Source organism: Aegilops tauschii, chromosome 5, assembly GCF_002575655.3.
Source record: "Aegilops tauschii subsp. strangulata cultivar AL8/78 chromosome 5, Aet v6.0, whole genome shotgun sequence".
Classification (NCBI taxonomy): domain Eukaryota; kingdom Viridiplantae; phylum Streptophyta; class Magnoliopsida; order Poales; family Poaceae; genus Aegilops; species Aegilops tauschii.
In genome coordinates, this window is record NC_053039.3 from 328541600 (window position 1) to 328613688 (window position 72089).

Genomic DNA, 72089 nt, shown 5'->3' on the forward strand with positions numbered 1-72089 from the left:
AAAGTATGGTTGAAAAAGGAATAAACTTTAATTTTTGTTTGGGGACCGCCTAGATATATCTAGCATGGAAAGTGTTGGGAACTCTAAGTCATTTTCGGTGGTGGGAAGGACACACCTCCCAAAATGTTTTTATCTCTAAGTTTTTCGCGTTGAGCTCTCGCACCTCTACAAATCCCTACTTCCCTCTGCGAAGGGCCTTTCTTTTACTTTATGCAATTTTTATTTTTAATTTGAGTCTCCATCTTCACTTATAAAAGCACCAACTAGGGGGCACTATGATCATACTTGAGCATCGGGTGTAGTTAATATTCGAGTGTGTTTCATGAATGGATCAATGATTGAGCATAATGGGCTAGGGATAGCTTATTTAGCGTTCCTATTTTGAAAGACATGGTTGCTTGTTGATATGCTTGAGTATTTAAGTTATCATGTCAAAACTAGACTATTGCTTTGAACAATATAAAAGTCCAAATGTCCATTCTATAAAGAAAAGAATATGATATGACATGTTAGGCAGCATTCCACATCAAAAATTCTGTTTTTATCACTTACCTGCTTGTCAAGCTTGGGGATGCTGATACGTCTCCAACATATCTATAATTTTTGATTGTTCCATGCTGTTATATTATCAATCTTGGATGTTTTATAATCATTTTATATCTTTTTTGGGTACTAACCTATTGGCATAGAGCCAAGTGCCAGTTGTTGTTTTCTGCATGTTCTTTTACATCGTAGGACATCAATACCAAACAGAGTCCAAATGCAACAAAACTTCACAAAGATTTTTTATGGACCAGAAGACACCCAATGGGCCAAGGCAGTGCCTGGGGGGTGCTCCGAGGGGAGCACAACCCACCAGAGCGCACCAGGAGGCCTAGGCGCTCCCTGGTGGGTTGTGCCCACCTCGGGTGCCCCCAGACCGCCTCTTTGCTCTATAAATACCCCAATATTCCAGAAACCCTAGGGGAGTCGACGAAAATCAATTCCAGCCGCCCCAGAGTCCAGAACCACCAGGTCCAATCTAGATACCATCACGGAGGGGTTCACCACTTCCATTGGTGCCTCTCCGATGATGTGCGAGTAGTTCTTTGTAGACCTTCGGGTCTGTAGTTAGTAGCTAGATGGATTCCTCTCTCTCATTTGATTCTCAATACAATGGTTTCTTGGAGATCCATATGATGTAACTCTTTTTGCGGTTTGTTTGTTGGGATCGGATGAACTTTGAGTTTATGATCAGATCTATCTTTTTATATACATGAAAGTTATTTGAGTTTCTTTGATCTCTTATATGCATGATTGCTTATAGCCTCGTATTTCTTATCTGATATTTGGCTTTTGTTTGGCCAATTTGATCTATTTATGTTGCAATGGGAAGAGGTGCTTTGTAGTGGGTTCGATCTTACGGTGCTTGATCCCAGTGACAGAAGGGGAACCGACACGTATGTATCGTTGCTACTAAGGATAAAACGATGGGGTCTATCTCTACATAGATAGATCTTGTCTACATCATGTCATCGTTCTTATTGCATTACTCCGTTTCCCCATGAACTTAATACACTAGATGCATGCTGGATAGCGGTCGATGTGTGGAGTAATAGTAGTAGATGCAGGCAGGAGTCGGTCTACTAATCTTGGACGTGATGCCTATATAATGATCCTTGTCTGGATATCGTCATGATTACTTGAAGTTCTATCAATTGCCCAACAGTAATTTGTTTACCCACCGTTTGCTATTTTTCTCGAGAGAAGCCACTAGTGAAACCTACGGCCCCCGGTTCTCTTTCTCATATTATTTTCCTATGCGATCTACTTTTCCTTTGCTTTTATTTTCAGATCTATTAAGCCAAAAATACAAAAATACCTCGCTACAATTTATTCTTATTTAATTTATTTGGCGTTTGATTTATCAATCTACTACAATTTATTCATGTTCGTTTGCCTATCTTGGGGCGCCGCTACCCGGAAGGGATTGACAACCCTTTTACACGTCGGGTTGCGAGTATTTGTTATTTGTGTGCAGGTGTTGTTTACGTTGTGTTGCTTGGTTCTCCTACTGGTTTGATAACCTTGGTCTCATAACTGAGGGAAATACCTACCACCGATGTGCTGCATCATCTCTTCCTCTTTGGGGAAATACCGACGTAGCTTCAAGCCGCATCAGCCACCGTTTGGCCAAAAGAACGCCCCCGCGCGCTACGCAAGCTTGCGTTGTAAGCCGTCTGTGGCAGTGGGGTGACAAGATGTGCGAGAGGAGGACGAAAGGACACGTACACATACGGTTAATACAAAAAAACGTTTGCGGTTTAATTACCTACTATACCCCCGTCCTGGTTTATAAGTAGGATTTAACTAATAAAATACGAATGCATGTCGCCAAACATTATATCGTTGGATTCGTATTTGAACATAGTTTCACGTTATAAATTTTTTGTAACATGCATTAACACTTTTTTGGTTAAATTTAAGGTTATATACCAGCAAGCATTTGCCCGCAACACACACGGCTTATTCCATCACAAACAGCTCGGATGGATCAACTGTATGCCACGTATCACACACGCAACTCTTCTGATTCGTGCTTGATGTCTCCGACATCGCTCGCACAGTTCGTCTTATTTGCCACGTATCACTATGCCGGTCTCTGCTCACGTCCCTCGGCAAGCTCTGCTCGCCGTTAGGCGCCGCGGCGCACTCTGCTCACGTCCGTCGGTGCGCTCAGCTTGTGGACAGCTTTTCCTTGCGTGTTCAACTGTTATATATATATATATATATATATATATATAGCGTCCCTCCGCGCGCGCTCTGCTAGCGGCTGGGTGTGCGCACGATCACGTCGGGGGCCCCATATGCATGCGGTTGCGCCGCACGCGTTGCCACGCTTTGCAGTTACATGCGACACGACGGAGTTACGCACTGAAAATTAGAACTGCCATCAGGGCCCGCCGATATTCCTGGCCGTCCGACTTCCCCTTTAATTCTCGCGGTCATTACAACCTTAGTATCTTCAACCTTTCGATCGCGCCCCACAACACAACAAGCACACCCACGACGACACATAGAGAGGGGATGTCTAGCGGCGCTCCAATGGAATTCGGTGAGCATATAGTGGAGACCCACGCTAGGATGATAGATCTCACGGTGGTGTACACCATCGACCCGGCCGTGGTGGACGACTATCAACAGCGCTGAGCAGTTGCTTGCTCGAGACAAGTACATGGTGGTCGGCATCGACCTCCAGTACACCGCCGGTCGTCCCGGCATATATCAGAAGGTTATCGTCGCCCAGTTGTGCGTGCGCCATCATGTCCTCATCTACCACTACTGCATGGCCACAGAGCCTTGCGACCGTTTCAGCAGGTTTGTCAACAGCACCGACTACAAGTTCGCCACGGTGGAAACCACCGACGATGTAAAAGCGCTCACTGTTACGGGCTTGGCCTGCAAGAACCTTGTCGAAATCCGTGAGCACTATAGGGTCTGGGGCAGCACGAAGGACTCCCTGGTTGAACTCGCCTCGACCAGCATCGACCCCTACTACGAAAAGATGAAGCAGGATGCATAGAGAACAAGTCCCGTATCCTGGCACACGGCCTGGATGCGGCAACTGGATGAACCTCACCTCAGGTTTGCGGCCAGGAGCATGTACACATGCTACGAGATGCATAGGTGGATCGTTGACATGAGGAAGTGCCTCGTTACCCAAATCGACGAGCCCGGATCGAGCCACAATAAGCAGAGCAAGCGTCACAAGAAGTAGATGATGATCAGATGATCGTTTATGCTAGTTAATCATGCATGTAATATATAGTTTACTTTATTGGTGTGTGGAAATGTCATGTGTGTAGTAGCCACCTATGTAATTATGCATGTAATAGTTTACTTCGGTGTGTGAAAATGCCATGGTTGTAGTAGCAACCTATGTAAGTGCATGTTTAATTTGGTTATGCAACCATGTCCTTAGAAGTGTGTGTGTGTATATGTTCTTATTCTGTATGCAATACCATCGCACAACACACACGTCTTATTAGAAGCAATCGTTTGTGTTATTATCGGTCTTCGCACACATTTATGATTACAGACCTGTTTGCCGCGTATCACACACATTTTGTTATATTGAACCGTTTCTGTTCTCTTGTCTCGACACAAACAGTTCATCTGAGTGAGCCGCATGCCGTATATCTGATAACCCACAAGCATAGGGGATCAATTGTATCCTCTTTCGTAAGTAAAAGTGTCAAACCCAACGAGGAGCTAAAGGTAGAACAAATATTCCCTCAAGTTCTATCGACCACCGATACAACTCTACGCACGCTTAACGTTCGCTTTACCTAAAACAAGTATGAAACTAGAAGTACTTTGTAGGTGTTGTTGGATAGGTTTGCAAGATAATAAAGAGTACGTAAATAAAAAGTAGCGGCTGTTTAGATAAACACACAATAAAGTTAGTATAGCGAGTGTGGAAAAGTGGTGGTAGGAGTTGCGAAATTGTCCCTAAGCAATTGACTACTTTACTAGATCGATAGCAAGTTTTATGTGGGAGAGGCCACTGCTAGCATGTCATCCCTGACTTGGAATTCTATGCACTTATGATTGGAACTATTAGCAAGCATCCGCAACTACTAATGTTCATTAAGGTAAAACCCAACCATAGCATTAAGATATATTGGTCCCCCTTCAATCCCTTATGCATCAATTTCTATGCTAGGTTGAAGCTTCTGTCACTCTTGCCATCCAATACGTAGTCCTATCAACATACAACTAACCCTATGGTGTGATCCACGCGCGCGCTCATATGATGGGCACCAAAGGACATCAACATAACCACAAGCAAATTAAATCAATCATAGCAATTCACCAATCACCGATAGGACAACGAAAATCTACTCAGACATCATAGGATGGCAACACATCATTGGATAATAATATGAAGCATAAAGCACCATGTTTAAGTAGAGGGTACAGCGGGTTGCGGGAGAGTGGACCGCTGTAGATAGAGGGGGGGAGGTGATGGAGATGTTGGTGAAGATGGCGGAGGTGTTGGTGAAGATCGCGGTGATGATGATGGTGGCCACGGCAGCGTTCCGGCGCCACCGGAAGAGAGGGAGAGAGGGGGGGCCTTCTTCTTCTTCTTCTTCTTCCTTGACCTCCTCCCTAGATGGGAGAAGGGTTTCCCCTCTGGTCCTTGGCCTCCATGGCATAGGAGGGGCGAAAGCCCCTCCGAGATTGGGTTTGTCTCTCTGTCTCTCTCTATTTATGCGCTATCCTGTTCTGCCCTTTCACTGTTTCGTATATATATATATATATATATATATATATATATATATATATATATATATATATATATATATATATATGGAGATCCGTAACTCCGATTGGACTGAAACCTTTGCCTAGATTTTTTCCCGAAAATTAGCTTTCTTGCAGCGAAAGAAGAGCAGCAACCGCCTTACGGGTGGCCCACGAGGGGGGCAGGCGCGCCCCCCTGCCTCGTGGCCACCTCGGGCACCGTCTCGCGTTGATTCCTCCTCCCATATTCTGCAAATATTCCAAAAATATTCTCCTTCTGTTTTTATCCCGTTTGTATTCCGTTTGATATGGGGTTTCTGCGAAACATAAAACATGCAATAAACAGGAACTGGCACTGGGCACTGGATCAATATGTTGGTCCCAAAAATAGTATAAAAAGTTGCCAAAAAGTATATGAAAGTTGTATAATATTGGCATGGAACAATCAAAAATTATAGATACGACGGAGACGTATCAGCATCCCCAAGCTTAATTCCTGCTCTTCCTCGAGTAGGTAAATGATAAAAAAGATAATTTTTGATGTGGAATGCGACCTAGCATAATCTTGATCATGTAATCTAATCATGGCATGAATATTAAGACACGAGTGATTCAAAGCAATAGTCTATCTTTTGACATAAAAACAATAATACTTCAACCCTACTAATAAAGCAATCATGTCTTTTCAAAATAACATGGCCAAAGAAAGTTATCCCTACAAAATCATATAGTCTGGCTATGCTCCATCTTCACCACACAAAATATTCACATCATGCACAACCCCGATGACAAGCCAAGCAATTGTTTCATACTTTTGACATTCTCAAACCTTTTCAACTTTCACGCAATACATGAGCGTGAGCCATGGACATAGCACTATAGGTGGAATAGGCTATGATGGTGGAGGTTGTGTGGAGAAGACAAAAAGGAGAAAGTCTCACATCGACGCGGCTAATCAACGGGCTATGGAGATGCCCATCAATCGATGTCAATGTGAGGAGTAGGGATTGCCATGCAACAGATGCACTAGAGCTATATGTGTATGAAAGCTCAAACTGGAAACTAAGTGGGTGTGCATCCAACTTGCTTGCTCATGAAGACCTCGGGCAATTGAGGAAGCCCATCATCGGAATATACAAGCCAAGTTCTATAATGAAAATTCCCACTAGTATATGAAAGTGATAACTCAAGAGACTCTCTATATGAAGAACATGGTGCTACTCTGAAGCACAAGTGTGGTAAAAGGATAGTAGCAATGCCCTTCTCTTTTTTTCTCTCATTTTTTTCTTTCTTTTTTTATTTTTTTTATTTTTTTTATTTTTTGGTGGGCTTCTTTGGCCTCTCTTTTTTATTTTGGCTTCTTTGGCCTCTTTTATTTTTTGTAAAGTCCGGAGTCTCATCCCGACTTATGGGGGAATCATAGTCTCCATCATCCTTTCCTCACTGGGGCAATGCTCTAATAATGATGATCATCACACTTTTATTTACTTACAACTCAATATTACAACTCGATACTAGAACAAGGATATGACTCTATATGAATGCCTCTGGCAGTGTACCAGGATGTGCAATGATCTAGCATAGCAAATTTATCAAAAAACGGACAAGCCATGAAAACATCATGCTAGCTGTCTTACAATCATGCAAAGCAATATGACAATAAATGCTCAAGTCATGTATATGATGATGATGGAAGTTGCAAGGCAATATATCTCGGAATGGCTATGGAAATGCCATGATAGGTAGGTATGGTGGCTGTTTTGAGGAAGATATAAGGAGGCTTATGTGTGATAGAGCGTATCGTATCACGGGGTTTGGATGCACCGGCGAAGTTTGCACCAACTCTCGAGGTGAGAAAGGGCAATGCATGGTACCGAAGAGGCTAGCAATAATGGAAGGGTGAGAGTGCGTATAATCCATGGACTCAACATTAGTCATAAAGAACTCACATACTTATTGCAAAAATCTATTAGTCATCGAAACAAAGTACTACGCGCATGCTACTAGGGGGATAGATTGGTAGGAAAAGATCATCGCTCGTCCCCGACCGCCACTCATAAGGAAGACAATCAATAAATAAATCATGCTCCGACTTCATCACATAATGGTTCACCATACGTGCATGCTACGGGAATCACAAACTTCAACACAAGTATTTCTACAATCCACAACTACCCACTAGCATGACTCTAATATCACCATCTTTATATCGCAAAACTATTGCAAGGAATCAAACATATCATATTCAGTGATCTACAAGTTTTATGTAGGATTTTATGACTAACCATGTGAATGACCAGTTCCTGTCATCTCTCTAAATAGATATAAGTGAAGCAAGGGAGTTTAATTCTTTCTACAAAAGATATGCCCACGCTCTAACAAGTATAAGTGAAGCAAAAGAGCATTCTACAAATGGCGGTTTTCTATGTGAAGAGAAACAGGCAATCCAAACTTCAAATGATATAAGTGAAGCACATGAAGCATTCTATAAAGCCATGCTCAAAAGATTTAAGTGAAGTGCAAAGAGCATTCTATAAATCAACCAAGGACTATCTCATACCAGCATGGTGCATAAAAGAAGAATGAAAACTAAATGCAAAAGACGCTCCAAGATTTGCACATATCACATGAATGAAACGAATCCGAAAACATACTGATACTTGTTGAAGAAAGAGGGGATGCCTTCCGGGGCATCCCCAAGCTTAGACGCTTGAGTCTCCTTGAATATTTACTTGGGGTGCCTTGGGCATCCCCAAGCTTGAGCTCTTGCCTCTCTTCCTTCTTCTCACATCGGGACCTCCTCGATCCTCGAACACTTCATCCACACAAAACTTCAACAGAAAACTCGGTAAGATCCGTTAGTATAATAAAGAAAATCACCACTCTAAGTACTGTTGAAAACCAATTCTTATTTTGTTTTTGCATTGTAGCTACTGTAATATAACTTTTCCATGGCTTAATCCACTGATATAAATTGATAGTTTCATCAAAACAAGCAAACTATGCATCAAAAATAGAATCTGTCTAAAACAGAACAGTCTGTAATAATCTAAACATTCACCATACTTCTGATACTTGAACAATTCTGCAAAAATTAGGAAAAATAAACAATTTGTATATAAAGACAGTGCAAAAAGTTTCAGAACCATTTGACGTTCCAGTAAAAAATGTAAAATCGTGCACTACAGCCAAAGTTTCTGTCCTGCACCGTACAAACCAACAAGCATTGTAAACATCCTAAAGGCAAATCTGGGCACATTATTTTTATAATACAATGGAATTGTACAAGGGGATAATTATTTTTGTTGAAAAGTTGCTGTAATCAAGATTCACAAAGTTTCCGTGAGCATGAACAAAGTTCAAGGCTAGCTCCCACTTTAACAATGCTCGTCTTTCTCACTTTCGCTTTTCTTTTTGAAAAAGTTTTAGGTTCCCCTCTTTATTATTTTTTTGTTTTTAAACTATATAAAAGCACACAACAGAAATAAATGACTCTCTAAAACTTCCGGGTTGTCTCCCTGGCAGCGCTTTCTTTAAAGCCATTACGCTAGGCATATAGTGCTCAAGTAGTGAATCCACCCGGATCCCAAGGTATATCAAAGCCAATTTTAATTAGCAATGATTTGGCATTTAGTAGTGAGCACAAAGCAACATATATCAAGCAATGATGAATTCTAACTCTCTTCCTATGCGTCGGCATGTCATAAAATAACAATTCGTGCACACACAGTAAAGGCCAATGCATGGTATAAACAGTTTCTTGCAATTTTACCATGTTGGAAACATAGAGAGGTGGAGATATAGTTCCTCTCTCATAATAATTGCAAGTAGGAGCAGCAAGCACATGCATATCATATTCATCAAAATCATCATGTGCAATGGTAAAAGGCAACCCATCAATATAATCCTTAATAAGGGCAAACTTCTCCGATATAGTATAATCGGGAGAATTCAAAAAGATAATAGGACTATCATGCGTGGGTGCAATAGCAACAATTTCATGTTTAACATAAGGAAATATAGCAAGTTCATCTCCATAAGCATAATTCATATTGGCATCTTGGCCACAAGCATAGCAAGCATTGTCAAAAAGGGATATTTCAAGAGAATCAACAGGATCATAACAGTCATCATAGCAATCATCCTTCGGTAAGCATGAAGGGAATTTAAATAATGTATGAGTTGAAGAGTTACTCTCATTAGAAGGTGGGCACGGGTAGCTAATCCTCTCTTCCTCCTTTTGTTCTTCGCTCTCCTCCTCATCTTTTTCATCCAATGAGCTCACAGTTTCATCAATTTCTTCTTCCATAGACTCCTGCAAAATATTAATCTCTTCTTGGACAGCGGAGGAGTCCTCAATATATGGTTTAACATAGGCATTAGAAGCATAATTATCAAAACAATATTCAAGTATGGCAAAATTTTCAGACTTGTAAAGAGTAGCATCATACTTTTCAATCAAAGAAGCAATTTCATAAGCACCCTTAAAAGCAACAAATTCTTCGATTTGTTGAACATCATAGTAACTATAAACACCCTTAGCATACGAAGATACGATTCCATTATCACTAAACTCACATTGATAGGGAAGGTGTTTCTTAGGGTTTTCAGAACAATAAGTAAAATCATATATTTCACATAAATTCCAAGCATAGCATTGCAAACGATGAATTTGACCCAGTAAAAGTTTCCCTTCTTCAGATATGCGGTGTCGCACATAACAAGCATGCTCATCTAAAGATTTGCCCTCAACTAAGCTAGTTGGGGTTTCAGCACAAGTACAAAGGGATCGAAGATGATCCAAGTAAAAGGCTTCAGGAGTGTGATAGATTTTGAGTGGTTCTTCAACCATGGGGTAGTGGGTACAACTATTTTTTTTGGTATTTTGCTTTTCCTGCCCATAAATAAAGATAGAAAACAAGAGCACAAAATAAAAACTACTTAGTGATAAAGCAAACAAGCACACACGAGAATATTCACCCCACGCTATGACTCCCCGGCAACGGCGCCAGAAAAAGGTCTTGATAACCCACAAGTATAGGGGATCAATTGTAGCCTCTTTCGATAAGTAAGAGTGTGGAACCCAACGAGGAGCTAAAGGTAGAACAAATATTCCCTCAAGTTCTATCGACCACCGATACAACTCTACGCACGCTTAACGTTCGCTTTACCTAAAACAAGTATGAAACTAGAAGTACTTTGTAGGTGTTGTTGGATAGGTTTGCAAGATAATAAATAGTACGTAAATAAAAAGTAGGGGCTGTTTAGATAAAGACACTATAAAGTTAGTATAGCGAGTGTGGAAAAGTGGTGGTAGGAGTTGCGAAATTGTCCCTAAGCAATTGATTCTTTACTAGACCGATAGCAAGTTTTATGTGGGAGAGGCCACTGCTAGCATGTCATCCCTGACTTGGAATTCTATGCACTTATGATTGGAACTATTAACAAGCGTCCGCAACTACTAACGTTCATTAAGGTAAAACCCAACCATAGCATTAAGATATATTGGTCCCCCTTCAATCCCGTATGCATCAATTTCTATGCTAGGTTGAAGCTTCTGTCACTCTTGCCCTCCAATACATAGTCATATCAACATACAACTAACCCTATGGCGTGATCCACGCGCGCGCTCATATGATGGGCACCAAAGGACAGCAACATAACCACAAGCAAATTAAATCAATCATAGCAATTCACCAATCACCGATAGGACAACGAAAATCTACTCAGACATCATAGGATGGCAACACATCATTGGATATTAATATGAAGCATAAAGCACCATGTTTAAGTAGAGGGTACAGCGGGTTGCGGGAGAGTGGACCGCTGTAGATAGAGGGGGGAAGGTGATGGAGATGTTGGTGAAGATGGCGGAGGTGTTGGTGAAGATCGTGGTGATGATGATGGTGGCCACGGCAGCGTTCTGGCGCCACCGGAAGAGAGGGAGAGAGGGGGGCCCTTCTTCTTCTTCCTTGACCTCCTCCCTAGATGGGAGAAGGGTTTCCCCTCTGGTCCTTGGCCTCCATGGCATGGGAGGGGCGAAAGCCCCTCCGAGATTGGATCTGTCTCTCTGTCTCTCTCTGTTTCTGTGCTCTCCTGTTCTGCCCTTTCACCGTTTCGTATATATATGGAGATCCGACTCCGATTGGACTGAGACCTTCGCCGAGATTTTTTTCCTAAAATTAGCTTTCTTGCGGCGAAAGAAGAGCAGCAACCGCCTTACGGGTGGCCCACGAGGGAGGCAGGCGCGCCCCCTGCCTCGTGGCCACCTCGGGCACCGTCTCGCGTTGATTCTTCCTCCCATATTCTCCAAATATTCCAAAAATATTCTCCGTCTGTTTTTATCCCGTTTGGATTCCGTTTGATATGGGGTTTCTGCGAAACATAAAACATGCAACAAACAGGAACTAGCACTGGGCACTGGATCAATATGTTAGTCCCAAAAATAGTATAGAAAGTTGCCAAAAAGTATATGAAAGTTGTATAATATTGGCATGGAACAATCAAAAATTATAGATACGATGGAGACGTATCAATATCGCACACACCTTGATCTGGCTGACCATTTCTTTGGTGTTGCCTAATCACAAACAGTTCATCCGAGTGAACCGTATGCTGTATATCGCACACACCTTCATCTGGCTGCCCGTTTATTTTGTTCCTCCTCATCGCAAATAGTTAATTGAACTGAACCGTATGCCATGCATCGCACACGCAACTAAAATCTGAACCGTCTTTGATGCATCCGTCATCGCAAACGTTTTGCACCTTTTTTGATGGGTTCTTTACACCACCATTTGTGCTTATTGCATCACACAGAGTTTCGTCGAAGGGTCTCTGATCATAGTGTCGCGTTAGCAGCATTCTGCAGTAGTGGATGCTCTACAGGTATCTCTGAAGGTGTTTGTTGGGTTGGCATAGATCGAGATTAGGATTTGTCACTCCAAGTATCGGAGAGGTATCTCTGGGCCCTCTCGGTAATACATATCATAAGCTCGCAAGCAAATGACTAAGGAGTTAGTCACGAGGTGATGTATTACGGAACGAGTAAAGAGACTTGCCAGTAACGAGATTGAACTAGGTATGAAGATACCGACGATCGAATCTAGGGCAAGTAACATACCGATGGACAAAGGGAATTACGTATGTTGTCATAGTGGTTCGACCGATAAAGATCTTCGTAGAATATGTAGGAGACAATATGGGCATCCAGGTTCTGCTATTGGTTATTGACCGGAGAGGTGTCTCGGTCATGTATACATAGTTCTCGAACCCGTAGGGTCCGCGCGCTTAACATTCGATGACGATATAGTATTATATGAGTTATGTGATTTGGTGACCGGAGTCCCGGATGAGATCATGGACATGACGAGGAGTCTCAAAATGGTCGAGAGGTAAAGATTGATATATAGGACGATGGTATTCAGATAACGAAAGTGTTTCGGGGGTACCGGGTACTTATCGGATCACCAGAAGGGGTTCCAGGCACCCCCGACAAAAGATATGGGCCTTATTGTTGGCGAACATAGTAATTTCAAAAAAATTCCTAGGCACACGCAGGATCATGGTGATACATAGCAACGAGAGGGGAGAGCGTGTCCACGTACCCTCGTAGACCGAAGCGGAAGCGTTAGCACAACGCGGTTGATGTAGTCGTACGTCTTCACGATCCGACCGATCCAAGTACCGAACGTACGGCACCTCCGAGTTCAGCACACGTTCAGCTCGATGAAGTCCTGCGAACTCCGATCCAGCAAAGCTTCATGGGAGAGTTCCGTCAGCACGACGGTGTGATGACGGTGATGATGTTGCTACCAATGCAGGGCTTCGCCTAAGCGCCGCTACGATATGACCGAGGTGGAATATGGTGGAGGGGGCACCGCACACGGCTGGGAGAGATCAATAGATCAACTTGTGTGTCTTGGGGTGCCCCTGCTCCCGTATATAAAGGAGCAAGGGGGAGGCCGGCCGGCCCTTGCAGGGCGCGCCAGGAGGAGGAGTCCTCCTCCTAGTGGGAGTAGGACTCCCCTTTCCTAGTCCCACTAGAGGGGGAAGGAATGAGAGGGGGAGGAGAAGGAAAGAGGGGGCGCAGCCCCTCCCCTAGTCCAATTCGGCCTAGGCCCATGGGGGGCGCGCGGCCAGCCCTCGTGGCTTCTCCTCTTTTTCCCCTAAAGCCCATTAAGGCCCATATGTACTCCCGTATTCCCGTAACTCCTCCGTACTCCGAAAAATACCCGAATCACTCGGAACCTTTCTGATGTCCGAATATAGTCGTCCAATATATCGATCTTTACGTCTCGACCATTTCGAGACTCCTCGTCATGTCCCCGATCTCATCCGGGACTCCAAACTAACTTCGGTACATGAAATCACATAAACTCATAATACCGATCGTCACAGAACTTTAAGCGTGCGGACCCTACGGGTTCGAGAACTATGTAGACATGACCGAGACACGTCTCCGGTCAATAACCAATAACGGAACCTGGATGCTCATATTGGTTCCTACATATTCTACGAAGATCTTTATCGGTCAAACCGCATAACAACATACGTTATTCCCTTTGTCATCAGTATGTTACTTGCCCGAGATTCGATCGTCGGTATCTCAATACCTAGTTCAATCTCGTTACCGGCAAGTCTCTTTACTCATTCCGTAATGCATCATCCCGCAACTAACTCATTAGTCACATTGCTTGCAAGGCTTATAGTGATGTGCATTACCGAGAGGGCCCAGAGATACCTCTCCGACAATCGGAGTGACAAATCCTAATCTCGATCTATGCCAACTCAACAAACACCATACGAGACACCTGTGGATCACCTTTATAATCACCCAGTTATGTTGTGACGTTTGGTAGCACACAAAGTGTTCCTCCGGTAAACGGGAGTTGCATAATCTCATAGTTATAGGAACATGTATAAGTCATGAAGAAAGCAATAGCAGTAAACTAAACGATCAAGTGCTAAGCTAACGGAATGGGTCAAGTCAATCACATCATTCTCCTAATGATGTGATCCCGTTTATCAAATGACAACTCATGTCTATGGCTAGGAAACTTAACCATCTTTGATCAACGAGCTAGTCAAGTAGAGGCATACTAGTGACACTATATTTGTCTATGTATTCACACATGTATTATGTTTCCGGTTAATACAATTCTAGCATGAATAATAAACATTTGTCATGATATAAGGAAATAAATAATAACTTTATTATTGCCTCTAGGGCATATTTCCTTCAGTCTCCCACTTGCACTAGAGTCAATAATCTAGTTCACATCGCCATGTGATTTAACACCAATAGTTCACATCACCATGTAATTAACACCCATAGTTCACATCGTCATGTGACCAACACTCAAAGGGTTTACTAGAGTCAATAATCTAGTTCACATCGCAATGTGATTAACACCCAAAGAGTAGTAAGGTGTGATCATGTTTTGCTTGTGATAGAAGCTTAGTCAACGGGTCTGTCACATTCAGATCCGTATGTATTTTGCAAATTTCTATGTCAACAATGCTCTGCACGGAGCTACTCTAGCTAATAGCTCCCACTTTCAATATGTATCCAGATTGAGACTTAGAGTCATCTGGATCAGTGTCAAAACTTGCATCGACGTAACCCTTTACGACGAACCTTTTGTCACCTCCATAATCGAGAAACATATCCTTATTCCACTAAGGATAATTTTGACCGTTGTCAAGTGATCTACTCCTAGATCACTATAGTACTACCTTGCTAAACTCAGTGTAGGGTATACAATAGATCTGGTACACATCATGGCATACTTTATAGAACCTATGGCTAAGGCATAGGGAATGACTTTCATTCTCTTTCTATATTCTGCCGTGGTCGGGTTTTGAGTCTTACTCAATTTCACACCTTGTAACACAGGCAAGAACTTTTTCTTTGACTTTTCCATTTTGAACTACTTCAAAATCTTGTCAAGGTATGTACTCATTGAAACAACTTATCAAGCGTCTTGATCTATCTCTATAGATCTTGATGCTCAATATGTAAGCAGCTTCACCGAGGTCTTTCTTTGAAAAACTCCTTTCAAATACTCCTTTATGCTTTCCAGAAAATTCTACATTATTTCCGATCAACAATATGTCATTCACATATACTTATCAGAAATTTTGTAGTGCTCCCACTCACTTTCTTTGTAAATCCAGGCTTCACCGCAAGTCTGTATAAAACTATATGCTTTGATCAACTCATCAAAGCGTATATTCCAACTCCGAGATGCTTGCACCAGTCCATAGATGGATCGCTGGAGCTTGCACATTTTGTTAGCACCTTTAGGATCGACAAAACCTTCTGGTTGCATCATATACAACTCTTCTTTAAGAGATCCATTAAGGAATGTAGTTTTGACATCCATTTGCCAGATTTCATGGCAATTTGCTAGCATGATTCGGACAGACTTAAGCATCGCTACGAGTGAGAAAATCTCATCGTAGTCAACACCTTGAACTTTGTCAAAACCATTTTCGACAAGTCTAGCTTTGTAGATAGTAATACTACTATCAGCGTCCGTCTTCCTCTTGAAGATCCATTTATTTTCTATGGCTTGCCGATCATTGGGCAAATCCATCAAAGTCCATACTTTGTTCTCATACTGAAGGAAATATGCCCTAGAGGCAATAATAAAGTTATTATTTATTTCCTTATATGGTGATAAAGAGAAGAAACCCAAGTCTGGACCTAAGCCTGAGACTAAGTGCTTCTACTGCTAGCAGACTGGTCACTGGAAGCGGAACTGCCGCAAGTATTTGGCGGATAAGAAGGATGGCAAGGTGAACAAACGTATATGTGATATACATGTTATTAATGTGTACCTTACCAGAGCTCGCAGTAGCACCTGGGTATTTGATACTGGTTCTGTTGCTAATATTTGCAATTCAAAACAGGGACTACGGATTAAGTGAACACTGGCTAAGGATGAGGTGACGATACACGTGGGAAATGGTTCCAAAGTCGATGTGATTGCCGTCGGCACGCTACCTCTACATCTACCTTCGGGATTAGTTTTAGACCTAAATAATTGTTATTTGGTGCCAGCGTTGAGCATGAACATTATATCTGGATCTTGTTTGATGTGAGACGGTTATTCATTTAAATCCGAGAATAATGGTTGTTCTATTTATATGAGTAATATCTTTTATGGTCATGCACCCTTGAAGAGTGGTCTATTTTTGATGAATCTCGATAGTAGTGATACACATATTCATAATGTTGAAGCCAAAAGATGCAGAGTTGATAATGATAGTACAACTTATTTGTGGCACTGCCGTTTGGTCATATTGGTGTAAAGCGCATGAAGAAACTCCATACTGATGGACTTTTGGAATCACTTGGTACTTGCGAACCATGCCTCATGGGCAAGATGACTAAAACGCCGTTCTCCGGAACTATGGAGCGAGCAACTGATTTGTTGGAGATCATACATACTGATGTATGTGGTCCAATGAATGTTGAGGCTCATGGCGGGTATCGTTATTTTCTGACCTTCACAGATGATTTGAGCAGATATGAGTATATCTACTTAATGAAGCACAAGTCTGAAACATTTGAAAAGTTCAAAGAATTTCAGAGTGAAGTGGAAAATCATCGTAACAAGAAAATAAAGTTTCTATGATCTGATCGTGGAGGTGAATATTTGAGTTACGAGTTTGGTCTTCATTTGAAACAATGCGGAATAGTTTCGCAACTCACGCCACCCGGAACACCACAGCGTAATGGTGTGTCCAAACATCGTAACCACACTTTATTAGATATGGTGCAATCTATGATGTCTCTTACCCATCTACCACTATCGTTTTGGGGTTATGCATTAGAGACAACTGCATTCACGTTAAAAAGGGCACCATCTAAGTCCGTTGAGACGACACAATATGAACTGTGGTTTGGCAAGAAACCAAAGTTGTCGTTTCTTAAAGTTTGGGGATGCGATGCTTATGTGAAAAAGCTTCAACCTGATAAGCTCGAACCCAAATCGGAGAAATGTGTCTTCATAGGATACCCAAAGGAGACAGTTGGGTACACCTTCTATCACAGATCCGAAGGCAAGACATTCGTTGCTAAGAATGGATCCTTTCTAGAGAAGGAGTTTCTCTCGAAAGAAGTGAGTGGGAGGAAAGTAGAACTTGATGAGGTAACAGTACCTGCTCCCTTATTGGAAAATAGTTCATCACAGAAACCGGTTCCTGTGACGTCTACACCAATTAGTGAGGAAGTTAATGATGATGATCATGAAACTTCAGATCAAGTTATTACTGAACCTCGTAGGTCAACCAAAGTAAGATCCGCACCAGAGTGGTACGGTAATCCTGTTCTGGAGGTTATGTTACTAGACCATGACGAACCTACGAACTATGAAGAAGCGATGGTGAGCCCAGATTCCGCAAAATGGCTTGAGGCCATGAAATCTGAGATGGGATCCATGTATGAGAACAAAGTATGGACTTTGGTTGACTTGCCCGATGATCGGCAAGCCATCGAGAATAAATGGATCTTCAAGAAGAAGACTGACGCTGACGGTAATGTTACTGTCTATAAAGCTCAACTTGTTGCAAAAGGTTTTCGACAAGTTCAAGGGATTGACTATGATGAGACCTTCTCATCCGTAGCGATGCTTAAGTCTGTCCGAATCATGTTAGCAATTGCCGCATTTTATGATTATGAAATTTGGCAAATGGATGTCAAAACTGCATTCCTGAATGGATTTCTGGAAGAAGAGTTGTATATGATGCAACCGGAAGGTTTGTCGATCCAAAGGGAGCTAACAAAGTGTGCAAGCTCCAGCGATCCATTTATGGACTGGTGCAAGCCTCTCGGAGTTGGAATAAACGTTTTGATAGTGTGATCAAAGCATATGGATTTATACAGACTTTTGGAGAAGCCTGTATTTACAAGAAGGTGAGTGGGAGCTCTATAGCATTTCTGATATTATATGTGGATGACATATTGTTGATTGGAAATGATATAGAATTTCTGGATAGCATAAAAGGATATTTGAATAAGAGTTTTTCAATGAAGTACCTCGGTGAAGCTGCTTATATATTGGGCATCAAGATCTATAGAGATAGATCGAGACGCTTAATTGGACTTTCACAAAGCACATACCTTGACAAAGTTTTGAAGAAGTTCAAAATGGATCAAGCAAGGAAAGGGTTCTTGCCTGTGTTACAAGGTGTGAAGTTGAGTAAGACTCAATGCCCGACCACTGTAGAAGATAGAGAGAAAATGAAAGATGTTCCCTATGCTTCAGCCATAGGCTCTATCATGTATGCAATGCTGTGTACCAGACCTGATGTGTGCCTTGCTATTAGTTTAGCAGGGAGGTACCAAAGTAATCCAGGAGTGGATCACTGGACAGCGGTCAAGAACATCCTGAAATACCTGAAAAGGACTAAGGATATGTTTCTCATTTATGGAGGTGACAAAGAGCTCATCGTAAATGGTTACATCGATGCAAGCTTTGACACTGATCCGGACGATTCTAAATCGCAAACCGGATACGTGTTTTTATTGAACGGTGGAGCTGTCAGTAGGTGCAGTTCTAAACAAAGCGTCATAGCGGGATCTACATGTGAAGCGGAGTACATAGCTGCTTCGGAAGCAGCAAATGAAGGAGTCTGGATGAAGGAGTTCATATCCGATCTAGGTGTCATACCTAGTGCATCGGGTCCAATGAAAATCTTTTGTGACAATACTGGTGCAATTGCTTTGGCAAAGGAATCCAGATTTCACAAGAGAACCAAGCACATCAAGAGACGCTTCAACTCCATCCGGGATCAAGTCCAGGTGGGAGACATAGAGATTTGCAAGATACATACGGATTTGAATGTTGTAGACCCGTTGACTAAGCCTCTTCCACGAGCAAAACATGATCAGCACCAAGGCTCCATGGGTGTTAGAATCATTACTGCGTAATCTAGATTATTGACTCTAGTGCAAGTGGGAGACTGAAGGAAATATGCCCTAGAGGCAATAATAAAGTTATTATTTATTTCCTTATATCATGATAAATGTTTATTATTCATGCTAGAATTGTATTAACCGGAATCATGATACATGTGTGAATACATAAACAAACAGAGTGTCACTAGTATGCCTCTACTTGACTAGCTCGTTGATCAAAGATGGTTATGTTTCCTAGCCATAGACAAAGAGTTGTCATTTGATTAACGGGATCACATCATTAGGAGAATGATGTGATTGACTTGACCCATTCTGTTAGCTTAGCACTTGATCGTTTAGTATGTTGCTAATGCTTTCTTCATGACTTATACATGTTCCTATGACTATGAGATTATGCAACTCCCGTTTACCGGAGGAACACTTTGTGTGCTACCAAACATCACAACGTAACTGTGTGATTATAAAGGTGCTCTACAGGTGTCTCCGAAGGTACTTGTTGGGTTGGCGTATTTCAAGATTAGGATTTGTCACTCCGATTGTCGGAGAGGTGTCTCTGGGCCCACTCAGTAATGCACATCACTTAAGCCTTGCAAGCATTGCAACTAATGAGTTAGTTGCGGGATGATGTATTACGGACGAGTAAAGAGACTTGCCGGTAACGAGATTGAACTAGGTATTGAGATACCGACGATCGAATCTCGGGCAAGTAACATACCGATGACAAAGGGAACAACGTATGTTGTTATGCGGTTTGACCGATAAAGATCTTCGTAGAATATGTGGGAGCCAATATGAGCATCCAGGTTCCGCTATTGGTTATTGACCGGAGATGTGTCTCGGTCATGTCTACATAGTTCTCGAACCCGTAGGGTCCGCACGCTTAAAGTTCGATGACAGTTATATTATGAGTTTATGTGTTTTGATGTACCGAAGGTAGTTCGGAGTCCCAGATGTGATCATGGACATGACGAGGAGTCTCGAAATGGTCGAGACATAAAGATTGATATATTGGACGACTACGTTCGGACACCGGAATGGTTTCGGGGAGTATCGGGCATATACCGGAGTACCGGGGGGTTACCGGAACCCCCCGGGAGACTAATGGGCCTATTGGGCCCTAGTGGAGAAGAGGAGGGGCGGCCAAGGGGCAGCCGCGCGCCCCCTCCCCCCCCCAGTCCGAATTGGACAAGGAGGGGGGCGGCGCCCCACCTTTCCTTTTCCCCCTCTCTCCTTCCTCTCCTCTCCTACTCCCACAAGGAAGGGGGGAGTCCTACTCCCGGTGGGAGTAGGACTGCTCATGGGGCGCGCCTAGGGTGGCCGCCCCTCCCCCTCCTCCACTCCTTTATATACGGGGAGGGAGGCACCCCTTGGAGACATAACAATTGATCCCTTGGATCTCTTAGCCGTGTGCGGTGCCCCCCTCCATCCACCTCGATAATATCATAGCAGTGCTTAGGCGAAGCCCTGCGTCGGTAGAACATCATCATCGTCACGACGCCGTCGTGCTGACGGAACTCTCCCTCAAAGCTCGGCTGGATCGGAGTTCGAGGGATGTCATCAAGTTGAACATGTGCTGAACTCGGAAGTGCCGTACGTTCGGTACTTGATCGGTCGGATCGTGAAGACGTACGACTACATCACCCGCGTTGTGCTAACGCTTCCGCTTTCGGTCTACTAGGGTACGTTGACACACTCTCCCCTCTCGTTGCTATGCATCACCATGATCTTGCATGTGCGTAGGATTTTTTTTGAAATTACTACGTTCCCCAACACATACATGGATCATATCTCAAATTTCATGGCCTCAAACCATTTCGCGGAATCTGGGCTCATCATCGCTTCCTCATAGTTCACAGGTTCGTCATGGTCTAGTAACATGACTTCCAGAACAGGATTACCATACCACTCTGGTGCGGATCTTACTCTGGTTGACCTACGAGGTTCAGTAGCAACTTGATCTGAAATTTCATGATCATCATCATTAGCTTCCTCACTAATTGGTGTAGGAGTCACAGGAACTGATTTCTGTGATGAACTACTTTCCAATAAGGGAGCAGGTACAGTTACCTCATCAAGTTCTACTTTCCTCCCACTCACTTCTTTCGAGAGAAACTCCTTCTCTAGAAAGTATCCATTCTCAGCAACGAATGTCTTGCCTTCGGATTTGTGATAGAAGGTGTACCCAACTCTCTCCTTTGGGTATCCTATGAAGACACATTTCTCCAATTTGGGTTTGAGCTTATCAGGTTGAAGCTTTTTCACATAAGCATCGCAGCCCCAAACTTTAAGAAACGACAACTTTGGTTTCTTGCCAAACCACAGTTCATATTGTGTCGTCTCAACTAACTTAGATGGTGCCCTTTTTTAACGTGAATGCAGTTGTCTCTAATGCATAACCCCAAAATGATAGTGGTAGATCGGTAAGAGACATCATAGATTGCACCATATCTAATAAAGTGTGGTTACGATGTTTGGACACACCATTACGCTGTGGTGTTCCGGGTGGCGTGAGTTGCGAAACTATTCCGCATTGTTTCAAATGAAGAACAAACTCGTAACTCAAATATTCACCTCCACGATCAGATCGTAGAAACTTTATTTTCTTGTTACAATGATTTTCCACTTCACTCTGAAATTCTTTGAACTTTTCAAATGTTTCAGACTTGTGCTTCATTAAGTAGATATACTCATATCTGCTCAAATCATCTGTGAACGTCAGAAAATAACGATACCCGCCACGAGCATTAACACTCATTGGACCGCATGCATCGGTATGTATTATTTCCAACAAGTCAGTAGCTCGTTCCATCGTTCCGAAGAACGACGTTTTAGTCATCTTGCCCATGAGGCATGGTTCGTAAGCATCAACTGATTCATAATCAAGTGATTCCAAAAGCCCATCAGCATGGATTTTCTTCATGCGCTTTACACCAATATGACCTAAACGGCAGTGCCACAAATAAGTTGCACTATCATTATTAACTTTGCATCTTTTGGCTTCAATATTATGAATATGTGTATCACTACGATCGAGATCCAACAAACTATTTTCATTGGGTGTATGACCATCGAAGGTTTTATTCATGTAAACAGAACAACAATTATTCTCTGACTTTAAATGAATAACCGTATTGCAATAAACATGATCAAATCATATTCATGCTCAACGCAAACGCCAAATAACATTTATTTAGGTTTAACACTAATCCCAAAAGTATAGGGAGTGTGCGATGATGATCATATCAATCTTGGAACCACTTCCAACACACATCGTCACTTCACCCTCAACTAGTCTCTGTTTATTCTGTAACTCCTGTTTCGAGTTACTAATTTTTAGCAACCGAACAAGTATCAAATACCCAGGGGCTACTATAAACACTAGTAAGGTACACATCAATAAACTGTATATCAAATATACCCTTGTTCACTTTGCCATCCTTCTTATCCACCAAATATTCAGGGAATTTCCGCTTCCAGTGACCATTTCCTTTGCAGTAGAAGCACTCAGTTTCAGGCTTTAGTCTAGCTTTGGGCTTCTTCACGGAAGTGATAACTTGCTTGCCATTCTAGATGAAGTTCCCTTTCTTTCCCTTTGCCTTTTTCTTGAAACTAGTGGTCTTGTTAATCATCAACACTTGATGCTCTTTCTTGATTTCTACCTTTATTGATTTCATCATCATGAAAAGCTCGGGAATCGTTTTCGTCATCCCTTGCATACTATAGTTCATCACGAAGTTCTACTAACTTGGTGATGGTGACTAGAGAATTCTGCCAATCACTATTTTATCTGGAAGATTAACTCCCACTTGATTCAAGCGATTGTAGTACCCAGACAATCTGAGCACATGCTCACTGCTTGAGCTATTCTCCTCCATATTTTAGATATAGAACTTGTTGGAGACTTCATATCTCTCAACTCAGGTATTTGCTTGAAATATTAACTTCAACTCCTGGAACATCTCATATGCTCCATGGCATTCACAACGTCGTTGAAGTCCCGGTTCTAAGCCGTTAAGCATGGTGCACTAAACTATCAAGTAGTCATCATATTGAGCTAGCCAAACGTTCATAACGTCTGCATCTGCTCCTGCAATAGGTCTGTCACCTAGTGGTGCATCAAGAACATAATTCTTCTGTGCAGCAATGAGGATAAACCTCAGATCACAGACCTAGTCTGCATCATTGCTACTATCATCTTTCAACTTAGTTTTCTCTAGGAACTTATATAAAACATCGGGAAGCAACAACGCGAGCTATTGATCTACAACATTATTTGCAAAATACTATCAAGACTAAGTTCATGATAAATTAAAGTTCAATTAATCATATTATTTAAGAACTCCCACTTAGATAGACATCCCTCTAATCATCTAAGTGATCACGTGATCCATATCAACTAAACCATGTCTGATCATCACGTGAGATGGAGTGGTTTTCAATGGTGAACATCACTATGTTGATCATATCTACTATATGATTCACGCTCGACCTTTCGGTCTCTAGTGTTCCGAGGCCATATCTGCATATGCTAGGCTCGTCAAATTTAACCTGAGTATTCCGCGTGTGCAAAACTGTCTTGCACCCATTGTATTTGAACGTAGAGCTTATCACACCCGATCATCACGTGGTGACTCAGCATGAAGAACTTTCGCAACGGTGCATACTCAGGGAGAACACTTATACCTTGAAATTTAGTGAGAGATCATCTTATAATGCTACCGCCGAACTAAGCAAAATAAGATGTATAAAAAATAAACATCACATGCAATCATAATATGTGACACGATATGGCCATCATCATCTTGTGCCTTTGATCTCCATCTCCAAAGCATCGTCATGATCTCCATCATCACCGGCATGACACCATCATCTCCATCATCTTGATCTATATCAATGTGTCATCACATGGTCGTCTCGCCAACTATTGCTCTTGCAACTATTGCTATCGCATAGCGATAAAGTAAAGCAATTATTTGGCGCTTGCATCTTATGCAATAAAGAGACAACCATAAGGCTTCTGCCAGTTGCCTATAACTTCAACAAAACATGATCATCTCATACAACAGCTTATATCTCATCACGTCTTGACCATATCACATCACAACATGCCCTGCTAAAACAAGTTAGACGCCCTCTACTTTGTTGTTGCAAGTTTTACGTGGCTGCTACGGGCTGAGCAAGAACTGTTCTTACCTACGCATCAAAACCACAACGATATTTCGTCAAGTTAGTGTTGTTTTAACCTTCACAAGGACCGGGCGTAGCCATACTCGATTCAACTAAAGTTGGAGAAACTGACACCCGCCAGCCACCTATGTGCGAAGCACGTCGGTAGAACCAGTCTCGCGTAAGCGTACGCATAATGTCGGTCCGGGCCGCTTCATCCAACAATACCACCGAACCAAAGTATGACATGCTGGTAAGCAGTATGACTTGTATCGCCCACAACTCACTTGTGTTCTACTCGTGCATATAACATTTACGCATAAAATCTGGCTTGGCTTGTATTTCCTTCACTTACGCACACGCAGGATCATGGTGATGCATAGCAACAAGAGGGGAGAGTGTGTCCACGTACCCTCATAGACCGAAAGCGGAAGCATTAGCACAACACGGTTGATGTAGTCGTACGTCTTCACGATCCGACCGATCCAAGTACCGTACGTACGGCACCTCCGAGTTCAGCACACGTTCAGCTCGATGACGTCTCGCGAACTCCGATCCAGCAAAGCTTCAGGGGAGAGTTCCGTCAGCACGACGGTGTGATGACGGTGATGATGTTGCTACCAATGCAGGGCTTCGCCTAAGCACCGCTACGATATGACCGAGGTGGAATATGGTGGAGGGGGCACTGCACACGGCTGGGAGAGATCAATAGATCAACTTGTGTGTCTTGGGGTGCCCCTGCTCCCGTATATAAAGGAGCAAGGGGGAGGCTGGCCGGCCCTTGCAGGGCGCGCCAGGAGGAGGAGTCCTCCTAGTGGGAGTAGGACTCCCCTTTCCTAGTCCCACTAGGAGGGGGAAGGAAGGAGAGGGGGAGGAGAAGCAAAGAGGGGGCGCAACCCCTCCCCTAGTCCAATTCGGACTAGGCCCATGGGGGCACGCGGCCAGCCCTCGTGGCTTCTCCTCTTTTTTGCCTAAAGCCCATTAAGGCCCATATGTACTCCCGTACTCCCGTATTCCCGTAACCCCTCCAGTACTCCGAAAAATACCCGAATCACTCGGAACCTTTCCGATGTACGAATATAGTCGTCCAATATATCAATCTTTACGTCTCGACCATTTCGAGACTTCTCGTCATGTCCCCGATCTCATTCGGGACTCCGAACTACCTTCGGTACATCAAATCACATAAACTCATAATACCGATTGTCACAGAACTTTAAGCGTGCGGACCCTACGGGTTCGAGAACTATGTAGACATGACCGAGACACGTCTCCGGTCAATAACTAATAGCGGAACCTGGATGCTCATATTGGTTCCTACATATTCTACGAAGATCTTTATCGGTCAAACCGCATAACAACATACGTTGTTCCCTTTGTCATCGGTATGTTACTTGCCCGAGATTCGATCGTCGGTATCTCAATACCTAGTTCAATCTCGTTACCGGCAAGTCTCTTTACTCATTCCGTAATGCATCATCCCGCAACTAACTCATTAGTCACATTGCTTGCAAGGCTTATAGTGATGTGCATTACCGAGAGGGCCCAGAGATACCTCTCCGACAATCGGAGTGACAAATCCTAATCTCGATCTATGCCAACTCAACAAACACCATCGAAGACACTTGTAGAGCACCTTTATAATCACCCAGTTACGTTGTGACGTTTGGTAGCACACAAAGTGTTCCTCCCGTAAACGGGAGTTGCATAATCTCATAGTTATAGGAACATGTATAAGTCATGAAGAAAGCAATAGCAGTAAACTAAACGGTCAAGTGCTAAGCTAACGGAATGGGTCAAGTCAATCACATCATTCTCCTAATGATGTGATCCCATTTATCAAATGACAACTCATGTCTATGGCTAGGAAACTTAACCATCTTTGATCAACGAGCTAGTCAAGTAGAGGCATACTAGTGACACTCTGTTTGTCTATGTATTCACACATGTATTATGTTTCCGGTTAATACAATTCTAGCATGAATAATAAACATTTATCATGATATAAGGAAATAAATAATAACTTTATTATTGCCTCTAGGGCATATTTCCTTCACTTATGGGCCAAGAGAGGGAACGCACCAGCCACAAGGGGCTGGTGCGCCCCCCATCGCAGGGCGGCCTAGGAGAAGAAGGAATGGGGGAAGGGAAAGGAAAGTGTGGATTAAGATTCCCACTTCCTTCCCTCTCCCCCTCTTTCCTTCCCCCTCGGTTATATATGGCAGGGGCGCGGCTTGGGAGGGACTCCAAGTAGGATTCCTCCTACTTGGGCGCCTCCTATGGCTGCTCCTCCCTCCCTCCCACCTATATATATGTGGGAGGGGCGCTTAGCACACACTAGATCAATTGTTAGCCGTGTGCAGCGCCCCTCCACCGTTTACACCCCCGGTCATATTTTCGTAGTGCTTAGGCGAAGCCCTGCGGAGATCACTTCACCATCATCATCACCATGCCGTCGTGCTGACGGAACTCATCTACTACTTCGACGTCTTGCTGGATCAAGAAGGCGAGGGACATCACGGAGCTGATCGTGTGCAGAACGCGGAGGTGTCGTACGTTCGGTACTTGATCAGTTGACGCGCGAAGAAGTTCGACTACATCAACCGCGTTACTAAACGCTTCCGCTTACGGTCTACGAGGGTATGTAGACATACTCTCCCCTCTCGTTGCTATGCATCTTCACGGATAGATCTTGCGTGTGCATAGATTTTTTTTTGTTTCCCATGCAACGTTTCCCATCAGCTGGCTTGCCATTCTTTGAAAAATCTCCACCTCAAGAGCTAGAATCTTGGAAGCTGAATACATGTTTCATTGGGTTGTTTTCCACATGTGGGGGAGCAAGTCATATTGTAAGATAAAAATCGTTAAGTGCATGGACACATGTGTTGTGTGGAGGAAAGGAGCATGACGCTTGTGGGCTTTGCTTCCCCCTTAGAGGGGCTGCTGTGGAGCTCCTGCTTGCCATCCACCCTCGAATCATGACCTTCGGGGAAAAACCTAAGACTCTGGTATGGCTCGGATGACGACGTTGTTTCCACGTCAGTTCCCCCTTGTGGGCCTTGTCTTGAAACTCATCAATCCCTGCCGCGCCCTCTCGGGTCTGGATGCACACAACATCACAGTTCGCGGGTTGTTGGACTATGGTGCGGGTGGGGATGTCGGGACGGTTGTCTCGCATTCGGTGTTGTTATCACTCGTGTGGTAATTGATGGCGGCGACAAGCAAAGCAGGGTTGTGACATGTTCTTCGTCATCGACCATTCGACACGTCCTAAGCTTGAAATTGGAGCTGTAGCATTAAGGGACGATGTGGCGGCAACGATGCCATGTGATGAACATGTCAAGCCATGTTGGTGCAAGGAATGCTTCCCTTTCTCCTGCTAGGCTAGTGGCCAAAGCCGGAGCTCTCCGGTCCTCGACGTGTATGGCCGGCTATTTGGCATAGTAATGAGCCGTCAAGCCATAAGGTTCTCCTGCATTGTTTGTTCGAAGGGGGGCTAGATAGGCTGTTCGTGGTGAAACCGGAGCCACTTGTCCGTGATATGGATAACCAGGTTGATCGAAATGCCCTGTCTTATGAGGTCTCTTCTACTCCTATCTTTTTTTAGGGAAACTCCTACCTTTTTAATGAATCGAAGCCACAAGGAACACGATTTTTTGTTAAATCCTTACTACCTCCGTCCTAATTTATTTATCCCTCTTGTAATTTATGTCAAATTTTGATCAAAGATTTAACTAACAAAATATTAATGCATGTGATATAATTTTTGTTGACATGCATCAATATCTTATTAGTTCACTAAACTCCGACGGAGGATGGAGGTAGTACTGCCGTCGAGCCCATTCATGCCAGCAGAACACTTGGCCTCTCCATCTCCTCCCACCTCTCTCCTTACCACGCCGCCGCCACGATCTGCCGCTTCCGGCTATCTCCAGCACATCGTCAGCACCTGCGAGAAAAACCCTGGTCTCCCTCTATCTATTCCCCATTTCCCCTCACTCACTGCGTCCACCTCCACCGCTGCTAAACAGTAGAGTTGTCGCCGCTTGCATTGGCCCCGATGGGGCGGCCTCCATCCTCGAGGACTACCACACCCGAGCTCACGCCTGCCTCTCTGCCGGGCACGGCTTTACCAGTGATGCGGGCAATCACGAGCGCCCGCCTCGCAGTCCGCGACCGCGCGATCGACATCCGAAAAAAGTAACCTTGGTTTCTTAATTTTCCCCGTGTCCTAAATAGGGCGTCCCTAACTTTGACGGGGGTTGGACCTGGTCTCGTCTGATCTCTCTCCCACGCAAAATGGCCGACGACACATTAATTAGCAACTTCAGCCTCCGGCATGGCCGTCTCATCCTCTTCTCTTCCCGCGCGCGGACCACACGCGCGCGCCTCTCTCTCTCTCTCGCTCTCGGGCGCGTCTTCTGCCTCTCCGGTGCGGTAATGTCTTCTCGATCCCCATCTTACCTGAATCTTGTCATGTGTAACCATGCCTTTTATGCCGTGTAAATTTTGTAATTGGAGCAATCCCATTGTCCTCTAGCCACATTCAATGCAAGGCCCGGGCTAGATCTAGAATATTACTAGATGAGATGGAATACCGTTGCCCAAACAAGGGATTCAGAAATATTTATAGAATCTCATGCGATCATTTTTCATGCTTTCGTATGAAGTTAAGTGCTTTTATCAAAACTACATTTCACTCTCCAGGTACCATTTGGATAATCCATTAATGTGATTTGAATTGCAAAGGATGGTTCTCCAGGATAAATGAAAGCCTAGCTTATGCACCTTATTGTGGCCTGTTTTTTCTCATCCCTCATACAATGGGGAAACACTCTGCTGAAACCGGGACTAGTATGCTCCTACATGGAGACTTGGACATACAGATAGTGGAAGCAAAATGTCTTCCCAATATGGATCTCATGACCGAAAGGATCCGGAAATGCTTCACTGGCTATGGTGCTTGCAGGTCCAACTGCGGGAATTCTAATCCAAAACCAGACGTGAGGAAGATCATTACTAGTGATCCATATGTTTCGGTTTGCCTCTCAGGTGCAACGGTGGCACAAACTCGAGTCATTAACAACTCGGAGAATCCTAAATGGGATGAACACTTCTATGTTCAGGTTGCCCACTCAGTTAGCAGACTCGAGTTTCATGTAAAGGACGATGACATCTTTGGGGCTGAGCTTATAGGTGTTGCTTCAGTACCAGTTGACCAGATCACAGAAGGGGATATTGTCAGTGGCTGGTTTCCAATCTCTGGTCACTACAGTAACCCAAAGATATCTCCTGAACTCAATTTGTCTATCCAGTATAAGCCATTTGATCAGAATCCGTTGTACAAGGACGGAGTTGGTGCCAGTGGTACTGAGAATATTGGTGTACCAAATGCTTATTTTCCTCTTCGCAAGGGTGGTAGGGTCAGTCTATATCAAGATGCCCATATTCCTGATGATTTTCGTCCTAACATTGAAATTGAAGGTGGGAGGACATATGAACAAAATAAATGCTGGGAAGAGATTTGCCATGCAATTGCCGAGGCTCATCACCTTATTTACCTTATTGGCTGGTCATTATATCACCCTATCAATCTTCTAAGGGAATCGACAAAACCTTTGCCTGATGGAGTCCCACGGACCATTGGAGAGATATTGAAAAGCAAGGTTCAAGAGGGAGTTCGTGTTATCGTGTTGCTTTGGGATGACAAAACATCACACGACAAATTTCTTTTGAAAACGGTAGGCGCTATTCCACATCGCCCATTGGCTCACCCTTGAACCTCTTCATTTTATCCTTCACTAACATGGCTGTACATCAAAATTATTACTATTTTGAACTGTTTGGCATCACATTATTAGTTTTGATGCTACCGTGTAGTTTTTCCTCCAAAACGTAGACAGAAATAACAAGCATGAATTGAATAATGCTCTTGTCTAATATCTCATTACTGCTTTAAGAATTCTGAAATTTTGGGTGAATGATGTGAATAAATTAAAGGGGTAGACAGTTTTGTGATGGAGCTATCTCCCTTCTTGTTCAATGTTTCTGGTGTCAGTCTCATCACTTGAATCTATATATTGTTGTTGTCAATAAAAATACCCAAGGGCTCAAGAAACCTGCAAGTTTCATGTTTCATTGTATCTTACTTAAATATGATTTATAACTAGATAAATATCATATTCCGGAGAACTAAACCCCTATGTTCAATTTTTTATTGATGTTTTCCTGAAGACGTGAGCTTGTTTGCCTGTTTTGTTCACACAAGAGTAGTCTGATAGAAATGATGTAGGCTGCATGCAGGATGGACTCATGCATACACATGATGAGGAAGCTCGAAAGTTTTTCAGGCATTCAGGTGTCCACTGTGTGTTAGCTCCTCGTTATGCTAGCAACAAAATGAGCATTTTCAAGCAGCAGGTGTGGATGTTGTGTGTCCCTTCCTTTTTTGTCACATACATACGGTGTACCTATACTTCTGCATATTCTGCATATCAACCAGTCATTTTTATTTGCTGCCATGCGTGTGGCTGTGGCCATATTAGATAATAGTCGAATAAATAAAAAGTAAATTATTGAAGGGTCAAGTGATTTCTCTTTATATAAGAGGAACCAGCGTGTATCAGTATCAATCTCTCTATCTATCAGGTTAGTCAACAAGAATATTTTATCTAACCCTCCTCTCTCATTCATCACCCATAACCTATGTTCTACTCCATTCCCTTACGTTGTGCCGTCCTGCTAACCTGATGGTGGTAGTTATCCTGTATGCACTAAGCTTAACATCTTGCATATATTTCCCATATTTATTTTCTCCGTATATGTTTTCACTTTTCACTTTTCAAGCAACATCTTGCATGCTATCCTTTCGAGAAGTTAAACAACGTACATACCAAGAATATGCATGTTGTCATGCATGACAAGCATAATGAATATTTTCCCAACAAACAGATGCCCGTAATTCACTAGTACTACTTATTTCAGTAATGTTTATGTATTCGGGTGTTTCTGAAGCAAAATCCCTTCTCCAGGTTGTAGGAACTTTGTTTACGCACCATCAGAAATGTGTAATTGTAGACACTCAAGCCACTGGAAACAATCGAAAAATAACAGCTTTTCTTGGTGGTCTCGACTTGTGTGACGGCAGATATGATACACCTGAACACAGGCTTTTCAAGGATCTTACTACTGTCTTCAAGGATGATTTCCATAATCCCACGTTTCCTGTAATTCTCTAACAGTTAGCTCCATCTTTGTTCCCTAACTATGTTACTGATTCTTCTAAATTTTTAATAGCTATAGCTGAGAAAACAACTTTCCGACATGCAAAAATATAGAACATTCTTCTTTCTGCAACTTCAGGTGAATAAGTCTGATGGACCGAGACAGCCATGGCATGATTTACATTGCAAGATTGAGGGTCCAGCTGCATATGACATACTTACAAACTTTGAACAGAGATGGAAAAAATCCGCAAAATGGAAAGTCAGTGTCAGAAGAGCTGTAAGTTGGCATCATGATACTTTGGTTAAAATAAACCGGATGTCATGGATTGTTTCGCCCTCTGCAGATGAGCAAAATGCACATGTTTGTGAAGAAAATGACCCAGAAAACTGGCATGTACAGGTATTATATTTTATGCATACATATAAATCATAGATGCATCACCTTGGTGCAATTTCTCCTCTTTTTTCCGTCTATTAGATAAATGTCACCACCTTGTTTATTTTGGCTAGATTTTTCGATCCATTGATTCAGGATCAGTAAAGGGATTCCCTAAAGATGTTCAAGAAGCCGAGTCACAGGTAGTGTTCATTTCACCAGTTGAAATAGCTATGCAAAAATGCAACATGATTATTTAAGTTGATTTAAAATGATGGAGTTTTAACTTTATCAGAACTTCAAGCTTTCTCATAGCAGTGAGATGCTCATTATCTTTTGTTGTGCAGAATCTTGTCTGTGCAAAGAATCTGCAGATAGACAAGAGCATACACAATGCATATGTAAAAGCCATCAGATCTGCACAACACTTTATCTATATTGAAAACCAGTATTTTATTGGATCTTCGTACTACTGGTCTTCACATAAAGGTGCAGGTAATGAAGTTGTTTCTCAGTTACGGTAATCTCTTCTGTTTCGTTTTTGCTTTGTGCTGTGCCCTTCCATTTTGCAAGTTAGATACTTCCGCCACACCATCCCTTCTGCATTATTGCACGAGTTTGTAGTATTCCATGCTTCACACTTTCGAATACTAGAAGCATTATTTAATTTCCATGCCCACTATATTTTATAGCAACAAATTAATAAGCTTATTTTAGCATTTATGAACCTTGACCGAGGAATAGTTGGACTTTTCTCAGCTTTTTATGACGAAAAAGAGAAGTACGTCATTGGTTTCTTTTTACGAAAACTAGCACTTTTTATGTGCTATCTGATGTATAGATTCCTGTCAAGGATAAGGCCAATCGAGGCATCCAGCTTATCTTTGAATACTCATGTGGGAACAGGTGCAGAGAACCTAATACCAATTGAATTGGCCATAAAGATTGCAAGAAAGATCGCAGCAAGGGAGCCATTTGCAGCTTATATTATCATACCAATGTGGCCTGAAGGTAATCCGACAACTGCTCCTATGCAGGAGATCCTCTATTGGCAGGTTTGTGCCGCATGATCAGATTACAGTTTTATCATGAACCTAACTCTTGTGACAAGGGCATTCATTGAGCTAGAGATACTGATGTGAGCTGATGTTAGTCGTTTTATCTCTTCAAGGGGCAAACCATGTCCATGATGTACAAGATTATCGCAGACGCTCTCCGAAAGGAAGGGTTGGACGATGCCCATCCACAGGATTACCTGAACTTCTACTGCCTTGGTAAACGTGAAGTCACAGCCGAGGTTCCTGCACCGACAAGCCATTCTAATGAGAATTCCCCGTTGGTAACTCTATTTCATTCTCTTCTCCTATAATTTGCTAAATATATGCAATATGCGCATAGCATAAAAAAGTTGTTTTCCTTTTCTCCTACAGCGTCTGGCTCAGAAGTTCAGGAGGTTCATGATCTACGTGCACTCGAAAGGGATGATCATCGATGATGAGTTTGTTCTCATCGGCTCAGCCAATATAAACCAGAGGTCCTTGGACGGTTTGCGGGACACCGAGATCGCCATGGGCGCCTATCAGCCACACCACAGTTGGGCAGGAAGCCAAGGTCCTCCGCGAGGACAGGCACGCCCTCCTCTCTTTACTCACCTCTGCAGAAGTGGCTAGAGCTGTTGCCTTCCAACCATTTCTTCTGTCTGCAGGTGTATGGGTACCGGATGTCGCTGTGGGCGGAGCATCTGGGCACGGTGAAGGAGTGCTTCCGTCAGCCGCAGTCCATGGAGTGCGTCCAGTTGGTGAACCAGATGGCGGAGGATAACTGGGCGTGCTATGTGTCGCCACAGATGGTGGACATGAAGGGGCACCTCATGAGGTACCCCATCAAGGTCGAGAAGGACGGGAGGGTGGTGCCGCTGCCTGGGCATGAGAGCTTCCCGGACGTCGGTGGCAAGGTGCTCGGCTCTCACTCCTCGCTGCCCAACGCGCTGACAACGTAACCAGTCATCCTCGATCGGCAGAGGATCAGAGTGCTCGAGCTTGAAGAGGCTACAAAGGTGGCCACGGGCGTTCAGAAGTGGGAGTTGAAGTTGTTCCTCGGAAACTCAGAATTAGTTGATCTGTTGCATATACGTCTGACTTTTAGCATTAACCGTTAAGCTGTATATGTGTATATATAAAAGAGAGACCAGACAGAACGTCATACCAGTTGGACCAAATTTTGTGTCCCTGGGCATTGCACTTTGGTTGGAGTCTATTGCTATGCACCTATGATGTAATTCCCCGTTGTCCACCGCAGTTTGGTTAGAAGTCGGCATTCAGATCTTGGTCGGTCAGCAATCCAGAACATGTACCAAGCTTGTTCTTGTTTTTTTTTTTTCTTTTTCTTTTTGCGAGATTTTTTCTTGCCCGTATGTCAAAATGTATATAATTTAAAAGTAGAAGTCAAGTTGACATAAGTAGGACAGTAGGAGTCTCGTTGATGCAAATTCGCGCAAACCTTGTTGGTAATGAGCTCGTAAAAGTTGTCTGGAATGCCCAACTCAGTCGATAAGAAATAATCCGGCTACATAATTGGACTTTAACCTTGAGGAAGAGGCATCAATAACCTTTCCAACATTGGACATCCGTGAACTCATATTCTCAAATTATTTAACATGCAAATGAAAGGTAAGATTGTTTTCACAAAAACGGGGGAGACAACGCCTCTAAGCTTATACGTAGTAACTATATCAAGCATCAAAACTACTCCAAAATAATCCAAATCATCATGCAAGCTCATTTTTAGAAGCAACAACAGTAGCAAAGATAACATGATATAGAGCACTACACAAATTCTATTTGGATGAGTAGAGGAATCACATGCCAAGGAACAATTTCACAAAGAAACAAAAAATGATGCAATGAGCAAAAGGATCGAAAATGGCAGCATGGAAGCTCAGGAAAAAGTTTGAAAAATATGGAAGTGTTTTTGGAGAGGAAGAAGACCTCCCAGCCCAAGCACCACACGAGGGGTACCAGGTGGGCCCCACATGCTCTTGGAAAGTGGCCTAGAGCTAGGGTGCGCGGCCTGGCCATGGGTCACTCATTTTAAATCAGACTGGACTAACAAAGAAAGGTGTTTCCACATAAGAGTGAAAGGGGTCTTTTTGAAAATAGTTCTTCGCTCCAATCAAGCTTTCATTGCCGTCTAGGATCGTTAGTGCTATAGTTAAGACACTTTTCTCAAATAAGAACGGTGGCCCACATGCTCAATGCTCCTCATTTTCAAAAAAAAAAATGGTTTTTTATTTAAAAAATGAGAATTTTTATGATTTTTAAAACACTGAGTAAAATGGTTTTATGAAGAAAAATCATTCATTTTGAGCAATTTAAGATGATATAGATGACTTTGTAATCATGGAAATAATTTACTAATAAGAGTAATAAAGCCTAATAATGAATCTTTCATGAAATGCAAAATCATTCCATATCGAATATTATTCGAGTTACCTCAACTTGGATAGGAATAGACCCAACCATAATTGATTGATATTTATTTTTAGGAGAAGACACTAAGAATTCTCATTTCCCAATAGCCATCCCCCTTTTAAGTGGATGGCAATATTTATTTTCATCAGCGACTTTTTTGGAAATAAACAATATGCTGATTTCCTTTGATATTTAAAGCGACACTACCTTGGTTGCAATCAATAAGAATCCATGCAGTGTTTCTAAAAGTTTTCCAAATAATAATTGATAAATTTATTGTCCTCGGGCATGTCAAGCACAATGAAGTCAGCTAGGACTAAAACATTAGCAGCCACAAACAATAACATTTTCACAATATAGTCATTTGCATATATAACTCAGTTGAGGTTAATTTCTCAAAGTCAAGCTTCGCATAAAGAGAAAAAAGTTGTAACTCCAACGCATGCATCTAAATCACATAAAGCATACTTGATAATGGTGCTGGTGCATGTTTAGAACTCCACGAGTCTCTTAGTTTGTATGAACTTTGCATGTAAAAAAGAGTAGTTTGCAAACATGATGTGAGACAACAACAACACGATCGCCTCTCGTCCGCATGCACGAAGGTGCCCATCATATTAGAATAGATAACTTAAAGTTTTCGTTATTGTAACACATAACTTACATGGCATCAGTTAACACGCCATGTGGCATTCTAAAGTTTGATAGGTCGTGCCATGATTCATCAAACCACTTTCATAACCCACAAGCCCATTCTTTTTATTTTCTTTTGAGGTTATAACGCAGAAAATCCCTTTTGGAGGCTGAGCTCCAGTTTTTGAAAAGTTCTAAATTCATATTTTTTATATTTAAAAAAAATCTGAAAATATAGATATACATGAAGGCATAATGCACAAGTGTGTAAATTTTCAGAACAAAATACGTTGAAATGAGGGTTATGCAAAAAAAATCCGAGGTTTTTAACACACGATACTATTCATCCTTCTAGGCCATGAATTTATCTTTTTTGTATAGATCGCATTTCAAGGTATTTCATACTAAAATTTTACACATATACACATAACATCCTTGTTTACTTGTACATTTTTTCTTCAGAAAGTTTGAATTTCAAAATTTTGAAACAATTTGGCCTTCATGGAGGCCGAGAGCCAAAACGTCTCACTCGTCATAATGCCTCGAAATATATAGACACTACATAGGGATCCAAAGGCACCTAAGCTCCCGGTCCTAAAAAAAGGGATCCCTCCTGTGCGGCTCCTCAAGCTGCACCGGGGCGCCCAACCCCGGTCGCCGCCGGTTCCCTCTCCTCCTTCCTCCTCCCTCACCGCCGCTTGAGAGCGTGGCCGGGCGAAGCTTGGTTGGCGGCGGCGGCGGCAGGGCTCCCTAGTCCTCTCATGCGTGGAGACCGGCGCGGGCCGGTGTGGCTAGGGTGTGGCGCAGGCTGGGCGTCATGGCGTATTGGTTCTCCGACGCACAAAGGATGGCGCAGTGATGGGCCGCAGGCGATGGCGGCAGATCCAGGGCTGGTGCGCCCGTATCCTCTTCCCGCTGCCTTCTCTAGTCGAGTTGGGTTGGATAGGTTTGGGCCATGTGCCCCGATATGTTTCGCCTGATGCAACGTTCCTTCAACCTTGGCGGGTGTCTCCGATGAGCGCTTCTGCCTCCTGTTCTCCTGGTTCGAGGGACTATCACCGAGGAGAAATTCTTTGCCTGGATCTGTAGGCGCAGATGGTGCGGCGACATCTGTACGCTGCTAACCTCCTTGGAGGCCATTGTAATGGTGGCGGTCCCGTCGAGCTCTGAGGGAAACCTCAGGTTTGGCTTGCCAGACGGATAGTGGCGGCATGTGGTGTCATCTACCTTCCTAAAGGCACTGTGTTTGTAGCTCATATCTGCTGGAGAGATTGCGAAAGTGTAGCGGCATTGGATCACCGCGTAGACTCGCAGGGAAGGGTCGTTTACTCTGGGGGAAGCCCTGGATCTGGGTCTCTCGAATTGGATAATGGTAGTGTCTGGCGTCACACCCCCTCTAGGGGGCATTCTGAGCAAGTGCTGACTAGAGGGGTCTAGAGGTGGAGCGACATCGTATCTACAATGTCAACCCCAGTGGGTCTCGACGACATGGTGCAACAGAGTCTCAGTGGCAGATGTGTTTTGATGGACGAGTGCAGGGCAGTGGTGCTATTTGGCAATGTGGCGGCATCGATGGCTGGCCGGCCTGGCAAGGATGATGCAGATATTTTTCCTGAAGATGGGTCAGTGGTATGATAGTGGCGGCGGCTTTTTAAGCGTGTGCAGACGGTGTGCGCTTTAGCTCTGCTCCACCCGGTGTTTGCTGCTGGTACGTCATGCGGGCGGATCAACGGTGACCCCGACTCTAGATGGTGAGGCGTGAGGGCATTCCCCATTATTGATTTTTTTTAATATATATTTTTGTCAGACTTTTATTGAATAATTAATAATATTCTTGTGTGCATTGCTTGATGCAGAGGCCAGGACTTGTTTTCTAAAGAAACATGGGATCCAAAACAAAGTCATAACATAGGAGAGCAAACGCCCAATATGTGGTTGGAGAACGTATCAAATGATGTTTTTGTCCTAGTGGCTAGTGATCTCACTGAAAGCATGTGTTCGAGTTAAAAAGTAAAAATAGGACCCTAGTAAATGCTACACATGTGGCATGAGCATATGAGAACTCCAAATACTTTTGTGGCAAGTTTTAGTGACGTGAGGATGAGAACTTTAATTGTTGAGCATGACAACTTTCTTTTTGGATGGCAAATTTCAGTTTTTTTATTTGCTTTTTTTTTGGATGGCAACTTTAGTTGTAAAAAAATGTCAGACTGAAGTGCACTGTGTCACGTGTGTGACATTTATCATTTGGATAAAAGTATGGTTAGCTCTCATCTAGATAAGAATTAATTAATTACTACCTGACCGATTGAATCAAATAGGAAAAAAAACATCAGCATGAATCTCCAGATAAAATCAATAACATAAAAAAGTTAGGCGAGACTTTATTAGTTCACATGTGCTATCTTCATTCCAAAATATAAGATATTTTGGCTAAACTAGCCTATCAAAATGTCTTGTATTTTAGAAGGAGGTAGTAGATTGGAATTAATAAATTCGAAAAACAAACACCTGACATATTTTTTTGAGAAAACAAACACCTGATATGAGCCGTCCCTTTTTCACCAAGAAAAAGCAATCCAACGGAAAACAATATCGCCCCCGGACTCGTGCCCAACTAGATCCACCTAAGCTCAAAAAAAAAGAAAAAAAAAGAAAACTAGACCCCCCTCAAAATCCAAAAGCGAACCTCAAAAAAATAAAAAATCCAAAAGCGACGGGAAGACCGAAGACGTCTTGGAACTTGGAAGTTGGAAGCCCTCGCCGCGACCAACACTCCTCCTCCACTCCACGGCACCTTCCCCGACCGCGCAAGCCTCCTCGACGGGGTCGGACAAAAGAAAAAAATCCGGCGGGGGAGGGAGGGAGGGAAGTGGGAACCAACCGCCGGCGCACACGTCTCCCCAGCCGGCCGGAGGCGATGGCGTCCCGTGCCCGTAGGGGCGCCCGCCCCCTGCCGCGCCTCTGGCTCCTCCTCCTGCTCGTGCTGGCCACGGGGCTGCCGCGGGGCGGGGCGGTGGGGCTGAAGCTGCCGTTCAGCCCCGGGGACGTCCTCCCGATCCTGCCGCGGCAGGTGGCGTGGCCCGTGATGAACACCCTCCACAGCGCCGTCGACCTCCTGCCCTCCTTCGTCGCCGCCGTGGCCCCGGCCGCACCCTCCCCCGCCGTCTGGAACGGCTCCTGCTTCGCCGTGAACGAGGCGGCCCTTGAGCTCACCCCCGGCGACCGCAACGGTACCGAGATCGGCGGCGCGGTGCTCCGCCTCAAGGTCCGCACCTCAGACCTGAAAATCTTCTTAAATTATGTCGCCTGACCCGACTGCTTGGGTGTGTAGTTGCTAATTCATTCCGTATAGGAGTAGTTACCTCTGGGAACTACTCGTTTGAGGGGTATATCCGTATATCCATATATAGGTGATCACTGAAGCTTCGGTGCAAATTAGGAAGAGTTGCTCTAGTGCATCCTTGCTGCTTAGTTATAATTAAGAACGGGGAGTGATGAACCGATGACTGATGACTGATGAGAGCTTGCTAATTGTGTAGGGGATAATGGGTTACTCGTGGTGAACCTTTCTGAAATGTATTGATTGATTTGTTGACCGAACTAGCATTTGTTTCCATGGATGCGCGCATTAGCTTCGATGCTTTACTTTTCTTGTGTTGAGATCAAGATCTCTCAGCTACCGGTGAACTTCCCAGAGTAGGCTTTATTTATTTGAGCTAAAATTTGCTCAGGCGCTGACTGTAAATCAACCGACTTGAAATGTAACATTGTCATATATGGTAGGAGGTCTGTTCCAAAATAGAATGACAACATCATACACAATTCTGATTTTTATTTTTATTTTTGACAGACTCTTGGTTTCGAGATCTTATGTGTTTCAACTCTAGCCTACCCCAACTTGTTTGAGAAAGGCTTTGCTGTTGACAGACTCTACTTCATGCATGTTGCCTGTGAACATTATTGTAGAATTTACTTTTGTAATTTGAACTGAAATGCATTTGAAGAATATTGTTCCTGATGGTAATGTTGTTTGCTGATATATAGAGATCTTACTTTCTACTCTATTCAAATTCACAACTTTGTTTTACTCCATTGTCTCACCCCGACTTGCTTATTGTGGTAATGCACAACTATCATGCAGGAGGTGCTGAATAGTACTGTATACCAACTTTTGTGTATTAATGCAATACTTTGCTTTAACCTTCCTGCAGTTGTAATTTTTGAGCCATAATATTTGCACTGACTGGACAGCTTGTGATTGTAAACATTGGCTGTTTTTAATGGTCTGACTGTCTGACTAATTATGGGTTCTGGCTTTAACAATAGCATATCTTGTTATGCAGACTGGTTCTGCTCAAAGCTGGACGTGCATGGATCTTTATGTGTTTGCAACACCATATAGGATAACATGGGATTACTATTTTGCGGCTCGAGAACACACTTTGGAGATAACGTCATGGGAGGAAGAAGCAGAGCTCGAATATGTGTGTTCTCTTTCTACAAGATACCTTAAACAATTCAGTAGCCCATGAAATTAGTTTCAAGTTCTAAACTGTTCAATAACCATGTGTTTAATCAGGTTAAGCAGCATGGTGTGTCTGTTTTTCTCATGCCTTCTGGGATGCTTGGAACTTTGTTATCTTTGATTGATGTCCTGCCCTTGTTTTCGAATACTGGATGGGGTCAAAATTCCAACTTGGCCTTTTTAGAGAAGCACATGGGAGCTACATTTGAGAAACGTTCTCAACCTTGGGTTGCTAATATTATGAAGGAGGACATACAATCTGGTGACTTTTTGGCTCTGTCAAAGATTCGAGGGCGATGGGGTGGGTTTGAGACATTAGAGAAATGGGTAACTGGTGCATTTGCTGGGCATACTGCTGTGTGCTTGAAAGATGAGAAGGGTGACCTCTGGGTTGCAGAATCAGGCTTTGAAAATGAAAAGGTAATATAGCTTTCTATATAGTATGAATGGAATCTTTGTTGTTCATTTCATTTTCTCCATGTAATATATGCTATCAGTTGATAACATGCTGTGGCTGCTGTCATTTAATTTCTTATATTCACCCTAATCAGGTCTAGTATCAACATTATTTATACTGCTTGGTTATACTTGATAATATGCTGACCCTAATCATGTCCAGTATCTACATAATTACTGATGCTTATGATCCTTCTCACCTTCTGAATATATACTCAAAAGGGTAAAGGTTAGCGTAGATGATGTACTTCTTGTGTTCTTCTCACCAGTAAACTTATCCTTTTGGTTTAAATACGTGCTGGACTAACTTTAGTGTGTGAAATTATGATTTTGGTGGCCAACCTTTAGTTGCTAGATTAGCCTTACACTGGACATATTACTTTGCTCGTATTACAAGGATAATTTTATGTCCTTTTGGGCTTTAGCCGCCTGATCGTCTTAGTATCTGCAACACTAAAGCCAGCAGAACTTTTTGCTGCCAAAAACTGGCATACAGTGTTTAATGTATGTTTACTCCTGTACAAAAAAGTGCATTTTTGTTTTATCTTATACTGAATTTCAATAACAGGGAGAGGAAATTATTGCTATAGTTCCTTGGGATGAATGGTGGGAAATGGCACTGAAGGATGGATCAAATCCTCAGATAGCCCTTTTGCCATTACACCCTGATATACGCTCTAGATTCAACGAAAGTGCCGCATGGGACTTTGCACGGAGCATGGTCGGAAAGCCGTATGGCTATCATAATATGATATTTAGCTGGATTGATACAATAGGAGATAATTATCCACCTCCTCTTGATGCTAATCTGGTAATCTCTCTGGCCTTTGCAAAGTTTTGATTTCAATTGTTTGGATCTGAATCAAGTTCCATATTTAGTTTTGGCATTCTCAGTGTTCATACACATTCTCGTTGATTTCTTTGGTGCCTATGCAAGTTTATTGTGCAGATAGGAAATAAATCTTGTGGTAATGCTAACCAAACTATTGCCTGTGCACTGGAGTCATCCCATGAAACTTACCTACTCTATACACCCATACCACTCTTTCTTGAAATCTTGATAAAACACGTGGTTTCATGTAGTGAATGTACGTTCTTAGTTAAAAGTGGAAAAGCTAGATAGTATTATCTTGTTAAAATCTTAGCAAACATACTGGGAAAGCTGTATCAAGGTAGAAGAAAGCACTTGATCTCCTGAAGTTCTCCTGAAGTTAGGTGGAAAAAAATACCGAAGTGGTAATGTTGATATCCTGAAACTATTGAGCACTTTGTCTTTCAAACTGAAGATACGCTGTAAATTGGTTGCTATAGCTGATTTAAATTTATTCCATGCATTGAAAAGTTTATCATCAGTAATGTTTGAATTACCAACTTCTGTTATTTATTGTTTTCAGGTAATGGCTGTTATGTCAATGTGGACTAGATTACAACCACTTTATGCTGCGAACATGTGGAATGAAGCCCTGAACAAACGACTTGGGACTGAGGTTTGTAAACTAGTCTGTATTGTGGCTTCCTTTGATGGTTAGTGCCGGAGTGTGTATGGTCCTATAAGTTTGTAGTGATTACAGCTGACACTAGGTTAAGCAAGGTGGTGGTTTCTGTTAAATTTCATTTCTGACACCCGAGTTGGGTTCTCTGGCTGTACGCATGCCTCTGGCCCTCTACTGCAGCTAACCTTTAGATGCACTAATGTGGGCCCTTTGTTGGTGCTCTGGTAGGGAGTTCTATGAGGCTTAGTTGGCCTTGAAATATTGTTTTTCTCAAATAAGCTTTTATTATTATTATTTTCTAAAAGATAGGTAAAATAGTGCTCCTGCGTCTATCTACCCAAAATTATACCCGGTTATCAATTTCATGGTGTCTATTTTATGTAGGGTTTGGACCTTCAGGGTATCATTCTTGAGACTGAAAAGCGTGGCATGTCTTTCGATCAGTTGCTCACCGTCCCTGAACAAGATGAATGGGTATACAGTGATGGTAAATCAACTACTTGTGTTTCTTTCATTCTTGCGATGTACAAGGAAGCTGGGGTGTTTGCTCCTTTCACAGAATCAATTCAGGTCACCGAGTTCACTGTAAGTGCCCAAGTCCCTTACCTGTCATAGTTGCAACTGAAAAAGTGTTATTCTTCTCTGTTCATGGATTTCTACATCTGAGACGATTTCGAACTTACAAACTGAACATAAAATATATTATGTGAAAGGATAAAAGGGCTTGAAAAGTAGCGTATGTTAATTTCTGAAAGGGCTTTCTTTCGGTTGATTGATCCTGTGTCGAGTGTGTTACTAAATTACCCTCTGCCTCCAGATACGGGACGCATATATGCTCAAGATATTTGAAGACGACCGGACCAGGCTCCCAAACTGGTGTCATACCGAGGCAGACAAGCCTCCCTTCTGCCAGATACTTGGGGAGTACAGAATGGAGCTACCAGAGTACAACACGATAAAGCCGTACGCAAAAATGAATGAGAACTGCCCATCCTTACCCCCGACGTACAAGCGACCATCGCGCTGCTGACATGAGACGGCATACATAGGCGACTGCCTATGTTTCCGGTGCTTAAATTATGTAAACAAACTACGCTGTATATAGATGTTTGATACAGATAGCAGTATCCACGGGTTAGCAAAAAGGCAGTGCATAGTTTTCTGCCAGTTAGCGTAGCAGTTTCTGAACCCAGGCTTCCAATGTGAACCTGGATAGAGGATTTGCTCGCATAGATAGAACTTTCGAACCATAGCATGAAAACTTGTTGATGATGATCTTGGCTTCATGAAATAAAATCCTCCATGTATTCTCAAATGTTGCATGGCGTGCATTAGCTTCCATTTGTTCTCTGACCAAAAAACATACATTCAGAGGCTAGGGCTTTCTTTTTCGAGGTTATGTGTCCGGAGATCATTAAGAGCATGGCCAAAATCTTTATTTCCTATTGTGTTCATGATTTGTGACGTCCGGTGCCACCCCGCCCCCGCCCCTGCCGCTGCGTCCAGTGACCCCGCCTCCACCCCCACCCTGCGTCGTCGACCCCATCGCTGATTTCTTCGCCAAGGCCAAGCAACCGCTCGAGACGCCCCCCAGAGTCGACTGCATGCAGTTTGAGCTCGAGGCCACGCTCTCCACGCCCCTCGTCTTCAGCGCCCCGAGCCCACCCCTCGCCTATCAAGCGCAGCCTTCTTCCTCGACTCTGGAGGTGCAGCTGGGCGCGGTCACTCGACGCGTCAGTGACATGGTGATCGCACCGGAAGACGCCGCCCCGGATCACGGCCTTTTCACCGAGCCGCCGCCACCGATCATCAAGAGTCCCCCTCCGCGCAAGTCTCCACCCAAGTCTCAGGCAAGAGCCCCCTCTGCTCCTGTGCGTCAGAGCGCCAGGCAGGTGATGATGAACTGCTCGGTCCCGGTGGCCGAGCGCGCCGCGTTCCGCATCGTCCGGGAGCTGGGCTTGCTGGGGCCGAAGGACAAGATGACTGTGCAGGCTGCTGAAGCGCTCATCCGCCGTTTCAAGGAGCCCTTGACCGTCGACGACATCGCCTGCATTGCCAAGCTCACTCGCCTGCACGAGGCGGCCCTCCTTGTTGCTGCAGGCCTCGCCGGACCTGACGGAGCTGCCATTGATGGCCAGTAGTTTTCTATGTTAGTCATCGATAGTATTAGTCTCCGAGGGTGGCTGACCTTCTGTCAGTTAGAGTTAGGATCTAGTTTCTTGATGATGCTCTATAATCGTAGCTGTAGTTCGTCGTTTAGCTGGCGCCGGCGAGAGTTGGGGCCCATTGGTGGTTGCCCCCCCGGTTAGGATGGTTGTGTACCTGTTCTTTAGTATCATCAATTCAGTAAACCTTTCGGAGATTCCGGTGTCCTCATGATTGAAAATCTCTGCCCAATTCTTTCATGGAACGTTCGGGGCCTGAACTCGCCCGCGAGACGAGCTGCTGTTGCTGAAATTGCCGTTTCCCACTGTCTTGGCATTCTCTGTCTGCAGGAAACAAAAATCTCCACCTGGACTGCTGATTTGGCCAGAGAAGTTGGAGGCGCCAAACTCAGAGATTGCGTAGTACTGCCTGCCTTCGACACCAGAGGTGGTGCTGCCATCTTCTGGGACCCTGATATAGTGGAGATCAACTCCCAAGCAATTGGACAGTTTGCGATAACTGCACAAGTCAGTCTCAAAGCATCGGGCAAATCTTTCTGGTTGACTACTGATACGTCTCCAACGTATCTATAATTTTTTATTGTTCCATGCTATATTATATTCTGTTTTGAACATTATTGGGCTTTATTTTTCACATTTATATTATTTTTGGGACTAACCTATTAACCGGAGGCCCAGCCCAGAATTGCTGGTTTTTGCCTATTTCAGAGTTTCGCAGAAAAAGAATATCAAACGGAGTCCAAACGGAATGAAACCTTCGGGAACGTAATTTTCGGAACGAACGTGATCCATAGGACTTGGACCCTACGTCAAGACATCAACCAGGAGGGCACGAGGTAGGGGGCGCGCCCTCCACCCTCGTGGCCCCCCTGTTGCTCCACCGACGTACTTCTTCCTCCTATATATACCTACGTACCCCCAAACTACCAGATACGGAGCCAAAAACCAAATTCCACCGCCGCAACCTTCTGTGCTTGTGAGATCCCATCTTGGGGCATGTTCCGGAGCTCCGCCGGAGGGGCATCGATCACGGAGGGCTTCTACATCAACACCATAGCCTCTCCGATGAAGTGTGAGTAGTTTACCTCAGACCTTCGGGTCCATAGTTATTAGCTAGATGGCTTCTTCTCTCTTTTTGGATCTCAATACAATGTTCTCCCCCTCTCTCGTGGAGATCTATTCGATGTAATCTTCTTTTGCGGTGTGTTTGTTGAGACCGATGAATTGTGGGTTTATGATCAAGTTTATCTATGAACAATATTTGAATCTTCTGAATTCTTTTATGTATGATTGGTTATCTTTGCAAGTCTCTTCGAATTATCAGTTTGGTTTGGCCTACTAGATTGATCTTTCTTTCAATGGGAGAAGTGCTTCTTTGGGTTCAATCTTGCGGTGTCCTTTCCCAGTGACAGTAGGGGCAGTAAGGCACGTATTGTATTGTTGCCATTGTTGGGGAACGTAGCAATAATTCAAAATTTTCTACGCATCACCAAGATCAATCTATGGAGTCATCTAGCAACGAGAGAGAGAGGAGTGCATCTACATACCCTTATAGATCGCGAGCGGAAGCATTCAAGAGAACGGGGTTGATGGAGTCGTACTCGTCGTGATCCAAATCACCGATGATCCTAGCACCGAACGGACGGCACCTCCGCGTTCAACACACGTACGGTTGGGAGAGACGTCTCCTCCTTCTTGATCCAGCAAGGGGGAGGAGAAGTTGATGGAGATCCAGCAGCACGACGGCGTGGTGGTGGAAGCAGCGGGGATCCAACAGGGCTTCGCCAAGCGCTGCGGGAGGAGGGAGATGTGTCACGGGAGGGAGAGGGAGGCGCCAGGGCTTAGGGTATGGCTGCCCTCCCCTTCCCACATATATATAGGGGCAAGGGAGAGGGGGGGGGGGGGCGCAGCCTTGGCCCTTCCTCCAAGGAAGGGTGCGGCCAGGGAGGAGTCCATCCTCCCCAAGGCACCTAGAAGGTGCCTTCCCCCTTTAGGACTCTCCCTTTCCCTTATCTCTTGGCGCATGGGCCTCTTGGGGCTGGTTCCCTTGGCCCATATAGGCCAAGGCGCACACCCCTACAGCCCATGTGGCCCCCCCGGGGCAGGTGGACCCCCTGGTGGACCCCCGGACCCCTTTCGGCACTCCCGGTACAATACTGATAATGCGCGAAACTTTTCCGGCGACCAAAATAAGACTTCCCATATATAAATCTTTACCTCCGGACCATCCCGGAACTCCTCGTGACGTCCGGGATATCATCCGGGACTCCGAACAACTTTCGGGTTACCACATACTAATATCTCTACAACCCTAGCGTCACCGAACCTTAAGTGTGTACAACCCTACGGGTTCGGGAGACACGCAGACATGACCGAGACGACTCTCCGGTCAATAACCAACAGCGGGATCTGGATACCCATGTTGGCTCCCACATGCTCCTCGATGATCTCATCGGATGAACCACGATGTCGAGGATTCAATCAATCCCGTATACAATTCCCTTTGTCTATCGGTATGTTACTTGCCCGAGATTCGATCGTCGGTATCCCAATACCTCGTTCAATCTCGTTACCGACAAGTCACTTTACTCGTACAGTAATGCATGATCCCGTGACTAACTCCTTAGTCACATTGAGCTCATTATGATGATGCATTACTGAGTGGGCCCAGAGATACCTCTCCGTCATACGGAGTGACAAATCCCAGTCTCGATTCGTGCCAACCCAACAGACACTTTCGGAGATACCTGTAGTGCACCTTTATAGCCACCTAGTTACGTTGTGACGTTTGGTACACCCAAAGCATTCCTACGGTATCCGGGAGTTGCACAATCTCATGGTCTAAGGAAATGATACTTGACATTAGAAAAGCTCTAGCAAACAAACTACACGATCTTGTGCTATGCTTAGGATTGGGTCTTGTCCATCACATCATTCTCCTAATGATGTGATCCCATTATCAATGACATCCAATGTCCATGGTCAGGAAACCATAACCATCTATTGATCAACGAGCTAGTCAACTAGAGGCTCGCTAGGGACATGTTGTGGTCTAAGTATTCACACATGTATTACGATTTCCAGATAACACAATTATAGCATGAACAATAGACAATTATCATGAACAAGGAAATATAATAATAACCATTTTATTATTGCCTCTAGGGCATATTTCCAACAGTCTCCCACTTGCACTAGAGTCAATAATCTAGTTCACATCGCCATGTGATTAATACCCAAGAGTTTACTAGAGTCAATAATCTAGTTCACATCACCATGTGATTGTAATGAATCCAACACCCATGGGGTTTGTTCATATCTCGCTTGTGAGAGAGGTTTTAGTCAACGGGTCTGCAACATTCAGATCCGTGTGTGCTTTACAAATCTCTATGTCATCTTGTAGATGTAGCTACCACGCGCTACTTGGAGCTATTCCAAATAACTGCTCTACTATACAAATCCGGTTTACTACTCAGAGTCATCCGGATTAGTGTCAAAGTTTGCATCGACGTAATCCTTTACGACGAACTCTTTTACCACCTCCATGATCGAGAAAATTCCTTAGTCCACTAGATACTAAGGATAAGTTCGACCGCTGTCATGTGATCCATTCCCGGATCACTATTGTACCCCTTGACTAACTCATGGCAAGGCACACTTCAGGTGCGGTACACAGCATAGCATACTGTAGAGCCTACGTCTAAAGCATAGGGGACGACCTTCGTCCTTTCTCTCTCTTCTGCCGTGGTCAGGTCTTGAGTCTCACTCAATACTCACACCTTGTAACACAGCCAAGAACTCCTTCTTTGCTGATCTATTTTGAACTCCTTCAAAATCCTGTCACGGTATGCATTCATTTGAAAGTACTATTAAGCATTTTGATCTATCCTTATAGATCTTGATGCTCAATGTTCAAGTAGCTTAATCCAGGTTTTCCATTGCAAAACACTTTTCAAATAACCCTGGATGCTTTCCAGAAATTCTACATCATTTCCGATCAACAACATATACTCATCAGAAATTCTATAGTGCTCCCACTCACTTCTTTGGAAATACAAGTTTCTCATAAACTTTGTAAAAACCCAAAAATCTTTGATCATCTCATCAAAGCGTACATTCCAACTCTGAGATGCTTACTCCAATCCTTAGAAGGATTGCTGGAGCTTTGCATACTTGTTAGCATCTTTCAGGATTGACAAAACCTTTTGGTTGTATCACATACAACCTTTCCTCAAGAAAATCGTCGAGGAAACAATGTTTTGACATCCTATCTGCAAGATTTCATAAATAATGCAGTAACTGCTAAATATAATTCCAACAGACTCTTAGCATCGCTACGAGTGAGAAAGTCTCATCGCAGTCAACTCCTTGAACTTGCCGGAAAACATCTTAACGACAAGTCGAGCTTTCTTAATGGTGACACTTACCATCATTGTCTGTCTTCCTTTTAAAATCCATCTGCACCCAACAGCCTTACGACCATCAAGTAGTTCTTCCAAAGTCTACACTTTGTTTTTATACATGGATCCTCTTTCGGATTTTATGGCCTCGAGCCATTCGTCGGAATCCGGGCCCATCATCGCTTCTCCATAGCTCGTAGGTTCATTGTTGTCTAGCAACATGACTTCCAAGACAGGATTACGTACCACTCTGAAGTAGCATGCATCCTTGTCGTCCTACGAGGTTTGGTAGTGACTTGATCCGAAGTTTCATGATCATTATCATAAGCTTCCACTTCAATTGGTGTAGGTGCCACAGGAACAACTTCATGTGCCCTGCTACACACTAGTTGAAGTCATGGTTCAATAACCTCATCAAGTCTCCACCATCCTCCCACTCAATCTGAAATAGGAGGTATACCCAACTGTTTTGGGTATTCTATGAAGATGCATTTATCCGCTTTGGGTTCGAGCTTATCAGCCTGAAACTTTTTCACATAAGCGTCGCAGCCCCAAACTTTTAAGAAACGACAGCTTAGGTTTCTCTAAACCATAGTTCATACGGTGTCGTCTCAACGAAATGCGTGGTGCCCTATTTAAAGTGAATGCGGTTGTCTAAAATGCCTAACCCATAAATGATAGTGTAATTCGAAAAGAGACATCATGGTATGCACCATATCCAATAGGGTGCAGTTATGATGTTCGGACACACCATCACACTATGGTGTTCCAGGCGGTATTAGTTGTGAAACAATTTCCACAATTTCTTAATTGTGTGCCAAACTCGTAACTCAGATATTCATCTCTATGATCATATCACAGACATTTTATCCTCTTGTCACGATGATCTTCAACTTCACTCTGAAATTACTTGAACCTTTCAATAATTCAGACTTGTGTTTCATCAAGTAAATATTCTCAGCATCTACTCAAATCATCTGTGAAGTAAGAACATAACGATATCCACTGCGTGCGTCAGCACTCATTGGACTGCACACATCAAATGTATTACTTCCAACAAGTTGCTCTCTTGTTCCATCTTACTGAAAACGAGGCCTTTCAGTCATCTTGCCCATGTGGTATGATTTGCATGTCTCAAGTGATTCAAAATCAAGTGAGTCCAAACGATCCATCTGTATGGAGTTTCTTCATGCATATCTACCAATAGACATGGTTCGCATGTCTCAATCTTTTCAAAAACGAGTGAGTCCAAAGATCCATCAACATGGAGCTTCTTCATGCGTTTTATACCAATATGACTCAAGTGGCAGTGCCACAAGTATGTGGTACTATCATTATTATCTTATATCTTTTGGCATGAACATGTGTATCACTACGATCGAGATTCAATAAACCATTCATTTTAGGTGCAAGACCATTGAAGGTATTATTCAAATAAACAGAGTAACCATTATTCTCCTTAAATGAATAACCGTATTGCGATAAACATAATCCAATCATGTCTATGCTCAACGCAAACACCAAATAACGATTATTTAGGTTTAACACCAATCTCGATGGTAGAGGGAGCGTGCGATGTTTGATCACATCAACCTTGGAAACACTTCCAACACATATCGTCATCTCACCTTTAGCTAGTCTCCGTAGCCTTTTATTTCGAGTTACCAACACTTAGCAACCGAACCGGTATCTAATACCCTGGTGCTACTAGGAGTACTAGTAAAGTACAGATTAATATAATGTATATCCAATATACTTCTGTCGACCTTGCCTGCCTTCTCATCTACCAAGTATCCAGGGTAGTTCTGCTTCAGTGACCGTTCCCCTCATTACAGAAGCACTTAGTCTCGGGTTTGGGTTCAACCTTGGGTTTCTTCACTAGAGCAGCAACTAATTGCCGTTTCATGAAGTATCCCTTCTTTCCCTTGCCCTTCTTGAAACTAGTGGTTTTACTAACCATCAACAATTGATGCTCCTACTTGATTTCTACTTTCGCGGTGTCAAACATCGCGAGTTGCTCAAGGATCATCATGTCTATCCCTGATATGTTTATAGTTCATCACGAAGCTCTAGTAGCTTGGTTGCAATGACTTTGGAGAACCATCACTATCTCATCTGGAAGACAACTCCCACTCGATTCAAGCGATTGTAGTACTCAGACAATCCGAGCACATGCTCAACGATTGAGCTTTTCTCCCTTAGTTTGCAGGCTTAAGAAACTTGTCGGAGGTCTCATACCTCTTGACGTGGGCACTAGTCTGAAATCCCAATTTCAGTCTTTGGAACATCTCATATGTTCTGCGACGTTTCAAAAACGTCTTTGGCGCCTCAATTCTAAACCGTTCAACATTACGCACTGAACTATCACGTAGTCATCAAAACGTGTATGTCAGATGTTCGCAACATCCACAAACAACGCTCGAGGTTCAGCACACCGAGCGGTGCATTAAGGACATAAGCCTTCTGTGCAGCAATGAGGACAATCCTCAGTTTACGGACCCAGTCCGCATATTTGCTACTATCAACTTTCAACTAAATTTTCTCTATGAACATATCTTAGTAGAACAAAAGCGTAAGCTACGACATTATTTGCAAAGACCTTTTGACTATGTTCATGATAATTAAGTTCATCTGATTATTTAATGAACTCCCACTTAGATAGACATCCCTCTAGTCATCTAAGTGATACATGATCCGAATCGACTAGGTCGTGTCCGATCATCACGTGAGACGGACTAGTCATCATCGGTGAACATCTCCATGTTGATCGTATCTACTATACGACTCATGTTCGACCTTTCGGTCTCTTGTGTTCCGAGGCCATGTCTGTACATGCTAGGCTCGTCAAGTCAACCTAAGTGTTTTGCTTGTGTTCCGAGGCCATGTCTGTACATGCTAGGCTCGTCAACACCCGTTGTATGCGAACGTTAGAATCTATCACACCCGATCATCACGTGGTGCTTCGAAACAACGAACCTTCGCAACGGTGCACAGTTAGGGGGAACACATCTCTTGAAATTTTAGTGAGGGATCATCTTATTTATGCTACCGTCGTTCCAAGCAAATAAGATGTAAACATGCAAATCATAAAGTGACATGATATGGCCAATATCATCTTGCGCCTTTGATCTCCATCTTTGAGGCGCGGCATGATCACCTTCGTCACCGGCATGACACCATGATCTCCATCATCGTGTCTTCATGAAGTTGTCTCGCCAACTATTACTTCTACTACTATGGCTAACGGTTAGCAATAAAGTAAAGTAATTACATGGCGTTTTCATTGACACACAGGTCATACAATAAATTAAGACAACTCCTATGGCTCCTGCCGGTTGTCATACTCATCGACATGCAAGTCGTGATTCCTATTACAAGAACATGATCAATCTCATACATCACATATATAATTCATCACATCCTTTTGGCCATATCGCATCACATAGCATACCCTGCAAAAACAAGTTAGACGTCCTCTAATTGTTGTTGTATGTTTTACGTGGCTGCTATGGGTTTCTAGCAAGAACGTTTCTTACCTACGCAAAAGCCACAACGGTGATATGCCAATTGCTATTTACCCTTCATAAGGACCCTCTTCACTGAATCCGATCCGACTAAAGTGGGAGAGACAGACACCCGCTAGCCACCTTATGCATCAACTGCATGTCAGTCGGTGGAACCTGTCTCACGTAAGTGTACGTGTAAGGTCGGTCCGGGCCGCTTCATCCCACAATGCCGCCGAATCAAGATAAGACTAGTAACGGCAAGCAAATTGAACAAATCATCGCCCACAACTACTTTGTGTTCTACTCGTGCATAGAATCTACGCATAGACCTAGCTCATGATGCCACTGTTGAGGAACGTAGCAATAATTCAAAATTTTCTACGCATCACCAAGATCAATCTATGGAGTCATCTAGCAACGAGAGAGAGGAGTGCATCTACATACCCTTGTAGATCGCGAGCGGAAGCGTTCAAGAGAACGGGGTTGATGGAGTCATACTCGTCGTGATCCAAATCACCGATGATCCTAGCACCGAACGGACGGCACCTCCGCGTTCAACACACGTACGGTTGGGAGAGACGTCTCCTCCTTCTTGATCCAGCAAGGGGGGAGGAGAAGTTGATGGAGATCCAGCAGCACGACGGCGTGGTGGTGGAAGCAGCGGGGATCCAACAGGGCTTCGCCAAGCGCTGCGGGAGGAGGGAGATGTGTCACGGGAGGGAGAGGGAGGCGCCGGGGCTTAGGGTATGGCTGCCCTCCCCTTCCCACATATATATAGGGGCAAGGGAGGGGGGGCACAGCCTTGGCCCTTCCACCAAGGAAGGGTGCGGACAGGGAGGAGTCCATCCTCCCCAAGGCACCTAGAAGGTGCCTTCCCCCTTTAGGACTCTCCCTTTCCCTTATCTCTTGGCGCATGGGCCTCTTGGGGCTGGTTCCCTTGGCCCATATAGGCCAAGGCGCACACCCCTACAGCCCATGTGGCCCCCCCGGGGCAGGTGGACCCCCGGACCCCTTTCGGCACTCCCGGTACAATACCGATAATGCGCGAAACTTTTCCGGCGACCAAAATAAGACTTCCCATATATAAATATTTACCTCTGGACCATTCCGGAACTCCTCGTGACGTCCGGGATCTCATCCGGGACTCCGAACAACTTTCGGGTTACCGCATACTAATATCTCTACAACCCTAGCGTCACCGAACCTTAAGTGTGTAGACCCTATGGGTTCGGGAGACACGCAGACATGACCGAGACGACTCTCCGGTCAATAACCAACAGCGGGATCTGGATACCCATGTTGGCTCCCACATGCTCCTCGATGATCTCATCGGATGAACCACGATGTCGAGGATTCAATCAATCCCGTATACAATTCCCTTTGTCTATCGGCATGTTACTTGCCCGAGATTCGATCGTCGGTATCCCAATACCTCGTTCAATCTCGTTACCGACAATTCACTTTACTCGTACCATAATGCATGATCCCGTGACTAACTCCTTAGTCACATTGAGCTCATTATGATGATGCATTACCGAGTGGGCCCAGAGATACCTCTCCGTCATACGGAGTGACAAATCCCAGTCTCGATTCATGCCAACCCAACAGGCACTTTCGGAGATACCTGTAGTGCACCTTTATAGCCACCCAGTTACGTTGTGACGTTTGGTACACCCAAAGCATTCCTACGGTATCCGGGAGTTGCACAATCTCATGGTCTAAGGAAATGATACTTGACATTAGAAAAACTCTAGCAAACGAACTACACGATCTTGTGCTATGCTTAGGATTGGGTCTTGTCCATCACATCATTCTCCTAATGATGTGATCCCGTTATCAATGACATCCAATGTCCATGGTCAGGAAACCATAACCATCTATTGATCAACGAGCTAGTCAACTAGAGGCTCACTAGGGACATGTTGTGGTCTAAGTATTCACACATGTATTACGATTTCCGGATAACACAATTATAGCATGAACAATAGACAATTATCATGAACAAGGAAATATAATAATAACCATTTTATTATTGCCTCTAGGGCATATTTCCAACAACCATCGAGGATAACAAGATGGGGTTTATATCATATTGCATGAGTTTATCCCTCTACATCATGTCATCTTGCTTAAAGCGTTACTCTGTTCTTATGAACTTAATACTCTAGATGCATGCTGGATAGCGGTCGATGTGTGGAGTAATAGTAGTAGATGCAGGCAGGAGTCGGTCTACTTGTCTCGGACGTGATGCCTATATACATGATCATACCTAGATATCCTCATAACTATGCTCAATTCTGTCAATTGCTCAACAGTAATTTGTTCACCCACCGTAAATACTTATGCTCTTGAGAGAAGCCGCTAGTGAAACCTATGGCCCCCGGGTCTATTTTCCATCATATTAATCTCCCTACAGCAAGCTATTTCTGGCGCCGTTTTTATTTCACTTTCTTTACTTTGCATCTTTATCATAAAAATACCAAAAATATTATCTTATCATATCTATCAGATCTCACTCTCGTAAGTGACTGTGTAGGGATTGACAACCCCTTATCGCGTTGGTTGCGAGGATTTATTTGTTTGTGTAGGTGCGAGGGACTCGTGCGTGGCCTCCTACTGGATTGATACCTTGGTTCTCAAAAAACTGAGGGAAATACTTACGCTACTTTGCTGCATCACCCTTTCCTCTTCAAGGGAAAACCAACGCAGTGCTCAAGAGGTAGGAAGAAGGATTTCTGACGCCGTTGCCGAGGAGTCTACGCAAAAGTCAACATACCAAGTACCCATCACAAACCCTTATCTCCCGCATTACATTATTTGCCATTTGTCTCTCGTTTTCCTCTCCCCCACTTCACCCTTGCTGTTTTATTCGCCCTCTCTTTTCCGTTCGCCTCCTTTTTGTTTGCTTCTTGTTTGCTCGTGTGTTGGATTGCTTGCTTGTCACGATGGCTCAAGATAATACCAAATTGTGTGACTTTACCAATACCAACAACAATGATTTCCTTAGCACTCCGGTTGCTCCTCTTACCGATGCTGAATCTTGTGAAATCAATGCTGCTTTGTTGAATCTTGTCATGAAAGATCAATTCGCCGGCCTTCCTTGTGAGGATGCCGCTACCCATCTAAATATCTTCGTTGATTTGTGTGATATGCAAAATAAGAAAGATGTGGACAATGATATTGTTAAATTGGAACTATTTCCTTTTTCTCTTAGAGATCGTGCTAAAGCTAGGTTTTCGTCTTTGCCTAAAAATAGTATTGATTCTTGGAGTATGTGCAAAGATGCTTTTATCTCTAAATATTTTCCTCCCGCTAAGATCATCTCTCTTAGAAATGATATTATGAATTTTAAGAAACTTGATCATGAACATGTTGCACAAGCTTGGGAGAGGATTAAATTAATGATACGTAATTGCCCTACGCATGGTTTGAATTTGTGGATGATTATACAAATTTTTTATGCCGGATTGAATTTTGCTTCTATAAATCTTTTAGATTCGGCCGCGGAAGGCACTTTTATGGAAATCACTTTAGGAGAAGCTACTAAACTCCTAGATAATATTATGGTTAATTATTCTCAATGGCACACTGAAAGATCTACTAGTAAAAAAGTGCATGCGATAGAAGAAATTAATGTTTTGAGTGGAAAGAAGGATGAACTTATGAAATTATTTGATACTAAGAGTGTTTCTTCTAATCCTAATGATATGCCTTTGTCTACTTTGATTGAGAATAATAATGAACCTATGGACGTGAATTTTTGAAGGAAATATGCCCTAGAGGCAATAATAAAGTATTATTTATTTCCTTATATCATGATAAATGTTTATTATTCATGCTAGAATTGTATTAACCGGAAACATAATACATGTGTGAATACATAGACAAATAGAGTGTCACTAGTATGCCTCTACTTGACTAGCTCGTTAATCAAAGATGGTTATGTTTCCTAGCCATAGACATGAGTTGTCATTTGATTAACGGGATCACCTCATTAGGAGAATGACGTGATTGACTTGACCCATTCCGTTAGCTTAGCACTCGATCGTTTAGTATGTTGCTATTACTTTCTTCATGACTTATACATGTTCCTATGACTATGAGATTATGCAACTCCCGTTTACCGAAGGAACACTTTGTGTGCTACCAAACGTCACAACGTAACTGGGTGATTATAAAGGTGCTCTACAGGTGTCCCCAAAGGTACTTGTTGGGTTGGCGTATTTCGAGATTAGGATTTGTCACTCCGATTGTCGGAGAGGTATCTCTGGGCCCACTCGGTAATGCACATCACTATAAGCCTTGCAAGCATTGTGACTAATGAGTTAGTTGCGGGATGATGTATTACGGAACGAGTAAAGAGACTTGCCGGTAACGAGATTGAACTAGGTATCGAGATACCGACGATCGAATCTCGGGCAAGTAACATACCGATGACAAAGGGAACAACGTATGTTGTTATGCGGTCTGACCGATAAAGATCTTCGTAGAATATGTAGGAACCAATATGAGCATCCAGGTTCCGCTATTGGTTATTGACCGGAGAGGTGTCTCGGTCATGTCTACATAGTTCTCGAACCCGTAGGGTCCGCACGCTTAACGTTGCGATGACAGTTATATTATGAGTTTATACGTTTTGATGTACCGAAGGTTGTTCGGAGTCCCGGATGTGATCACAGACATGACGAGGAGTCTCGAAATGGTCGAGACATAAAGATTGATATATTGGACGACTATATTCGGACACCGGAAGTGTTCCGGAGAAGTTTCGGATAAAACCGGAGTGCCGGAGGGGTTACCGGAACCCCCCGGGGAAGTATTGGGCCTTAGTGGGCCTGAGGGGAAAGAGAGGGAAGCAGCCAGGAGGTGGAGCCCCCCTCCCATGAGGAGTCCGAATTGGACTAGGGGAGGGGGGCGCGGCCCCTCTTTCCCTCTCCCTCTCCCTCTCTTTCCATCCCCCTCTCTCTTCCTAGTTGGACTAGGAAAGGGGAGTCCTACTCCTACTAGGAGGAGGACTCCCCCCTCTCCTTGGCGCGCCCCAAGGGCAGCCGGCCTCCCCCCTTGCTCCTTTATATACGGGGGCAGGGGGGCACCCCATGAACACACAATTGATATATGATATTTTAGCCGTGTGCGGTGCCCCCCTCCACCATATTACACCTCGATAATATCGTTGCGGAGCTTAGGCGAAGCCCTGCGTCGGTAGAACATCATCATCGTCACCACTCCGTCGTGCTGACGAAACTCTCCCTCAACACTCGGCTGGATCGGAGTTCGAGGGACGTCATCGAGCTGAACGTGTGCTGAATTCGGAGGTGCCGTGCGTTCGGTACTTGATCGGTCGGATCGTGAAGACGTACGACTACATCAACCGCGTTGTGATAACGCTTCCGCTTTCGGTCTACGAGGGTACGTGGACAACACTTTCCCCTCTCGTTGCTATGCATCACCATGATCTTGCGTGTGCGTAGGAATTTTTTTGAAATTACTACGTTCCCCAACAGTGGCATCCGAGCCTGGTTTTATGCGTTGATGCTATGCACGAGTAGAACACAAGTGAGTTGTGGGCGATATAAGTCATACTGCTTACCAGCATGTCATACTTTGGTTCGGCGGTATTGTGAGATGAAGCGGCCCGGACCGACATTACGCGTACGCTTACGCGAGACTGGTTTCACCGTTGCGAGCACTCGTTGCTTAAAGGTGACTGGCGGGTGTCTGTCTCTCTCACTTTAGTTGAACCGAGTGTGGCTACATCCGGTCCTTGCGAAGGTTAAAACAGCACCAACTTGACAAACTATCGTTGTGGTTTTGATGCGTAGGTAAGAACGGTTCTTGCTAAGCCCGTAGCAGCCACGTAAAACTTGCAACAACAAAGTAGAGGACGTCTAACTTGTTTTTGCAGGGCATGTTGTGATGTGATATGGTCAAGACATGATGCTATATTTTATTGTATAAGATAATCATGTTTTGTAACCGAGTTATCGGCAACTGGCAGGAGCCATATGGTTGTCGCTTTATTGTATGCAATGCAATCGCCATGTAATTGTTTTACTTTATCACTAAGCGGTAGCGATTGTCGTAAAAGCAATAAGTTGGCGAGACGACAACGATACTACGATGGAGATCAAGGTGTCGCGCCGGTGACGATGGTGATCATGACGGTGCTTCGGAGATGGAGATCACAAGCACAAGATGATGATGGCCATATCATATCACTTATATTGATTGCATGTGATGTTTATCTTTTATGCATCTTATCTTGCTTTGATTGACGGTAGCATTATAAGATGATCTCTCACTAAAATTTCAAGATAAAAGTGTTCTCCCTGAGTATGCACCGTTGCGAAAGTTCTTCGTGCTGAGACACCACGTGATGATCGGGTGTGATAGGCTCTATGTTCAAATACAACGGGTGCAAAACAGTTGCACACGCGGAATACTCAGGTTAAACTTGACGAGCCTAGCATATGCTGATATGGCCTCGGAACACGGAGACCGAAAGGTCGAGCGTGAATCATATAGTAGATATGATCAACATAGTGATGTTCACCATTGAAACTACTCCATCTCACGTGATGATCGGACATGGTTTAGTTGATTTGGATCACGTAATCACTTAGATGATTAGAGGGATGTCTATCTAAGTGGGAGTTCTTAAGTAATATGATTAATTGAACTTGAATTTATCATGAACTTAGTCCTGATAGTATTTTGCAAATTATGTTGTAGATCAATAGCTCACGTTGTTGCTTCCCTGTGTTTATTTTTGATATGTTCCTAGAGAAAAATTATGTTGAAAGATGTTAGTAGCAAAGATGCGGATTGGATCCGTGATCTGAGGATTATCCTCATTGCTACACAGAAGAATTATGTCCTTGATGCACCGCTAGGTGACAGACCTATTGCAGGAGCAGATGCAGACGTCAATCTTGATGCAAAATTGATAAAAGTGGGATTGAAGAGATCAAAACTCTAGATATTAATGAACCCACTATTTTGGATTTCAAGGAATTTAATTATGATAATTTCTCTTTGATAGATTGTATTTCCTTGTTGCAATCCGTGCTAAATTCTCCTCACGCTTATAGTCAAAATAAAGCCTTTACCAAACATATCGTTGATGCTTTGATGCAATCTAATGAGGAAAAACTGGAGTTGGAAGTTTCTATCCCTAGAAAACTTTATGATGAATGGGAACCTACTATTAAAATTAAGATTAAAGATCATGAATGCTATGCTTTGTGTGATTTGGGTGCTAGTGTTTCCACGGTTCCAAAGAATGTGTGCGATTTGCTAGGTTTCCGTGATTTTGATGATTGTTCTTTAAACTTGCACCTTGCGGATTCCACTATTAAGAAACCTATGGGAAGAATTAATGATGTTCTTATTGTTGCAAATAGGAATTATGTGCCCGTAGATTCTATTGTTCTTGATATAGATTGCAATCCTTCATGTCCAATTATTCTTGGTAGACCTTTCCTTAGAACGATTGGTGCAATTATTGATATGAAGGAAGGGAATATTAGATTCCAATTTCCGTTAAGGAAAGGCATGAAACACTTCCCTAGAAAGAAAATAAAATTACCATATGAATCTATCATGAGAGCCACTTATGGATTGCCTACCAAAGATGGCAATACCTAGATCTATCCTTGCTTTTATGCCTAGCTAGGGGCGTTAAACGATAGCGCTTGTTGGGAGGCAACCCAATTTTATTTTTAGTTTTTTTTTGCTTTTTTCTTCTGTTTAGGAATAAATATTTGATCTAGCCTCTGGTTAGATGTATTTTTATGTTTTAATTAGTGTTTGTGCCAAGTTAAACCTATAGGATCTTCTTGGATGGTAGTTATTTGATCTTGCTGTAAATTCCAGAAACTTTCTGTTCATGAAAACAATTGTTAAAAATCACCAGAACGTGATAAAATATTGATTCCAATTGATGCTGATCAATAAACAAATTGCCTAGGTCTTCCTATTTTTTCTGAATTTTTGGAGTTCCAGAAGTTTGCGTTAGTTACAGATTACTACAGACTGTTCTGTTTTTGACAGATTCTGTTTTTCGTGTGTTGTTTGCTTATTTTGATGAATCTCTGGCTAGTAAAATAGTTTATAAACCATATAGAAGTTGGAATACAGTAGGTTTAACACCAATATAAATAGAGAATGAGTTCATTACAGTACCTTGAAGTGGTCTTTTGTTTTCTTTCGCTAACGGAGCTCACGAGATTTTCTGTTAAGTTTTGTGTTGTGAAGTTTTCAAGTTTTGGGTAAAAGATTTGATGGATTATGGAACAAGGAGTGGCAATAGCCTAATCTTGGGGATGCCCATGGCACCCCCAATATAATATAAGGATACCTAAAAGCCAAAGCTTGGGGATGCCCCGGAAGGCATCCCCTCTTTCGTCTACTTCCATCGGTAACTTTACTTGGAGCTATATTTTTATTCACCACATGATATGTGTTTTGCTTGGAGCGTCTTGTATGATTTGAGTCTTTATTTTTTAGTTTACCACAATCATCTTTGCTGCACACACCTTTTTAGAGAGACACACATGATTCGGAAATTATTAGAATACTCTAGATGCTTCACTTATATCTTTTGAGTTATATAGTTTTTGCTCTAGTACTTCACTTATATCTTTTAGAGCACGGTGGTGGATTTGTTTTATAGAAACTATTGATTTCTCATGCTTAACTTAGATTATTTTGAGAGTCTTAAATAGCATGATAATTTTCTTAAATAATCTTAATATGCTAGGTATTCAAGACTAGTAAAAACTTTCTTATGAGTGCATTGAATACTAAGAGAAGTTTGATGCTTGATGATTGTATTGAGACATGGAGGTAGTGATATCAAAGTTGTGCTAGTTGAGTAGTTGTGAATTTGAGAAATACTTTAGTTGAAGTTTTCAAGTCCCATAGCATGCACGTATGGTAAACGTTATGTAACAAATTTGAAACATGAGGTGTTCTTTGAGTGTCCTCCTTATGAGTGGCGGTCGGGGACGAGCGATGGTCTTTTCCTACCAATCTATCCCCCTAGGAGCATGCGCGTAGTGCTTGGTTTTTGATGACTTGTAGATTTTTGCAATAAGTATGTGAGTTCTTTATGACTAATGTTGAGTCCATGGATTATACGCACTCTCACCTTTCCATCATTGCTAGCCTCTTCGGTACCGTGCATTGCCCTTTCTCACATTGAGAGTTGGTGCAAACTTCGCCGGTGCATCCAAACCCCGTGATATGATACGCTCTTTCACACATAAACCTCCTTATATCTTCCTCAAAACAGCCACCATACCTACCTATTATGGCATTTCCATAGCCATTCCGAGATATATTGCCATGCAACTTTCCACCGTTCCGTTTATCATGACACGTTCATCATTGTCATATTGCTTTGCATGATCATGTAGTTGACATAGTATTTGTGGCAAAGCCACCATTCATAATTCTTTCATACATGTCACTCTTGGTTCATTGCATATCCCGGTACACCGCCGGAGGCATTCATATAGAGTCATACTTTGTTCTAGTATCGAGTTGTAATCATTGAGTTGTAAATAAATAGAAGTGTGATGATCATCATTTTCTAGAGCATTGTCCCAAGTGAGGAATAAAAAAAGAGAGAAAGGCCATGAAAAAAAGGAAGGCCCGAAAAAAAATGAGAGAAAAAGAGAGAAGGGACAATGTTACTATCCTTTTTCCACACTTGTGCTTCAAAGTAGCACCATGATCTTCATGATAGAGAGTCTCTTGTTTTGTCACTTTCATATACTAGTGGGAATTTTTCATTATAGAACTTGGCTTGTATATTCCAACAATGGGCCTCCTCAAGTGCCCTAGGTCTTTGTGAGCAAGCAAGTTGGATGCACACCCACTTAGTTTCTTTTGTTGAGCTTTCATATATTTATAGCTCTAGTGCATCCGTTGCATGGCAATCCCTACTCCTTGCATTAACATCAATCGATGGGCATCTCCATAGCTCATTGATTAGCCTCGTTGATGTGAGACTTTCTCCTTTTTTGTCTTCTCCACATAACCCCCATCATTATATTCTATTCCACCCATAGTGTTATATCCATGGCTCACGCTCATGTATTGCGTGAAAGTTGAAAAAGTTTGAGATTACTAAAGTATGAAACAATTGCTTGGCTTGTCATCGGGGTTGTGCATGATGATAGCATTCTTGTGTGACGGAAATGGAGCATGACTAAACTGTATGATTTTGTAGGGATGAACTTTATTTGGCCATGTTATTTTGAGAAAACATAATTGCCTAGTTAGTATGCTTGAAGTATTATTATTTTATGTCAATATTGAAATTTTATCTTGAATCTTTTGGATCTGAATATTCATACCACAATTAAGAAGAATTACATTGAAATTATGCCTAGTAGCATTCCACATAAATAATTCTGTTTTTATCATTTACCTACTCAAGGACGAGCAGAAATTAGGCTTGGGGATGCTTGATACGTCTCCAACGTATCTATAATTTTTGATTGTTCCATGCTATATTATATTCTGTTTTGGACATTATTGGGCTTTATTTTACACTTCTATATTATTTTTGGGACTAACCTATTAACCGAAGTCCAAACGGAATTGCTGTTTTTTGCCTATTTCAGAGTTTCGCAGAAAAAGAATATCAAACGGAGTCCAAACGGAATGAAACCTTCGGGAACGTGATTTTCGGAACGAACGTGATCCAGAGGACTTGGACCCTACGTCAAGACATCAACCAGGAGGTCACGAGGTAGGGGGCGCGCCCTCCACCCTTGTGGGCCCCCTGTTGCTCCACCGACGTACTTCTTCCTCCTATATATACCTACGTACCCCCAAACTATCAGATACGGAGCCAAAAACCTAATTCCACCGCCGCAACCTTCTGTACTTGTGAGATCCCATCTTGGGGCCTGTTCCGGAGCTTCGCCGGAGGGGGCATCGATCACGGAGGGCTTCTACATCAACACCATAGCCTCTCCGATGAAGTGTGAGTAGTTTACCTCAGACCTTCGGGTCCATAGTTATTAGCTAGATGGCTTCTTCTCTCTTTTTGGATCTCAATACAATGTTCTCCCCCTCTCTCGTGGAGATCTATTCGATGTAATCTTCTTTTGCGGTGTGTTTGTTGAGACCGATGAATTGTGGGTTTATGATCAAGTTTATCTAAACAATATTTGAATCTTCTGAATTCTTTTATGTATGATTGGTTATCTTTGCAAGTCTCTTCGAATTATCAGTTTGGTTTGGCCTACTAGATTGATCTTTCTTGCAATGGGAGAAGTGCTTAGCTTTGGGTTCAATCTTGCGGTGTCCTTTCCCAGTGACAGTAGGGGCAGCAAGGCACGTATTGTATTGTTGCCATCGAGGATAACAAGATGGGGTTTATATCATATTGCATGGGTTTATCCCTCTACATCATGTCATCTTGCTTAAAGCGTTACTCTGTTCTTATGAACTTAATACTCTAGATGCATGCTGGATAGCGGTCGATGTGTGGAGTAATAGTAGTAGATGCAGGCAGGAGTCGGTCTACTTGTCTCGGACGTGATGCCTATATACATGATCATACCTAGATATCCTCATAACTATGCTCAATTCTGTCAATTGCTCAACAGTAATTTGTTCACCCACCATAAATACTTATGCTCTTGAGAGAAGCCACTAGTGAAACCTATGGCCCCCGGGACTATTTTCCATCATATTAATCTCCCTACAACAAGCTATTTCTGGCGCCGTTTTTATTTTACTTTCTTTACTTTGCATCTTTATCATAAAAATACTAAAAATATTATCTTATCATATCTATCAGATCTCACTCTCGTAAGTGACCGTGTCGGGATTGACAACCCCTTATCGCGTTGGTTGCGAGGATTTATTTGTTTGTGTAGGTGCGAGGGACTCGTGTGTGGCCTCCTACTGGATTGATACCTTGGTTCTCAAAAACCGAGGGAAATATTTACGCTACTTTGCTGCATCACCCTTTGCTCTTCAAGGGAAAACCAACGCAGTGCTCAGGAGGTAGCAACTTGTTGGGGATCGTAGTAATTTCAAAAAATTTCCTACGCACACGCAAGATCATGGTGATGCATAGCAACGAGAGGGGAGAGTGTTGTCCACGTACCCTCGTAGACCGACAGCGGAAGCGTTATCACAATGCGGTTGATGTAGTCGTACGTCTTCACGATCCGACCGATCAAGTACCGAACGTACGGCACCTCCGAGTTCTACACACGTTCAGCTCGATGACGTCCCTCGAACTCCGATCCAGCTGAGTGTTGAGGGAGAGTTTCGTCAGCACGACGGCGTGGTGACGATGATGATGTTCCACCGACGCAGGGCTTCGCCTAAGCTCCGCAACGGTATTATCGAGGTGTAATTTGGTGGAGGGGGGCACCGCACACGGCTAAGAGATCTCAAGGATCAATTGTTGTGTCTATGGGGTGCCCCCCTGCCCCCGTATATAAAGGAGCAAGGAGGAGGCAGCCGGCCAAGGGAAGAGGCGCGCCAAAGGGGGGGGGGTCCTACTCCCACCGGGAGTAGGACTCCTCCTTTCCTTGTGGGAGTAGGAGAAGGGAAGGGGGAAGGAGAAAGAAGGAAGGGGGCGCCCCCCCTCCCTAGTCCAATTCGGACTAGCCCATGGGGAGGGGTGCGGCCACCCTTTGGGGTCTTTCTCTCCTTTCCCGTATGGCCCATTAAGGCCCAATACGAATTCCCGTAACTCTCCGGTACTCCGAAAAATACCCGAATCACTCGGAACCTTTCCGAAGTCCGAATATAGTCGTCCAATATATCGATCTTTACGTCTCGGCCATTTCGAGACTCCTCGTCATGTCCCCGATCTCATCCGGGACTCCGAACTCCTTCGGTAAAACAAAACTCAATAAAACTGTCATCGTAACGTTAAGCGTGCGGACCCTTCGGGTTCGAGAACTATGTAGACATGACCGAGACACCTCTCCGGTCAAAAACCAACAGCGGGACCTGGATGCCCATATTGGCTCCCACATATTCTACGAAGATCTTTATCGGTCAGACCGCATAACAACATACGTTGTTCCCTTTGTCATCGGTATGTTACTTGCCCGAGATTCGATCGTCGGTATCTCGATACCTAGTTCAATCTGGTTACCGGCAAGTCTCTTTACTCGTTCCGTAATACATCATCCCGTAACTAACTCATTAGTCACAATGCTTGCAAGGCTTATAGTGATGTGCATTACCGAGTGGGCCCAGAGATACCTCTCCGACAATCGGAGTGACAAATCCTAATCTCGAAATACGCCAACCCAACAAGTACCTTTGGAGACACCTATAGAGCACCTTTATAATCACCCAGTTACGTTGTGACGTTTGGTAGCACACAAAGTGTTCCTCCGGTAAACGGGAGTTGCATAATCTCATAGTCATAGGAACATGTATAAGTCATGAAGAAAGCAATAGCAACATACTAAACGATCGGGTGCTAAGCTAACGTAATGGGTCATGTCAATCACGTCATTCTCCTAATGAGGTGATCCCGTTAATCAAATGACAACTCATGTCTATGGCTAGGAAACATAACCATCTTTGATTAACGAGCTAGTCAAGTAGAGGCATACTAGTGACACTCTGTTTGTCTATGTATTCACACATGTATTATTTTTCCGGTTAATACAATTCTAGCATGAATAATAAACATTTATCATGATATAAGGAAATATATAATACTTTATTATTGCCTCTAGGGCATATTTCCTTCAGTAGAGGATTACCGTACCACTCTGGTGCGGATCTTACTCTGCTTTACCTACGAGGTTTGGTAGTAACTTGATCTGAAGTTACATGATCATCATCATTAACTTCCTCACTAATTGGTGTAGGAGTCACAGGAACAGATTTCTGTGATGAACTACTTTCCAATAAGGGAGCAGGTACAGTTACCTCATCAAGTTCTACTTTCCTCCCACTCACATCTTTCGAGAGAAACTCCTTCTCTAGAAAGGATCCATACTAAGCAACGAATGTCTTGCCTTCGGATCTGTGATAGAAGGTGTACCCAACTGTCTCCTTTGGGTATCCTATGAAGACACATTTCTCCGATTTAGGTTTGAGCTTATCAGGATGAAACTTTTTCACATAAGCATCACAACCCCAAACTTTAAGAAACGACAACTTTGGTTTCTTGCCAAACCACAGTTCATAAGGCGTCGTCTCAACGGATTTTGATGGTGCCCTATTTAACGTGAATGTAGCTGTCTCTAATGCATAACCCCAAAACGATAGTGGTAAATTGGTAAGAGACATCATAGATTGCACTATATCCAATAAAGTACGGTTATGACGTTCGGACACACCATTATGCTGTGGTGTTCCAGGTGGCGTGAGTAGTGAAACTATTTCACATTGTTTTAACTGAAGGCCAAACTCGTAACTAAAATACTCTTCTCCACGATCAAATTGTAGAAACTTTATTTTCTTGTTACGATGATTTTCGCTTCACTCTGAAATTATATGAACTTTTCAAATGTTTCAGACTTCTGTTTCATTAAGTAGATATACCCATATCTGCTCAAATCATCTGTGAAGGTCAGAAAATAATGATACCTGCTACGAGCCTCAATATTCATCGGACCACATACATCCGTATGTATGATTTCCAACAAATCTGTTGCTCTCTCCATAGTTCCGGAGAACGGCGTTTTAGTCATCTTGCCCATGAGGCACGGTTCGCAAGCATCAAGTGATTCATAATCAAGTGATTCCAAAATCCCATCAGTATGGAGTTTCTTCATGCGCTTTACACCAATATGACCTAAACGGCAGTGCCACAAATAGTTTGCACTATCATTATTAACTTTGCATCTTTTGGCTTCAATATTATGATTATATGTATCACTACGATCGAGATCCAACAAACCATTTTCGTTGGTGTGTATGACCATAGAAGGTTTTTATTCATGTAAACAGAACAACAATTGTTCTCTAACTTAAATGAATAACCGTATTGCAATAAACATGATCAAATCATATTCATGCTGAACGCAAACACCAAATAACACTTATTTAGTTTCAACACTAATCCCGAAAGTATAGGGAGTGTGCGATGATGATCATATCAATCTTGGAACTACTTCCAACACACATCGTCACCTCTCCTTTTACTAGTCTCTGTTTATTCTGCAACTCCCGTTTTGAGTTACTACTCTTAGCAACTGAACCAGTATCGAATACCGAGGGGTTGCTATAAACACTAGTAAAGTACACATCAATAACATGTATATCCAATATACCTTTGTTCACTTTGCCATCCTTCTTATCCACCAAATAGTTGGGGTAGTTCCGCTTCCAGTGACCAGTCCCTTTGCAGTAGAAGCACTTAGTCTCAGGCTTAGGACCAGACTTAGGCTTCTTCACTTGAGCAGCAACTTGCTTGCCATTCTACTTGAAGTTCGCCTTCTATCCCTTTGCCCTTTTCTTGAAACTAGTGGTCTTGTTAACCATCAACACTTGATGTTTTTCTTGATTTCTACCTTCGTCGATTTCAGCATCACGAAGAGCTTGGGAATTACTTTCGTCATCCCTTGCATACTATAGTTTATCACGAAGTTCTACTAACTTGGTGATGGTGACTAGAGAATTCTGTCAATCACTATTTTATCTGGAAGATTAACTCCCACTTGATTCAAGCGATTGTAGTACCCAGACAATCTGAGCACATGCTCACTAGTTGAGCGATTCTCCTCCATCTTTTAGCTATAGAACTTGTTGGAGACTTCATATCTCTCAACTCGGGTATTTGCTTGAAATATTAACTTCAACTCCTGGAACATCTTATATGTTCCATGATGTTCAAAACGTCTTTGAAGTCCCGATTCTAAGCTGTTAAGCATGGTGCACTAAACTATCAAGTAGTCATCATATTGAGCTAGCCAAACGTTCATAACGTCTGCATCTGCTCCTGCAATAGGTCTGTCACCTAGCGGTGCATTAAGGACATAATTTTTCTGTGCAGCAATGAGGATAATCCTCAGATCACGGATCCAATCCGCATCATTGCTACTAACATCTTTCAACATAATTTTTCTCTAGGAACATATCAAAAATAAACAGGGAAGCAACAACGCGAGCTATTGATCTACAACATAATTTGCAAAATACTATCAGGACTAAGTTCATGATAAATTTAAGTTCAATTAATTATATTTCTTAAGAACTCCCACTTAGATAGACATCCCTCTAATCATCTAAGTGATTACGTGATCCAAAGCAACTAAACCATGTCCGATTAACACGTGAGATGGAATAGTTTCAATGGTGAACATCACTATGTTGATTATATCTACTATATGATTCACGCTCGACCTTTCGGTCTCTGTGTTCCGAGGCCATATCTGTACATATGCTAGGCTCGTCAAGTTTAACCTGAGTATTCCGCGTGTGCAACTGTTTTGCACCCGTTGTATGTGAACGTAGAGCCTATCACACCCGATTAACACGTGGTGTCTCAGCACGAAGAACTTTCGCAACGGTGCATACTCAGGGAGAACACTTTTGTCTTGAAATTTTAGTGAGAGATCATCTTATAATGCTACTGTCAAACAAAGCAAGATAAGATGCATAAAGGATTAACATCACATGCAATCAATATAAGTGATATGATATGGCCATCATCATCTTGTGCTTGTGATCTCCATCTCCGAAGCACCGTGCTCGTGATCTCCATCTTCGAAGCACCGTCATGATCACCATCGTCACCGGCTCGACACCTTGATCTCCATCGTAGTATCGTTGTCGTCTCGCCAACTTTATTGCTTTTACGACTATCGCTACCGCTTAGTGATAAAGTAAAACTATTACATGGCGATTGCATCTCATACAATAAAGCGACAACCATATGGCTCCTGCCAGTTGCCGATAACTCGGTTACAAAACATGATCATCTCATACAACACATTATATCACATCATGTCTTGAACATATCACATCACAACATGCCCTGCAAAAACAAGTTAGACGTCCTCTACTTTGTTGTTGCATGTTTTACGTGGCTGCTACGGGCTTAGCAAGAACCGTTCTTACCTACGCATCAAAACCACAACGATAGTTTGTGAAGTTGGTGCTGTTTTAACCTTCGCAAGGACCGGGCGTAGCCACACTCGGTTCAACTAAAGTGAGAGAGACAGACACCCGCCAGTCACCTTTAAGCAACGAGTGCTCCGAACGGTGAAACCAGTCTCGCGTAAGCGTACGCGTAATGTCGGTCCGGGCCGCTTCATCTCACAATACCGCTGAACCAAAGTATGACATGCTGGTAAGCAGTATGACTTATATCGCCCACAACTCACTTGTGTTCTACTCGTGCATAGCATCAACGCATAAAACCAGGCTCTGATACCACTGTTGGGGAACGTAGTAATTTCAAAAAAATTCCTATGCACACGCAAGATCATGGTGATGCATAGCAACGAGAGGGGAGAGTGTTGTCCACGTACTCTCGTAGACCGACAGCGGAAGAGTTATCACAACGCGGTTGATGTAGTCGTACGTCTTCACGATCCGACCGATCAAGTACCGAACGTACGGCACCTCCGAGTTCTACACACGTTCAGCTCGATGACGTCCCTCGAACTCCGATCCAGCCGAGTGTTGAGGGAGAGTTTCATCAGCACGACGGCGAGGTGACGATGATGATGTTCCACCGACGCAGGGCTTCGCCTAAGCTCCGCAACGGTATTATCGAGGTGTAATTTGGTGGAGGGGGGCACCGCACACGGCTAAGAGATCTCAAGGATCAATTGTTGTGTCTATGGGGTGCCCCCCTGCCCCCGTATATAAAGGAGCAAGGAGGAGGCAGCCGGCCAAGGGAAGAGGCGCGCCAAAGGGGGGGAGTCCTACTCCCACCGGGAGTAGGACTCCTCCTTTCCTTGTGGGAGTAGGAGAAGGGAAGGGGGAAGGAGAAAGAAGGAAGGGGGCGCCCCCCCTCCCTAGTCCAATTCGGACTAGCCCATGGGGAGGGGTGCGGCCACCCTTTGGGGTCTTTCTCTCCTTTCCCGTATGGCCCATTAAGGCCCAATACGAATTCCCGTAACTCTCCGGTACTCCGAAAAATACCCGAATCACTCGGAACCTTTCCGAAGTCCGAATATAGTCGTCCAATATATCGATCTTTACGTCTCGGCCATTTCGAGACTCCTCGTCATGTCCCCGATCTCATCCGGGACTCCGAACTCCTTCGGTACATCAAAACTCAATAAAACTGTCATCGTAACGTTAAGCGTGCGGACCCTTCGGGTTTGAGAATTATGTAGACATGACCGAGACACCTCTCCGGTCAATAACCAATAGCGGGACCTGGATGCCCATATTGGCTCCCACATATTCTACGAAGATCTTTATCGGTCAGACCGCATAACAACATACGTTGTTCCCTTTGTCATCGGTATGTTACTTGCCCGAGATTCGATCGTCGGTATCTCGATACCTAGTTCAATCTCGTTACCGGCAAGTCTCTTTACTCGTTCCGTAATACATCATCCCGTAACTAACTCATTAGTCACAATGCTTGCAAGGCTTATAGTGATGTGCATTACCGAGTGGGCCCAGAGATACCTCTCTGACAATCGGAGTGACAAATCCTAATCTCGAAATACGCCAACCCAACAAGTACCTTTGGAGACACTTGTAGAGCACCTTTATAATCACCCAGTTACGTTGTGACGTTTGGTAGCACACAAAGTGTTCCTCCGGTAAACGGGAGTTGCATAATCTCATAGTCATAGGAACATGTATAAGTCATGAAGAAAGCAATAGCAACATACTAAACGATCGGGTGCTAAGCTAACGTAATGGGTCATGTCAATCACGTCATTCTCCTAATGAGGTGATCCCGTTAATCAAATGACAACTCATGTCTATGGCTAGGAAACATAACCATCTTTGATTAACGAGCTAGTCAAGTAGAGGCATACTAGTGACACTCTGTTTGTCTATGTATTCACACATGTATTATTTTTCCGGTTAATACAATTCTAGCATGAATAATAAACATTTATCATGATATAAGGAAATCTATAATACTTTATTATTGCCTCTAGGGCATATTTCCTTCACAACTACCGTCTACGGGCCGGCTGATGATGAGAGAATGAGGATTTTCTGATAGAGATAAGATACTGCACCTCCAGTTGGACAACCTTGGTTGATTAATGGAGATTTTAACATAATTTATGAAGCCAGAGACAAGAACAATGACCGCATAAACCGTAGAATCATGGGCAAATTCAGAAGTGCCATTGACTTGGCTGAGCTCACAGAAATCAAGTGCAAAAACAGAAGATTTACTTGGAGCAATGAAAGGGAGAGGCCAACCCTTGAGAGCATCGATAAATTCTTCTGTAACATCAGTTGGGAAGCGCTTTTTCCCTCAGCCATCCTGATGGCCTCTTCTACTGCATGCTCAAACC

General features: G+C 43.3%; 2 protein-coding genes and 1 long non-coding RNA gene across 10 annotated transcripts; all 3 read left to right on the top strand.

Annotated features, from left to right (window-relative positions):
- Positions 1-28195: 28195 nt before the first annotated feature.
- Positions 28196-34262, top strand: LOC109735812 (phospholipase D delta). Of its 8 annotated transcripts, none has more exons than XM_073500319.1 (11): positions 28199-28819; positions 29090-30123; positions 30675-30802; positions 31414-31608; positions 31745-32008; positions 32119-32187; positions 32332-32479; positions 32891-33039; positions 33156-33323; positions 33415-33612; positions 33690-34262. In XM_073500319.1, the coding sequence occupies exons 3-11, from the start codon at positions 30680-30682 to the stop codon at positions 33981-33983; spliced, it is 1608 nt and encodes a 535-aa protein (XP_073356420.1). In that variant the 5' UTR covers positions 28199-28819; positions 29090-30123; positions 30675-30679; the 3' UTR covers positions 33984-34262. The 8 variants fall into 8 exon arrangements, with proteins under 8 accessions (XP_073356421.1, XP_073356420.1, XP_040246281.1 ...); XM_040390347.2 differs by having other exon boundaries at positions 28212-28819; positions 30686-30802; positions 33138-33323; XM_073500322.1 differs by having other exon boundaries at positions 28444-28819; positions 29145-30123; positions 30686-30802.
- Positions 34263-36677: 2415 nt separating this feature from the next.
- Positions 36678-38241, top strand: LOC141023410 (uncharacterized). The gene is made up of 2 exons (XR_012184776.1): positions 36678-37838; positions 37944-38241. It is a non-coding gene; the product is annotated as an uncharacterized lncRNA (long non-coding RNA).
- A 560-nt stretch (positions 38242-38801) lies between these two features.
- On the top strand, positions 38802-43879 carry LOC109735813 (uncharacterized). Its single transcript, XM_020295017.4, has 7 exons — positions 38802-39355; positions 40434-40574; positions 40670-41035; positions 41640-41882; positions 42466-42558; positions 42949-43149; positions 43382-43879. Exons 1-7 carry the CDS (start codon positions 39008-39010, stop codon positions 43592-43594), a joined length of 1605 nt encoding a protein of 534 aa, XP_020150606.1. The 5' UTR covers positions 38802-39007; the 3' UTR covers positions 43595-43879.
- The last annotated feature ends 28210 nt before the right edge of the window (positions 43880-72089 follow it).

Excerpts from the sequence above, each read along its gene's own strand:
- LOC109735812 (XM_073500322.1), top strand. The coding sequence starts at position 28,722 with ATGGCCGTCTCATCCTCTTCTCTTCCCGCGCGCGGACCACACGCGCGC. Across the intron at positions 33,324-33,414 it reads CTAATGAGAATTCCCCGTTG|CGTCTGGCTCAGAAGTTCAG; the intron begins GTAACTCTATTT and ends TTTCTCCTACAG. Across the intron at positions 33,613-33,689 it reads AAGGTCCTCCGCGAGGACAG|GTGTATGGGTACCGGATGTC; the intron begins GCACGCCCTCCT and ends TTCTGTCTGCAG.
- LOC109735813 (XM_020295017.4), top strand. The coding sequence starts at position 39,008 with ATGGCGTCCCGTGCCCGTAGGGGCGCCCGCCCCCTGCCGCGCCTCTGG. Across the intron at positions 40,575-40,669 it reads AAGAAGCAGAGCTCGAATAT|GTTAAGCAGCATGGTGTGTC; the intron begins GTGTGTTCTCTT and ends GTGTTTAATCAG. Across the intron at positions 41,036-41,639 it reads CAGGCTTTGAAAATGAAAAG|GGAGAGGAAATTATTGCTAT; the intron begins GTAATATAGCTT and ends TTTCAATAACAG.